Consider the following 72,089-nt stretch of genomic DNA (forward strand, 5'->3'; position numbering starts at 1 on the left):
AATGTTTCTTAGAGCGATTTAGCACAGCACTGCCAGATCCAAGCAGTTCAGAGAGAAAATATCTAGAAACAGGTTTAGGAGTGAAGTTTGCTCTGTTGCATAATGTCACAAACAGGTTTAGGAGTGAAGTTTGCTCTATTGCATAATCTCAGTAACCCTAACCCATAATCTCGGACAGTGAGGGACTACATTTCAGTAACGCAGCTGTAGGAGATGTCCAGGTACTTGTAGGTCCCAGGACATCTGTCTGGGAAGATATCGCTTGATGCCATCACCATGCACCTGTCCTGTCCATCACACCTTTACAGGGAACAAAACAAGACAAAAATATCATGACATGAAAATATATGAACCCATTACAAAAAGTAACATTGGCTAAACTGCAAAACACGCATATATTGCTTTCATTTAAGATATTTCATCTTACTAAGATTTCAGATTTTGCAGTGTACATCACTTTCCCCTTAAACTCCCTCTGAACCCCAGCTTCTAATAGAATGCATCTTATCGTCTAGTTAACGCTACATATTTCTGAATCCGTTACTTGTGGCCTTTCTGGCTGATTCACCTCACAAGCAGAGATGAACCCCAATTACTTATGGTGAAAGGGTTAGGGTTAGGGTTCGGGTTAGCAGAGATGAACCCCAGTTACTTATGGTGAAAGTCGCACTCACTAATCAACCTTAAATATGCTTGAATCCTAGTTGGTTATGGCATAAGTCGTACTTGCTAATTGACCTTACATAACCCCAGTTATCTATGGCATGGTTTCTACTGGCTGGTTTACCTGTCCTTGACTCTGCCTAGGGCAGGGGTGGCATACCAGTCCAGCTCAAAGAGCCACAACAAAACCAACACCATTTCGAAGAGTCACACGAATCTAGGTTCCCACTTTTTTTGGGGAAAAGCCCCTACATAAAACATATTCTTTTCCCTGTGACCCAGCAAAACTAGGGGGGTCTGGGGGCATGCTCCCCCATAAGAATTTTTTGAAAATAACCTTTTAAATAGTGTCCTTTAGTGGGTTTTAGGAAGAGAAATTAACACATTTTGATTTAAAATATGGCACAAAAATAAACATATTGAAGACATCTGCTGAGATAGGTGGTAATTATACTGTAGCATGGTAGGGATTTGCAGCTCAAGTGAGTAGGTTAACATTGTAGGCTAAAGTTCACTAGCTAGTTATAGCTGGCGGAGCTACTGAGTAGGGTAGCATACCTACAGGATCAATGAACCTGCATGATAAAAGAGATCCACGACATCTACAATTAACTTGAGATGATTTAACCATTTAGTTTCTTTTACTATTTTAAACTTCATATATATTTTTCGGTGGGGCTAAGGAAACTTTTGGGGGGGGGGCTACTCCAGGGATCACTTCTCCAGATCTGTACATAACTGTGTCTCAATTATGTTGTGAATGTCAGATATCCTCTGTTCAATTTTCGTGCCTGACACCTGCAGGTCTGACACAGACCGCTATGATCCGTCATTTTCAGGGTTGAGGATAGCAACGACATCACGTACACAAGACTTCACAAACTCTCCCTCACTATATTACTTTTTTGCTCGAGCAATATTCCATGCCACCTGATACGATGCCAACGTGATTGTTTCAGAGTACTTCGTGAATTTCCGAAAAATCTGAGTCTGTTTCTCTGACTGTTTCAAAGTATTTACCTTGTGCTTGCACAGCTCTGTGCCTTTAGGAACTCCTGGGCTATGTTAGCATGGTGTGTGGAGAGACGGCGCTCCAAGTTTGAGGCTTTAAAATGCGACAGTGACGTCTGGCATATTAAGCAGAGGGGTTTTGCATTTCGCTCCGCAAATAATTCCTCCCATTCAGGCAAAAAACGTCCGGTGTTCATCTTCATATTTTTGTTTAGCTTTAAGCTTTCCTGGATCCATGGCATTCTGTCAGTAGCTACTGCTAGTCTGGCTAGTAACTCTCTGAGACTGGGTGCACACATTAGAATGTTTCATGTTTGGAACATTAACGTTACTTAAAGACATCTCTCAAGATCGCGTGATGACAAAATATACATGAATAAATACCACATTCAAATCGGACAGCTTTTTGTCTGTATTGCCAAATATATGTGTCGTGTGGGTCCTGTGTTTTTATGAGATGTCTTATATGTTTATGGTTTATGCAGAACTTGTGCTTGAATGTTGGGAGTGGCTTTGTGGACTAATAAAATGTTTACTCTGTATTATGAACTGTACAGTACCCAGCACGGGGTCCGTGCTTTCTTTTGCCCTGTCTTTTACCCTCTCATGGCCAGACTGATCCACTGATTACCTAATAAGACACAGCTGTAGGCATTCAGTGGGGTTGGACGGCCACGGCACAGATTGGCTGAACAATGATTGAGGTGGGGATAAAGAGACTTACAGCGGTGAGATGCGGGAGACGGGATGTAGGATTCCACGACAGAGCCAAGGCGACGGGCTGCGGGATCTGCGGCTGTTATCTGCACCACTTCCATTGCCACCGCAGACTGGTACAACGCTGACTACAACGCCTGAGGCCCGAGGGAGCGCAAGTTGGGAGACATCTAAACAGATATATTGTTCGGCGCTCTCAAACGTATCCACAGGAACGTTGGTTTAAACAATCAATTGCAGTGTGAGTAGGCTGTCGTGGTTGTTGGACATTGAGAGCTCACGGTGTATTTGTTGTTCACAGATTCGAAAGCAGCACGAAACCAAACTACTGACGTTTCCGGGAATCCTGAGGGTGACGTCATCCAGGTTGGGGAAGCCGCATCGTCCCCATGCCAACAGACGCAACCAGGCGTCAAAGTAAGAGTCCCGGCCACCCGTGAGGAACTTAAAGACACTGGTCGTGCGCCAAACTAAAAGTCCGTACTGTGGCAAGAGGACTTTCCACCGGCCTTACACCCAGGTGGACTGGTGTTACAGCCTGACTGACCTAAGCCTTATTTTGGCTGTTTTTTCTTATTTTTATTCTTATTTTTCCCTCCCGACCGAACAGACATTCTTTTTATGTTGTCTGTGTGCCTGCCTGCCTAGACAGGTGTTAGCGTTGGGGGCGGGTCAGATAGGAGTGACTGGTAGAGGCTCAGTGGTCCTTATGTGCACGGGGTAAGACTGAAGTGCTGTGTGCTACTAGTGTGTAGCCTATTTGTGTTATGGAGTGCCTATACTTTTCCTAAACTAGTGTGCGGGTTAGACGTTGATGCCCAGTGTGCCTTTTGCTGTGTGCCCTTTTTGCTGTGTGCCCTTTCACCCTACTTACAAAGACCCTAGCCTTATTGGCTGACCACTATTGGCCTGTAGCCCTCCGCTAAACCTGATTGGTAATGGTATTTTATGAATTGTATTAAAAGTGATTATTTTTCTATACCAAAAACCCCTGTCTCTGTTGTAGTGTGTCCTGGGATTCCTGGCTTAAAGTGGGTTTGCTCGTCAAGTTCGGCGACATATGCATATGCATTTTAGATGTTTATTTTACAATATGAAAATTCTGTACACCAAGAGCAAAGTCAGTGAGCACTCGAGCTGGAGCCGAGCCGCACGTCAACCGGCAAAGAGCCGCATGCGGCTCGCGAGCCGCAGGTTCGCCACCCCTGCTATAGAGTAGTGTGGAGGGGAGTAGAATACTATAGTGTAGTGTGGTGTGGTGTGTGTGTAGGTTAATGTATTCTGCTGCTGGTACCTTCCATTCTCTGCTGGGCCTCAGTGAGAGAGCGATCAGCGGCCAGGATGTTCTCACCAACCGCTCTCTTATCCTTCAGATACTCCGTCAGAACCTCCTCTCTCTGAGAACACACACACACACTGTTACAGTCCTCTTTAACCTCCGGGTGGCGTAGTTCTGTTTACTTTGTGCCTGCTCTTTTCTTTTGATTAATAGGTTTCAGGTGCAACCTGGGTTCGGGGGCGGAGTCGTCCCTTTATAAAGCGTGTCCTGCCGTGGATGAGCAGCTGGCCTAATACCGAGTGATCTCACGTCCTGCTCCTAACGCCAAGACGGAGGTCTACTGTTGTGAACCTGTGGCACTAGTCTTTTGTTAAATAAATAAACCCCCTAGACACGAGCCCTTTGACTCTTTTGTCTTCAATGTTGCAGTCAGCGAGGCTGGCCGTAACATATTGGGATCTTCGTCCGGTTTTTTTAATTGAATTCGGTTAGGTGTCCAACATTGCGACGGTTTGTGAGTATTGTGGCTGGGTGTATTAGCGTGCATTTGCGATTAGGTAGCCGCCGGGTAGACACTGTCTGCCACTTTGTTATTTTAGTTTGTTGTTTTCTGGTGGTAATCCCTACGTGTGTGCGTTATCAGGAGGTTTGTAGTAGGCTGCACTACTGGCTTGCTGCATCCTCCTGAGCTAAACGGATAAAGTATACCAGGTAGGGAACCCACTGAAGACTAGCAAGGGTAAGATAGAGTTTTTTTTATTTTCATAGGTAGGTAGGGGTTGCGGTGTAGTAGCGAAATCACCCAGTTAAGTCTCACGTTTTGCGGCCTTGTAGATTTTTGAGCATCCTGTTCGTGTGTGGGCGTGACTTCTATTCCACTCGGGAGTGTTTTAGTGGTTATTTTGGGGCACTTTTTGTGATCACTGCGTGAATATTGTAGTAACAGCCATTTTGAGTGTGTTTGTGGGTAGTCGTAGGGTGATCATGACTTCTGCAGCACAGGAGTTTGCAGAAGATCCCTCGGAGGGGGCGTTTCACCTCCTCACGAAGGATCAACTCATAGAGGTAGCGGCGATCTTTAAGATCGAGTTGACTAGCGCTGAGAAGCGATTAAAACACACTGTTAAGTCCGTCATACTGCCCTTTTTGGTGGAGGAGCGGGTCCTGCCATCGGTAGATATGAGGGAGACTATTCAACTGAAGGAAACAGGCTGCGAATATGGTCACCGTGATTAAGGCTACTCCCCATCCAACGCTGCCAATGACTGAATCCACCAGTGACTCAGAATCTGGCTATGAGCCTTTTCTCAGTGACAGTTTTGTGTCGCTGCCTGGTGGGCAACACCGTACACCGGTGCGCATTCTCCGTGATACGGGAGCCTCCCTCTCGTTCATCTTGCAAGGGGTTCTACCTCTCTCTGGTGAGTCAAAGATTGGCACCAGCGTTCTAGTGCGCGGTTTCGAGATGGGCTCGACCATTGTGCCACTCCACCAGATAGAGCTGAAATCTAACGTGCTTACCGGCAGTGTAGCTGTCGGTGTTCGGAGATCTCTGCCAGTTCCGGGAGTCACGTTCATTTTAGGTAACGATATCGGTGGTGGTAACGTTTGGAGTAGGGGCAATTCGGAGGTGTTTCCACAGGTTGCTGAACCTATGGAACCTATGATCCACGAATGTGCGCAGAAATATCCCGATGTGTTCCCCGCCTGCACGGTGACTCGGGCTATGGCGAGGGGAAACTCCTCGAAGCGTAGGGGTGCTGACTCTGATTCGGTTGGTGAGTTGTCTGATTCTTTCTTTGTCACTCTTGACGAGTCGGTAGTTCCGAAGTCATTCCCTAGTGTTCCTCCTACTAGGTCTGACAGGGAAGCAAGTAAAGCTGGCAAAGAATCTGGCCGATTCACTCGGGAAAACCTAGTTGCTGCTCAGAAGGCTGACATGTCACTCACCTGTCTCTTCCAAGCTGCCTCTTGCGATGTCGATCTTAATCAGGAGCCGCAGTGCTTCTTCGTGAGAGATGGCATTTTAATGAGAAAATGGAGACCTAATAGTGTTCCTGACCAGGGGAATTCGGTCCATCAGATTGTGGTACCATCTGTGTATAGGGAAGAGATTCTAAGAGTAGCTCACGATGGCCTGGCTGGTCATTTGGGTATTGCGAAGACACTTAACCGTATTAATCAGCATTTCTTTTGGCCGGGGGCTAAGCGGGACGTTGTCTGCTTCTGTAAGAGCTGTTGTGTTTGTCAGCTCGCTGGCAAGCCTAATCAGACAATTCCACCTGCTCCCCTGTACCCTATCCCAGTGATGGGCCAGCCATTTGACCATGTAATTATTGATATCGTGGGCCCACTTGTGCGCTCCACGAGTGGATATCGGTATTTGTTAACTATAATGTGTGCTGCTACTCGTTTCCCAGAGGCTATCCCGCTGCGGAAGATCACCACCAAGGTGGTGTTGAGAGAACTCCTCGGATTCTTTTCTATGTTCGGCCTGCCAAAGATTGTCCAGACTGACCGTGGCTCGAACTTTATGTCCCGCGTGTTCGCTCGCGGCGCTGAAACAGCTGCGCATACAGCATAATGTTTCCAGTGCCTATCATCCTGAGAGCCAGGGGGCACTGGAACGTTATCACCAAACGCTAAAGGGCATGTTGCGCACGTATTGCTTGGAGTCTGGTCGAGACTGGGCCGACGCCGTTCCCTGGTTACTGTTCGCAAGCAGGGAGGTAACCCAGGAATCCCTTGGTTTCAGTCCTGCTGATCTTGTGTTTGGGCACACCCCCCGTGGGCCTTTGGCCGTGTTGAAAGATCAGTTTTTGAGTGAGTCTCCTGTCAAGGACGTCTGCAGCCATGTTACGAATTTTAGGTCTCATTTGCACCGAGCCCTTGAGTTGGCTCGAGAGAATCTTGGGCGAGCTCAAGGTAAGATGAAAAACTGGTATGACCGTAAAGCGGTCAGTCGCCACTTTGAAGTGGGTGAGAAAGTCCTTATGCTTCTTCCGATTCCGGGTTCTGCGTTGCAAGCCCGGTTCAGTGGTCCGTATGTGGTCGAGGACAAGGTCTCTGACCGTGATTACGTAATTGCTACTCCCGATCGGCGCCAGCAGAGGCGTCTATGTCATGTGAACATGCTGAAGCCTTATTTCGAGCGTGTTCCAATCCCTGCTTGTAGTCCAGTGTCCGATACGTTGCCATCCACGGATAGTACGGTGATGCTTTCTGTTCTGGTGGAGGAGAGTGAAAACGCTGAGAGTTGCCCGTCCCGTGCTGTGGTTGAGGGGCGTCTTAACAATACTGAAACACTCTCTGTTTTGCCTGAACGTCTCCCGCACCTCTCAGACTCCCAGAGGGCTGACGTTTTAGACATTATTCACCAGTTTCCTGAGCTGTTTAGTGATGTACCGAAGCAAACTCACGTCATAGAACATGACATTGATGTAGGTACTGCCGCTCCAATTAAGCAGCACCCGTACCGGGTGAATCCGGTAAAACGAGCGGTCTTGAGAAAGGAAGTCGAGTACATGCTCTTGAATGATATCGCTGAGCCCAGCATGAGCCCTTGGAGCTCACCCTGTCTCCTTGTTGCGAAGGCAGATGGTACTTTTCGTTTCTGTACCGACTACCGGCGTGTTAATGCTGTCACTAAACCCGACTGTTATCCGCTGCCCAGGATGGATGACTGTATTGATCGTGTGGGGTCTGCCGTGTTTGTGAGTAAATTTGACTTGCTAAAAGGCTATTGGCAGATACCACTGACGAGTCGTGCGAAGGAGATCTCGGCGTTTGTTACGCCCGATGATTTCCTCTGTTACCGCGTTATGGCGTTCGGAATGCGGAACGCACCCGCAACTTTTCAGCGGTTAATTAACACCGTGTTGACAGGTATGCCAGGCTGTGAAGCCTATTTGGATGACGTAGTCCTTTTTAGTGCTACTTGGTCTGAACATATTGACCAAGTTCGTGAGTTGTTCTGTCGACTCTCTGCTGCCAGGCTTACCATCAATCTGGCAAAGTGCGATTTTGGGAAGGCCACCGTCACATACCTGGGTCGAGTTGTGGGAGGGGGTCAGGTGCGTCCACTGGATGCGAAAGTTTCTGCCATCTGCAATTTTCCTGCCCCGGCTGATCGCCGAGAGCTCCGCAGATTTCTCGGTATGGTGGGATATTACCGCAGTTTTTGCAAAAACTTCTCCGCGGTAGTGGCCCCATTGTCGGACCTGCTTAGTCCTAAAGTGCTGTACCAGTGGTCTGAACAGTGTCGGAAAGCCTTTGAGAACGTCAAGGCACTGTTAGTTTCTGCCCCTGTGTTGGCTGCGCCTGATTTTTCGAAGCTTTTCTTTCTCGCAGTTGACGCAAGTGATCAGGGTGCTGGCGCTGTCCTTCTACAGTCAGGTGCTGAAGAGGTTCAGCACCCTGTCTGCTACTTCTCCAGGAAGTTTAACGACCAGCAACGGCGGTACTCCACCATCGAAAAGGAGACGTTAGCCCTTGTACTTGCGGTCAAGCACTTTGAGGTCTATTTGGGAGCTTTAGAGAAGGTCGTTGTGTACAGCGACCACGACCCTCTTAGGTTTCTTTTCCGCATGAGAAACGCTAACCAGCGGCTCATGCGGTGGAGTTTGATCTTGCAGCCCTTTAACATTGAGATCAAACATGTGCGGGGAACCGACAACGTCTTAGCAGACGCTCTGTCACGGGTACCGTAGTCTCTATTCTTCGTGTCTACGGTTTGAAAGAACCGTATGTCATGGTTTTGTTTTGTGTATGTTTGTGCGAATGATTGGATGTTTGATTTTGGTGTGCTTGGTCATTGCCTGTTGTCATTGTTACAGCATAGCTGTACAGATATATGTTTTGAAATAGTGCTGCACGCATCCGTGGTTGTGGATGTCGTGCCTGGCGATGGATAATAATATCCGAGTTATGGAGACTATAGTCACCATTTTGGGGTGGAGGTGTTACAGTCCTCTTTAACCTCCGGGTGGCGTAGTTCTGTTTACTTTGTGCCTGCTCTTTTCTTTTGATTTATAGGTTTCAGGTGCAACCTGGGTTCGGGGGCGGAGTCGTTCCTTTATAAAGCGTGTCCTGCCGTGGATGAGCAGCTGGCCTAATACCGAGTGATCTCACGTCCTGCTCCTAACGCCAAGACGGAGGTCTACTGTTGTGAACCTGTGGCACTAGTCTTTTGTTAAATAAATAAACCCCCTAGACACGAGCCCTTTGACTCTTTTGTCTTCAATGTTGCAGTCAGCGAGGCTGGCCGTAACACACACACACACACACATTAGATCACACACACACACACACACACACACACACACACACACACACAGACATAATCACACACACATAACTACACACACACACACACATACACACACACACACACACACAGACATAATCACACACACATAACCACACATAACCACACACACACACACATAATCACACACACACACACACACACACACACACACACACACACACACACACACACAGACATAATCACACACACACATAACCACACCAGGGTATATACAGCAATCCTTAAGTTAAATGTAATACCTTTTTAATACCTTTTTTACTACCTTCTGAATTTTTTTAAAACCATCACGACACTGAGTTGCAAGTGTTAATCGGCGACCTTTCTAACGTTTACGGAGATTTTGACATATATAACACTATACACAACATAATACATTTAGAGACTCACTGATGTTGACCACATATTGCACACATTTATTTCATTTTGTGAATAAAAATAAAACAAACTACATTAAATGTGCAATGGAGAGATAGTTCCAGCACACTGGCTGGCATTCACTACATGAACTGTTGATGCATTATGAACTGGCATCTGCTATATGAATTGTTGCTGATATCACTTCACAAACTGGCATCCACTACGTGAAAAGGTGTGCTATAGGCCTAATATGAACTAATGAGCAAACATCAACACGAATGGCCCAGCCTTGTTGATGCCATCAACAAGCTGTTTTTTGAAGAACGATGCTAATCCAAATCTGATGATGTAGCCAGTTTTGTCTTTACCACACGTGAATGACTTTGCGATGTCAGGGTCGGGAAACACGCCGACCGCGCATTCCATTTTTATGTTTAGTGGATTGCATATGCGACCGAAGTGCATTAGCTCCCATCCAGTTGACATTGATGTTTTTTTTACAAACCGAACAATAAGCCTGCCGGTTATTCCCTACTACACCCAGCTGTCAGAAAACTTGCATTTGCCCATGACGACAACGATGGTTGTCTGGACGTTGAAGATATGCCTAAACAAGTCAAAAACGTAAGCCAGCCAGTTGGCTACCCAGTTGAAGCGCGCAGTGTTTGAGATGTCGAACGACCACTGAATATGACGTCAGCATCAAACATACAAAGTTGAGACTTCAGGATTGATACGGAAGATCTTTGATGTGCTCAGTTTTGCTAAAGCCCGCATTTAAACGAATTAACGCGAACTTTAGAAGATAGAATTTCAATCAGAATAGGACACTTGAAAAAATAATACCTATTTAAAAAAACATTTAACACTTTTAATGGCCTTAAATTTGGCAATTTTGATTTATCACCTTTTAATACTTTTTTAAAACCCCGCTGACACCCTGCACACACACACACACACACACACACACACACACACATAACCACACACGCACACATAACCACACACACACATACACACACGTAATCACACATGCACAGTTCCTACCAGGAGTCCTTTGCCCTTCTCTTCTCTGTAGAGGTGAATGGCGTTGTCCAGGGCAGTTTGGAAGGCCTTATACCCCCCCGGCTGCATGAAGGCCCCCCCCGTCACAGCCTCCTCCAGGGGGGCGAACACACGGGACAGGACGGCTCGGCACACACGCCGCGACTCCTCCACGTTACGCCCACACCACTCCTCATACTCCTTCAACACACTCCCCTGTGGACACACACAGAAGACCTGAGACTCAACACACTCCTTCAACACACTCCCCTATGGAGACACAGAGAAGACCTGAGACTCAACACACTCCTTCAACACACTCCCCTATGGACACACACAGAAGACCTGAGACTCAACACACTCCCCTTTGGAGACAGAGAAGACCTGAGACTCAACACACTCCTTCAACACACTCCCCTATGGAGACACAGAAGACCTGACACTAAAGGCTGTGTGTATGAGTGTGTATGTGTGTCTGTGTGTTTGTGTGTGTGTGTTTGTGTGTGTGTGTGTGTGTGTGTGTGAGAGAGATAGAGAGACAGAAAAGACCTGAGACTAAAGGCTATGTGTATGAGTGTGTATGTGTGTGTGTGTGAGAGAGTGTGTGTGTGTGTGTGTATGTGGGTGTGTGAGTGTGTATATGTCCTGTGGGTCCTGTGTTTTTATGAGATGTCTTATATGTTTATGGTTTATGCAGAACTTGTGCTTGAATGTTGGGAGTGGCTTTGTGGACTAATAAAATGTTTACTCTGTATTATGAACTGTACAGTACCCAGCACGGGGTCCGTGTTTTCTTTTGCCCTGTCTTTTACCCTCTCATGGCCAGACTGATCCACTGATTACCTAATAAGACACAGCTGTAGGCATTCAGGGGGGTTGGACGGCCACAGCACAGATTGGCTGAACAATAATGGAGGTGGGGATAAAGAGACTTACAGCGGCAAGATGCGGGAGACGGGATATAGATTAGATTAGATTAGATTCAACTTTATTGTCATTGCACAGAGTACAGGTACTGAGGCAACGAATTGCAGTTAGCATCTAACCAGAAGTGCAAAGTAGAAGAGTGCAGAGTATTTGCAAATGGTAATATAAATATAGATAAATATGGTATATACAGTATGACATAAGATATAAGTGGTATGAGCAGTAAGAACATGAGCAGCAATAAAGGTGATTAGTGCAGATGTGATATAGATATATAGATATATGTAAAGTGCAGGTGAAGTACAGGTGAAGGTGGCAGTAGAGGTTATAAAGTTATAAATGAGGTAGGAGACATGATAAGATATAAGTACGATGAATATGGATGACAACAATTTAACATAAATAGATACATACAATGAACAATTTAGTGCAAATGTTCAGTGGCTGGAGGTAGGTGTGTGGCAGTCAAGCCAGGGTAGAGAGGGGAATACAGGAAGGAGTGTGAGGGGGTAGCCAGGGGGAACTATCACCGTGGTGCAGAGTTCAACAGGGTGACAGCCGCAGGGAAGAAGCTGTTCCTGAGCCTGCTGGGGAGGAGGGCAAACAGTCTGTGGTTGGGATGGGAGCTGTCCTTCTCGTTGCTGCGCGCCTTCCGCAGACATCTCTTGCGCTGGACAGCATCGATGGTGGGGAGTGGGGAGCCAGTGATGCGTTGGGCAGTTTTCACTACCCTCTGGAGTGTTTTGCGGTCCGCAACAGAGCAGCTGCCATACCAGACTGAGATGCAGTTGGTGAGGATGCTCTCAATGGTGCAACGGGAGAGGAGACAGATGGGCCTTCTTCAATCTCCTCAGGAAGAAGAGACGCTGGTGAGCCTTCTTGACTATGGTTGAGGTGTTGAGGGTCCAAGAGAGGTCCTCGGAGATGTGGACACCCAGGAATTTAAAGCTGGCGACACGCTCCACCTCCGTCCCGTTGATACAGATCGGGGTGTGTGCGCCACCTTTGGTCCTCCTGAAGTCCACAATGAGCTCCTTGGTCTTCTTGGTGTTGAGAGCCAGGTTGTTATTGGCACACCACTCTGCCAGGTGCTGAACCTCCTCCCTGTAGGCTCATCGTTGTTGCTGATGAGGCCAATCACCGTTGTGTCGTCTGCAAACTTTACAATGGTATTAGAACCATGTACAGCTGTGCAGTCGTGGGTGAAGAGGGAGTAGAGGAGAGGGCTCAGCACGCAGCCCTGTGGGACACCAGTGTTCAGGATGAGGGTTGAGGAGGTGTTGTTGTCTAACCTGACAGACTGGGGTCTGTTGGTTAGGAAGTCCAGAATCCAGTTGCTGAGGGAGGTGTTGATGCCTAGATCACTGAGTTTAGTGATCAGTTTGGAGGGGATTATGGTGTTAAATGCAGAGCTGAAGTCTATGAACAACAGTCTCACGTAGGTGTTACTGTTGTCCAGGTGGGAAAGGGCGGAGTGTAGTGCCGTGGAGATGGCATCCTCCGTGCTCCTGTTCTGGCGGTAGGCGAATTGGAGGGGGTCCAGTGTGGGTGGTAGGCATGTTTTAAGATGAGCCGCTAGAGTGCTTTGGCACCGGCACGATGGAGGTGGTCTTGAAGCATGTGGGGACAGCTGCTTGGGCCAGTGACAGATTGAATAAGTCAGTCAAGACCTCAGTCAACTGCCCAGCACAGGCCCTGAGCACCCGTCCAGGGATGCCATCAGGGCCAGCAGCCTTTCGTGCAGCCTTTCGTGCATTAGTCCTGCTCAGTGCAGCACACACGTCGGTGGAGGAGAGTGTGAGGGGCTGGTTGTCTGTAGTGAGTACAGCCTTGATGGCCGCCTCCTGGTTGTCCCTATCGAATCGTGCATAAAAGCTGTTAAGCTCATCAGGGAGTGATGCTTCGCTGGTTTGGGGGGAGGTGTTGGTGGGTTTATAGTCCGTTATGGCCTGGATGCCTTGCCACATGCGTCGGGGGTCAGAGTTGTTATTGAAGTGCTCTTCAATCTTGAGCTTGTAGCTGTGCTTGGCCTTTTTGATGCCCCTCTTCAGGTCGGCCCTGGATGAACTGTAGGCCTGGGTGTCACCTGATCTGAAAGCAATATCGCGTGCCTTCAGCAAAAGGCGGACCTCCCTGTTCATCCATGGCTTCTGATTAGGGAAAGTGGTGATTTGTTTGAGGGTGGTGACACTGTTGATGTTGGTGTTGATAAAGTCCAGTACAGATGAGGCATAGGCCAGGAGACATGCTGGTGAAATTTGGGGAGTACATGACAGAGCCAAGGCTACGGGCTGCGGGATCTGCGGCTGTTATCTGCACCACTTCCATTGCCGCCGCAGACTGGTACAACGCTGACTACAACGCCTGGGTCCCGAGGGAGCGTGAGTTGGGAGACATCTAAACAGATATATTGTTCGGCGCTCTCAAACGTATCCACAGGAACGTTGGTTTAAACGATCAATTGCAGTGTGAGTAGGCTGTCGTGGTTGTTGGCCATTGAGAGCTCACGGTTTATTTGTTGTTCACAGATTCGAAAGCCGCACGAAACCAAACTACTGACGTTTCCGGGAATCCTGAGGGTGACGTCATCCAGGTTGGGGAAACCGCATCGTCCCCATGCCAACAGACGCTACCAGGCGTAAAAGTAAAGCCCAATTTATACTTATGTCGCAGACACTTTTGAAATGGTAGCCGACAGAAATTACGTCATGGTCGACACCTTTAACCGTCGCTTGGAATTGTCGGCTACATGGAGAAATTTCTACTGGCGCTGATGTCGTCACAGTGGCGTAACCTAGTTACAACAGGCCCCGGTGCAGGCTATTATGACGGGCCCTTGTCAGTGGCGTAAGGTAGATATGATGGGTCCTATAGTGCGAGCTAGTTACTAGTCATGAGGCATGAGGCGCGCACACACACCATTGGCGAATATATACTGTATACTGTTACTTCGGCTATTGTATTGGGAAAGTAGACAGGTCAACGAGAAAGCGATCAGAAACATGGATAGTGCTTTCACTGGCGGTAACGTAAACAGAGTGTCAAAGTGCTAAAACATTCTTAAAACACTGATGAAAGGCATTATTTGGTACAGCAGCACACACAGCAGCTTTACCCACATCTGAAAAACACATACACAATAAAACAGGCGCTCGGCGGCTACCTGACTCCAAAAGTTTAACAACCTGTTCAATAATGCCTTGGCAGTTTGAAGGATAGGAGTTGTGCAGGAAACGTTATTGCTATGTCCCTGTTGTAGTGGTCATTAGCTCGCAGGCAATGATGAGCTATGACCAGGCAAAACGTCAGTCTGACTGGGGGACTGCCCAGTGTTCCGAAAGCTCAATATTCCGAAAAATAGTCCGAAATATCTTTACAAAATTAAACCCTCTGTTCCGAAATGCCTTTGTTCCAACCAGTGGTGCCGGATTCATGTTTGTGGTGGGGTGGCAAAAAGTGCGTGTGCAAGGTGAAGAATGCAAGAGGCCAGCTCACTGGTGTGTTTGCTGCAGTCCGTGGGAGGAATTTTAATGTTTTACACATAGTCCTCAACAGGGATGCTGGAAAGCTAGAGAGCTTTAAGGACTGTGTTTGTGTATTTGTACTGCTGTGCTAGTTAGATTGTACTTAGATTACTCTGTATTTGCACTATCTTGGCAATTACCCTGTTTGGCAATCTAGTTTCACTCACTTGCTGGTTTGTCAAGCCACACCTACAGCAATCAGCTGCCTTTGTGTAATCAGAATCTCGGGGTGCCTTCAGCCGGAGGCAATCAGTGAGCCTGCTATTTTAATAGGACTGGTGCTGAAGCGTCAGCGGAAGTGTCAGCCCTTTTCGTGTGAAGACCTTTTTGGGTAAAGACATGCAAGTCTACCTGTACAAGACCTTTTTGGGTAAAGACAAGCAAGTCAACCTGTACAAGTCCACCGAAACAAGGATCACAAACAAGGTAAACTTTTAGATTCTGCCATAGCCATGTGTCACAATAGCATCTCTGTTGTCACTGGTTGTCAAAAAAAGATCTCAGCGCAGCAGACGGCAGCGCAACCTGGGTAACCTCCGCTCACTTCAACAAACCGCATCTACTGTAACCTCTTTCTCTGTTGGCCTGTGGAACTGTCGGTCTGCAGTCAAAAAAGCTGATTTCATCTCAGGTTATGCCAACCACCTCTCTCTAGGGCTTTTAGCTCTCACCGAAACATGGATCAAACCTGAAAACAATGCTATCCCGGCAGCACTCTCCACCAACTATGCATTCTCCCATACTCCCCGGCCATCTGGTCGTGGAGGTGGGACGGGTGTTAAAAAGGGCCGTCTCACCAGTTGCATCCAGCTGTGCAAGCCACCACGGGACCTGGGGTCCAGGCAGAGGTCAGCCTATCAGTTGATCCCAGAATCCTGTGGGGCTCGTGCACAGTGGAATTTCACTGACCAGATGGTTAACCCCATGCTGGGTTTCTCAGAGCTAGCCTGGACTTGTTCTCACTCCCCCTCTCCACTATATAAGGCCGACCCTCCTCTGGCCAAGGTGTGGGTCAAGTAAGCAGTTGGAGAGGAGCATCAGCCATCGGGAGTTCATCAGTTCAATTCAGAGACATTCGCGATTATTCTTGCCGTGCGTCATTGAGAATGTGAGTGTTTGTGATATGTGTCATCTGTATAATTTGTATTTCACTTGTTACTGTCACTTCAATCAGTAACTGTTATTACGGGATAAATGGAATGTTCACTGTTACGCGGCACGGTGTGAAAGGAACATATCCGTAGTTAATCATAGCCGTAATATTCATAGTGTATATACTGTTTCATTCTTGTCGTATTTGATTGTTAATATTTGTATATATTTGTTATATATTATTTCCATAGAAACCACGGATTCATGTGTGTTAGAAGTCCTTTACACGGATAATTCTTCCATTCATTCCACCGTTCAAATCACAGATTCTATCAGTCAGTTCACTGTCATTCACGGTTCATGGTCTTCAATCATTCAAGGATTCATGTTGGATATAAGTCCTTTACACGGATAGTTATATTCACGGATCATTCGATCATTGTCAGCCAATGAATATAAGTCGGTTACGAAGATAATTATATTCACGGGCATCATTCTTTCATCAACCACTTCATGTCTTCACTTCATGTGTGTGTGCAATAAATCAGTAATCATTGGAACATTGGCATCCATTCTTGTTCTAACCGGACAGACCTGTGGCGATTGTCACCTATTTCATTTACCAGTAATACAGTCCTTTTTTGGGTTTCATTCAATTCAATATCACCCTATTTTATAACGGGGCTGCTGATTTCAGACAACTGGAAATTCACTCCACTGCTGCCTTCAAACAGGTATGCCTCCTTTGAATATCATGCAATTATGGTAACTGCTCCTGTTAAAACTTATGTGATTGTCATCTACCGTCCACCAGGACAACTGGGTGATTTCGTCCATGAGCTGGACACCCTGCTGTCATCCATCCCTGACCACGAGTGTCCAACACTCATCCTTGGCGACATGAACATCCACCTAGACAATCCCAACGCTGACTTTCGGACCCTGGTTCACTTGTTCGACCTACAACAGGTCCCCACTCCCCCAACTCACAAAGCAGGAAAAGAGCTTGACCTCATCCTTGCTCGGAACTGCACCACGGACAACCTAACGGTAACCCCTCTGCATCTCTCCGACCACTTTTTCATTCGCTTCAATGTTCGGCTCATTGAGCAACCCTCTGTCCCCCCTCCGATGGTCTCGTTCCGGCGCAACCTCCGCAACCTCTCTCCCACCCACTTTTCCTCTCTGGTTTCTTCTGTTCATCCACCTTTATCCACTTTCTCCTCACTAGGTGTCGATGATGCCACAGAATCTCTCTGCTCCACTCTGAGCTCATGCTTGGACAGTTTGTGTCCACTTTCCACCAGACCTGCTCGATCTACCCAGTCTCATTCGTGGCTGAGTGATACCCTCCGAACGCAGCGCTCCAATCTCAGAGCGGCTGAGAGAAAGTGGCACAAATCTGCAGCACTGGACGATCTTGCAAGCTACCAGACACTGCTGGCCTCCTTCTCATCCAGCATCACTGCTGCTAAGAAGATTTTTTCAATGACAAGATCAACGGTGCAACTGACGCTCGGAAACTATTCTCCACCTTCAAAACTCTGCTCTACCCTCCTCCTCCTCCCCCAGCTACTAACCTCACTGCTGATAACTTTGCTTCCTTTTTCACAGAAAAAGTGGCAGCCAACGGGAAACAGTTTGACCAACTGTCTCCCCCCCCTAAGGGCGCAACTGTCAATGGCTCATCATTTCCTTCTTTCATCCCTCTCAGCGAGAGTGAGGTCTCCAAAATCCTAACAGGCAGCCGTCCAAAGACATGCCCGCTGGACCCCATCCCATCCAACATCCTTCAAGCCATATCGCCTGCCGTCTTACCGGCAATAATACAGGTGATTAATGCTTCATTTAATTCTGGAACATTTCCTTCTCTTTTCAAAGTGGCTCGGGTAACGCCGCTGCTCAAGAAGCCGTCTCTCGATCCCACTCAGGTAGAAAACTATCGACCGGTCTCACTTCTCACGCTCCTTTCTAAAACCATTGAGAGGGCAGCTTCCAAACAGGTTACCGAGTGCCTGTCAAAGAACAATCTCCTCGATCCAAACCAGTCTGGATTCAAAAGCGGTCACTCCACCGAAACAGCCCTGTTGTCTGTAATGGAGGCCTTAAAACCAGCTAGAGCAGCAGCTCAATCCTCGGCTCTCGTCCTGCTTGACTTATCAGCTGCGTTTGATACAGTCAACCACCGCATCCTTCTGTCCACACTGTCAAGTATGGGCATTTCTGGCAATGCGCACTCCTGGTTTGAATCCTACCTCACTGGGCGCTCGTTCAACGTGTCTTGGCAAGGTCAGCTGTCTGTACCTCACCTCCTCACCACTGGGGTGCCCCAAGGCTCGGTGATGGGACCACTTCTCTTTGCCATTTACACCACCTCGTTGGGCCCTATCATCCGCTCGAATGGGTTTTCCTATCACTGTTATGCCGATGATACTCAACTGTTTCTGTCTTTCCCTCCTGAGGACACCACGGTCTCGGCGCGAATCTCGGACTGTCTGGCTGATATATCCACATGGATGAAAAATCACCACCTTCAGCTGAACCTGGCCAAAACGGAACTGATGGTCTTCCCAGCCAAACAGGTCATCCACCATAACATCAATATCAATATTGACTCTCTATCTCTTGTTCCATCCAAAACAGCAAGAAACCTCGGGGTCATTATTGATGACCAACTGACTTTCACGGACCACATTCAACATCCGCAAAATCAGGCCGTACCTAACCCAGTATGCCACCCAGCTGCTGGTGCAAACCTTGGTGAGTTCCCGCCTGGACTACTGCAACGCCCTCCTAACGGGCCTGCCGGCTTGCGTGGTGAAACCACTACAGATGATCCAGAACGCGGCGGCGCGTCTGGTGTTCAACCAACCGAAAAGGGCACACGTCACCCCGCTACTCATTGAGCTCCACTGGCTGCCAGTAGCTGCTCGCATTAAGTTCAAGTCACTTATGCTTGCCTACAGAGTGCTTGCTGGTTCTGCTCCCACCTACCTAAATGCTCTTGTAAGGGCAAATGTTACACCCAGGACGCTGCGCTCGTCTAGTGAGCGTCGTTTGGCACTGCCGTCTGTGCAAGCACGGCAATCCAGACTATTCTCATTTGTAGTTCCACGTTGGTGGAACGAACTGCCTAGTACTACCAGAGCAGGGGCGTCCCTCTCTACCTTCAAGAAGCTTTTGAAGACCCAACTCTTCAGAGAGCACCTCCCTTCTTAACTGGCACCTGACTAGCGCTTAACTTGCACTTCAGCAGTTACATTCCTGCACTTATTTTTCTTTCTGTGTCGTTTTTCTATTTTCTTATGTAAAGTAGTATTTATTGTTACACCATGCTTTTTATTGCTCTTGGCTTGACTGTTCTCTCCCTTGTACGTCGCTTTGGACAAAAGCGTCTGCTAAATGACTAAATGTAAGTGCAGGCTCCGGCATAATTTAGAAATATTTTAAGTAACACAAAACACACAGAGAATTTAGTTTGCGCAGCGGAGTGGAGACGCTCACCAGGCCTTTACGCATATAACTTTTCCTAGGCAATATTTGTTAACTGGTTTTGAATATAGGGTACCACTCGTGTGAAGGAAATCACCGGCAGATTGTCGCAGGACATTACGCAGATCTTGTTAAGCATTGACAAAGCATGCATGCGCAATGCACATCATAGGCCTGATTTATTCAATGCAATGCCATTTTGAAAAGTGTTGTGTGTGTCCTGCTGGTAACAAGAGGTAGGCTAATCAGCAAATGTTGCATTTGTTTCACCAATTTTATTAGGAGACGGGCAAACACCTCTGTGTTTCTCTGCGTCTCTGCGCTTAAGCTGCGTCCTCCACATGAAAGTTTAGGCGCCTGGAGAGGAGAATTGCGCGTCTCAAACGGGATTACAATCAAGGGTTTCGCACGCTGCCGGAATACTGGGCAGCAGTTCAGTTCTTGGTCCACAACTTTATTTGACTTGTTTGACGTAGGTCTATTATTATTATTATTATTATTATTAACCTAGGCTATTTAGAAAGATGCAAGTTTTTTGCTCTGAAAGTTGGCTATCATAAAACTTTTTTTTATCATCGCGATGCAAATGTCATGTGTGTATAATAATATTTTGAATTAAAGTTCATGGTTGTGAAATTGGTTGTGCATTTATAGGTTTATAACTGTGTAATCAATTAATTGGGATGTGCATGTGGGCTATAGTGATTCACATTGCTGTGCTCACAATTTCGGAACAGCGGGCTGTGTATGTTAGATAAGCATATACTTTTATTATAGATTGCTTCCTCCACAAATAATACCTACCATGATGGAGATAAGTTTGCCTGTTAAAGCGCATATATACTATTAGACACTCTTTAATCACGCTAGTGTGATTAGCTAGATAGACGGCACGCGCCGTTGATTTTCAAAAAGTCAACAATGTAATGGCAGAAAAATGCCGTTGGCGCCACTCCATTTATGACGTAGGCGGCGACTGTTCGCCGGAAGTATAAACACAACAGCCTGAGCGACACTTTATTTTTTCTGTCGGCGACCATTTCAAAAGTGTCAGCGAGTATAAACCAAGCGAGTATAGACCACCCTTGAGGAACTTAAAGACACTGGTCGTGCGCCAAACTAAAAGTCCGTATTGTGGCAAGAGGACTTCCCACCGGCCTTATACCCAGGTGGACTGGTGTTACAGCCTGACTGACCTAAGCCTTGTTTTGGCTGTTTTTTCTTATTTTTATTGGTTCGATCGGGAGGGACCCCGACCGAACGGACATTCTTTTTATGTTGTCTGTGTGCCTGCCTGCCTAGACAGGTGTTAGCGTTGGGGGCGGGTCAGATAGGAGTGACTGGTAGAGGCTCAGTGGTCTTTATGTGCACGGGGGAAGACTGAAGTGCTGTGTGCTATTAGTGTGTAGCCTATTTTGTGTTATGGAGTGCTATACTTTTCCTAATCTAGTGTGTGGGTTAGATGTTGATACCCAGTGTGCCTTTTGCTGTGTGCCCTTTTTGCTGTGTGCCCTTCCACCCTACTTACAAAGACCTTATTGGCTGACCACTATTGGCCTGTAGCCCTGTGTCCTGGAATTCCTGGCTTAAAGTGGGTTTGTTCATCAAGTTTGTTGACATATGTCAGAGTGTAAGTTTGTGTGTGACCGAGTGTGTGTGTATGTGTTGTGACGGTCATGAAATTGCGCAGTTCATGAAGAGTCTGAATTTCCCCAACGCGCCCAAATTCTCTGAGTGCAAGTGACGGGCACCAGCCAGTGTTCCACCCCTAATTAGTGAAGTTATAAAGCCATTCCCGTGTTGTGAAAAGGGAGAGAGTCGATTGAACAAGGAGAGACGTAGGACAAATAATTGCAGGCAGTTTAAAACCTGGACAATTGTATATTGCTTTACCAAGATCTCCGACTCTTCACCTGAGGAAATATTAACCTTCAACTAACAGCCATCGCGGTTATCATGCTCCACGGGCATAGGACAGCATCTCCAAACCCTCACACAGCAGGACACAGTCTGACTGACGGAGACGTAGACCCTGATTATTTTTGATTTGTTCGTTGGGTGTCTGCCGAGAGCCCATGTTTTATTTTCTTCTGTTTAACTAACGTAAATTTGCCAACAATACGGACTGAACTGTTGGGATTCATGCTTTCAGCTAAGCGGGCTGAGAAAGACACGAACTGAATAGTGCACTGAATCCAAACAAGACGTAGGCCCTGATTATTTTTGATTTGTTCGTTGGGTGTCTGCTGAGAGCCCATGTTTATTTTCGTCTCCCGAAATTTTAACATGGAAAGGGGGAAATCCAAAGTGTTATTAAAACGGGACTGTGCTACCCTTTTCCTCTATATGTTTTCTAGCTTATATGTTCATGGAAATGTTGGGTTCAGGTTGGAATGGTATGATTTAGTAAATTTGCCAACAACACGGACTGAACTGTTGGGATTTGTGCACTCAGCTGAGTGGGCTGAGAAAGACCAACTGAAAAGCGCACGGACTAGTGGACAAAAATAAAAGAATTGTGTAAACGTGCTTTGATGTTGTTTTGTTTATTTAAGTGATTGATTATCTTAATTCATTGTCAAATATTCACCTGTGTCATTGAAGGGTTCAGTAAAAAACTAAAAATTGTGATGAATGCTGAATTCTTTTGTAAGAGGACTGACTGGTGGTAGCCACGAATCTACTAAACCTCTCTACATTAGATAGTCAGACCGTTACAGTGTGTGTGTGTGTATGAGTGTGTGTGTGCGTGTGTGTGTGTATATGAGTGTTTGTTTGTGTGTGTGTGTGTGTGTATGAGTGTTTGTGTGTGTGTGTGTGTGTGTGTGTGTGTGTGTGTGTGTGTGTGTGTACCAGGAGCTCCAGCTGGTACTTGTGTTCGTGGTCGTTAAAGGATCCTCTGACGAAGATGTCGACGGCGTGTTTCTCTGCGGCAGCGTGGATCTCAGACAGCGCCTCCTGTGTCTCGGAGGGCAAGCGCACCCAGCGCTCCATCTCACTCCGGTAGAACTGCAGAGCGTCTGTGATGGCGCGGCCGTTCTGGATCATCACCAGGGACTCCACTGCGCTCTCCAGACACGGCACCTGCCCGCTGCGGATCGCCTCCACATACGTCTCTGCCAGGCTGCCCAGCACTGCAGGACAACAGAGATGCCATTACAGACCAGCTATCTCTTACTAACACACACACATTACAGACCAGCTAACCCTAATACACACACACACATTACAGACCAGCTATCTATTACTAACACACACACATTACAGACCAGCTAACCCGAATACACACACACACACACACATTACAGACCAGCTATCTATTACTAACACACACACATTACAGACCAGCTATCTATTACTAACACACACACATTACAGACCAGCTAACCCTAATACACACACACACATTACAGACCAGCTATCTATTACTAACACACACACATTACAGACCAGCTAACCCGAATACACACACACACATTACAGACCAGCTATCTATTACTAACACACACACATTACAGACCAGCTATCTATTACACACACACACACATTACAGACCAGCTATCTATTACTAACACACACACCCATTACAGACCAGCTAACCCTCACTAACCTTAACTAACCACTTGCCACAAAAAGGTTACTACACACACCTTGATATTGCTTTTGACTCAAAGCTGTGTCACCTACATACGTGCTGAGTGACAGTGAACAGTTAAACAGCAAGTCAGGCTTGTGAACGTTATTTTAACATTGCAAACCGTAGCTTGCTAATATGAAAAGTTGAGGCCTTCAAGCTGACAAAACAATTACCAGTTATCAATTAATTATTACCGGTCAAGTCATTGACAAAGGAAATTCTTTGGCTAACTCCTCGGGCAAAGGCTCACATTACCAACCCATTAACGCTAATCTTCTAAATATGTGGCTTTTGGGTTGGCTGACTAACTGGTTGACTGGCTAACTGGTTGACTGGCTAACTGGCTAACTTACATTTATGTTGAACACTAGTTAGATAGATAGACAGATAGATACAAACTTTGTTAATCCCATGGGGAAATTCTGGAAAACACTTGTAAGTGCCTAATGTTGGACCTATCACTTTTCTTCTAATTGGGTGTTTTTTTGCCCTTGTGCCTTTTTGTGGTTGCCTAACTCAGTATTTGACCAATTTCTTTTTTTTTTTTGTCCCTAGCAAAAATGTGACCCCAAAAGAGGGGAAAATAGGGCCCAGGTTCAAATATACCAGTTTTCCCTTTAAGTTGTGCAAAATTGGGTCGACCAACACATTACAGGGTTCTTGCACCATTTCAAAAGTAAAATGTAATGCTTTTTAAGACCTTTTTAAGACCTCAACAAATATAATTTAAGACCCAAAAATGTCACAATTTCTTTGGAATACTCAATTTATTGCCTCCTACAATGGAAATCAAAACTTAAAGTTTTCAATTTTTTATCAACTATGTGAAATGTGTAAACTCTGCAAAAATACTTTTTCATGAGACCTTTTTTTGAAATTAGACAGTATAAAAACTGACAATAACCCTTCCAACACTGTTTGGCCAATATAGATGTAAACAATCAAAGCTCACAGTTGGCATCATTTGTTTTGTTCCTTTGTGATGCAGAACAGAGCCAACATAACATACATAAGTTTGGATTACACTAAACAACACAATGCATTGCATGAAGGAATCATATCGAATAATGAAAATAATAACTGTTTGAAAACATTAATGTTATCACATGACTCTTCATGAGAGAAACCAATGAAAAGAGAGGTCCATTGTTTTGTAACATCCCAAATTCATCATCAGTAGTCCAGAATCGCAAATGAAGGTCCATTTGTTTGCTCTTTGTCGTTTTATTCATACTTTCGTCAAACATGACAACATATGGTTTCTCACTAACGCTGCACGATAGCTCCTTCTTGATGAATGAAGCGATGCCATATTTGGCGACATATGCCGTTTTTTTTTCAAAACAGGTGAATGACTTTGCAAGCTGCGAATCGGGGAACATGGCAGCAAAGACGCCACGTATGTCATTGTTAGATTTAAATGAATTGTGCCTCGTCACAGTATGGAGAACCCACAGTACCTCTGCCTTTTGGGTGTCTGGCGGTGAAATGAAACTTGTTACAGCCGACTGAGAGGTGGCGTCTGAACTTGTATCGTCGTTAGTAGGGATGGGTATCGTTTGGGTTTTTTCCGATACCGGTGCTAAACCGATACTTTTAAAACGATACCGGTGCATAAACGGTGCCTGAACCGATACTTTTTTTAAAGCACAAAGCGACGATTGACGACATTAAAGAAAGGCTTTTTTTATTGCCAAGGCAATTTTTTTTCTTCAAATTGAACAATATATTAACTGTTTAAAGTATATTATAAATATAAATACATACAAAACACTTGGCTTCCAACTACAGCTTCAAACTTTTTAACTTCAAACTATGAACATTATATTAACTGTAAACAACAGTTTATAGTATACTTAAATAAATATAAATAAATACAAAAAACAGCTTCAAACTTCTTTTGCAAAAATAGTATTATTGGAGTCAAAAATGTATTATTTTGTTTGCATTTATTTCATGAAATTTCACCATTTTATGATTTGTTTATACCTATCTTTTCTATCTTGTTTATAGTTAATCTTGTTACTTGAACACACTGAGTACGAGAAAATGTGTACTGCCCCTTTAAGAGACTACCTTTAGCTGTCATCTCCGTTTATTTTTCAGTCTTCGGTTGCTGATCTGCCGTTGACTCTTGCCTTCTCTCCCCTCTTTTCACGCAATTGTTTTGTTGCATTTGCTGCACGTCGCGATGTTTTAATCTTTTTGTGCGAAATACAGCCACACTTTTGACCGTTTACCTTTCGGTATTTTCTCTGTTAAAAGGTTGATTGGCTAGTTCTGTTTGTGCTTGCTCTGTGAAATGCTGCCTGCTCTTCACTGTCATAAGACTGTTGCTATGAAAACACCAATGAGCGTGAGCGACACAGGAAAAAGTTTACATTGGGAGCTGGGGCAGTTTTACATGTGCCCCACGGAATCTGCCTAGCGACCGTGTTCAATTGGCTCAGGCACCGAAATGAAGCACCGAAATCTGCGTTGCACTACCCCATCTTCTTTGCATTTTGAACCTCACATCGACAACCGCGTAATGGCGACACGCAGCTGTAGCCGACCTACCGTAAACAGCTATTAAATTGCGGAGACTCAATTCACACAATACTAAATTAATCAACTATTAGATGTTTTACGATGCGCCACTGTGCTTTCTCATCGTCATTAAGCGCACCGGCGAAAAAATTAATACCTACAGCAACTTTACGTGAAATTTAAGACAATTTAAGACCTTAATTACCCGAATTTTAATTTAAGACATTTTAAGACTTTTTAAGGACCCGCGGGAACCCTGCATTAGATGTGATGTTGATGAGGACATGGCCAAATACTTTCTTACTGCAGCTCTGTATTTGGAACCAAAAGTCATATATGTTGGCTATTCTGTTCATCACTGGCAGCAATTTAATGTTATTAGTAAAGCTTTGACTGCAACAATTCTCTCATGTACAATTTTTTATCTGCTGTACATTCTATAAATTAAAGACGACGGATTCACTTTTAGATAGCATATTGAAAAAAGTCTCATCCAAAATACGTAGAATCGTTTACAGAAAAAGGAAACTGAATAATAAAAAGCAATGGATACCATGGAAACAATGGATATTTTCTATTGTGTGCTATTAGTGATGGGGTATTAACACTAGGGCAGTAGTGATGGGGTATTAACACTAGGGCATTAGCCATGGGGTATTAGTGATAGTAATACCCACTCCTGCCAGTGACCCCCAGGCCTCCCCTCATGGCTTTGGGCTTGGAGTTGCTGAAGACGTAGCTGCAGAACTTCTGGGCCTCCTCCACAAAGGAGGGGTCCAGGTCTGCGTCCGTGAGTTCCTCCATGCGCCTCATGTTCTTGGCGTTGGCCGGGCGGTCGAACACGAAGCAGCGCCTCGGAGCGAAGAAGTCCCTCAGGCCCTGGCGCAGCTGGTTCTGTCTCATGACCTCAGCAGAGGAGCCTGTTCAAAACAAACAACAACACAACAACACTTCATAAACCATTCATCCGTGTGTGTGTGTGTGTGTGTGTGTGTGTGTGTGTTATGTGAGTATGTTTGTGCGTGTGTAACTGTGTGTGTGGTTAACTGTGTGTTTGTGTGTGTGTGTGTGTTTGTGTTTGTGTTAGTATGTCTGTGTGCTTGTGTGTGTGCGTGTGTGCCCGCCTGTGTCTCACCTGATTTCAGCTTCAGGGCGTTCTCCAGGTACTCATCGGCAGTGATGGGTTTGCCCTTCAGCTCCAGCTCCAGAGTGAAGTCTCTGACCGTCCACACGAAGGAGGGGAAGACCCGCATCAGCCCAGTGGTCTGGTCATGCTCGCTCGACTTCACCTTGATGTGCTCCGTCAGTTCCATCACGTACCTGTTGGGGGCGCTGTTCAGGAAAATGTGACCGGTTTCACATGTAATGCAGGAGTACAAGATCCTGTATGGGTATATGTATGGGTATGTGTGTGTGTGTGTGTGTGTGTGTGTCTGTGTGTCTGTGTGTGTGTGTGTGTGTGTGTGTGTGTGTCTGTGTGTCTGTGTGTGTGTGTGTGAAAGGATACTGCAGTTTCTCCAGGGCGTTGTTGTCGATGATGCCCAAGCTGTTGTAGACCAGAGTGCTGCTGAGTAGAACGGCCAGACAGAAGATCCAGGTGTCGTGTTTCTCATCGCCCTGGCAACCACATTATCATCACATATCAGAGAGCATGCTGGGAATAATGTTCAAACTTCCCTTAACGTAAACACACACACAGACACACACAAAGTGACATACACACAAAGAGACACACACACAAATAGACACAGAGACAGAGACACACACACACACAGAGACACACACACAAAGAGACAGACACACAAAGAGACACATACACACTGTGACGGTACGCATGGCGACCGTCACAGCAGTAATACATATATAGACATGTAAGCAGGTGCAAATGTTTGCCTTTATGTGTTGCATGTCTGTTATCAGTGTCCATATACCGTTGTTATGTTTGTTAACCCGATCATTCATCATTCAACTTCCGTGATTCCCGTTGCTGGTGATGACGTTTTTCCCATCAACGGTGAATGTTGCAAGCACTTTCGTCAACCATTACACCTCTACAGTTTAAATAACCACACCATAAATTGTCTTTTGTTAAATGTTCTGTTTATTTAGTTTAAAATCTCACATCAATGTCATATTGTTTGTCTAACCGTGTCGTGTCTTCTGTTGGTTTGTGTAAAATTTTTTTTTACTTATGTTACTGTGCAATTTTCCAGCTATGTGGAATTTAGTTTAGTAGCTGTTAAAGCTTCATGGTTTCACGTGCCTGAGACACCCCTATAATTGTATTTTGGTTTGTGCTGTTACGACCCTGGCGGGTCTAGGCCCCGCCCCAGGATATTTGCATATCTGTTCTGTCTCTGTTTCATTAGCAGGTAATGGGAAGCAGGTGTACCCCAGGTGTAACCCATGATTGGTTGGGCTACAGAAGCCCTGATCAGATGGCAGTCGGGAGAGCGTTGGATTGGTCGTTGGATTTTGATTATCGTTGGATTTGGATAGTGAATTGGTTTTGGGATTGTCGTTGTCGTTGTCGTTGGTTTTGGATTATCGTCGTCGTTTGTTTATATTACCAGTTAATTGACTTTACAGTACATCTTTTGTTTCTCTCCACAACACTGATCTTCACCACACGTTTGCTATAATTATTAAATAACTATATAAACTTGTAAAATCATTAATAAATATATTATTATTATTATTATTTATCACTAACCTAAATTCTGCGTGGCCTCCCCTTCTTGTTTCGTGCCTTGAGCTGGCTCGTAACAGTGCCAATTGTAGGGGCGTGCTTAGGCCCGATTTAAATGTGGTTCTTCATTCTGTCGGGAGAGTTGCCATTTTACAAGACGTAAGTCTTAAGAGCTCTCTCATACCTCATTTCCACCAAGGCCGTGCCAGTGCTGGAGCTGGTGCTGGTGCCTTTCAGCACCGGCCTGCATTTCTACCGGTTCCAGTACCAAAACTGAACATTATCGAATGTTGTGACATGTTACTATGGTTACAATTGTGAGTTATTCACGAGTGGTCTTCTTCCAGCGAGAAGGCAAATTAATTTTGATTAAACTTAAATTATGTTTACATTTTTAATACCATGTATACAACCTAAAGTTAATGTTGTGTTTACTTGGCCATGGGTTTCTATATTTCCTCACGTAGATCAAACGAGTGGTAATGCAGTTCATGACGGGAGTAGACTAGCTACTACACTGATATATACTTACCAGTTGCCATAACAACTGTAGCAGTACCCGGTGTTGGGGAGTAACGGAATACATGTACCGGCGTTACGTATTTAGAATACAAATTATGAGTAACTGTATTCCGTTACAGTTGCAATTTAAATAGATGGTATTCAGAATACAGTTACATTGTTGAAATCAATGGATTACATGACGGTACTTCTCTGTTTCACAAGTTTATTCACTCTCTAAATAAATTAAGGCAACTTGATGCATTTCCCAGAAGCCCAACATGAAAACGAATAAAAATGAGCTATTTGCGTGATCAGTAGCTGCTAATGGAGTCGGAACAGGAGCAGGTGCCAGAGCCGGCACAACAGAGCCAGGGCAGGAATGCTTTTCTATCCTGGAAATTCAAACAGCATTTCACGTAAAAGAAAGAGAAGGGAGAACGTAATATAACTGTGCAGTGCAACCTCTGCTTGCCAGCAACCAACCTCCTTTCAGCGTCCAAATACTCCACCTCCAACCTGAAGAAGCAGCTTAAAGTAAGCACGGTGGCTCAGGTGCTTGCACTGCCGCCTCACACCAAGAAGGTCATGGGTTCGATTCCCGCATAGGCCGCTGTTGGCTCTGGGGGCAGGTCCTCCCCAGACCTTCAGTGCTCAGGTGGGCTATCTCCCGGGCCTTTCTATGTGGAGTTTGCATGTTCTCCCCGTGTTCACAAGCGGTTTCCTCCAATAAGAACCCCAACAGAAAAAAACATGCGAAAACAGAACATTCTCCTGTCCGTCCGTGACCGAGACGGAAGGTTCACTTGCTCCCCGCTGAGAAGCTGCCCACTGCTCCTGGAGGAAGGACGGTCCGGGACAGGTGAAATGCAGAGCGTACATTTCACAGCGACCTCAGGCCTGCATGTGTGTGTCCTGTGTCGCCTCCATAAAATACACGTGTGTGTTGCAGTGTGCCGCTTGTGGCAATAAAAGAACTGACTGAAGTCAGCTTTGTTTGTCCATATCCAGGTTTATTGATGAAACTGATTAAAACTGAAAGTAATACAAAAATGTGTTTTATAATTACGATATCGCATTACAATCCGATTAGATAATAGTCTAGAATAAAAGTAGAATAAAGTCTCTTGAGGTCTTCAGTGTCGTTTCATTGAAGAAGCTTATGCTATCACATTTCATGGCAGCAGGATGATTGATGCACAGATAATCAGAGAAATTACAGAAATTACTAAAATCTATCTTACAAATTATAATGTAGCCTACTGAAAGTAATTACATCTTATTTACGTCTTATACTTGCAGACAATGCGTTCTGAGGAATTAACATAGGTACGAGGATAGATAATGTTTCGTACAATTAGAGTGGTATCTTTATATAGACCGAAACAATACAATTGTTGATACTGATATTGTTGCTAGAAGAATCAACGGAAAAGTTTTTCTTATTTTCATTGTCACAGTAACGTCAAACCTGATCTGACTCGTTGATGATGAGATGAAAAATGAGTGACCATGAGAATCCACCAGATGGTGCGACCTCACACCTGGCCAGATCACCAATGTCCAGTGAGGATGAAAATCATCTGTATGGAACCCACTCATCCCCGGAATGGTCACCTGCCACAGCATATAGCATATGTGCAAATTGACAGATACATATTCTAGGGCTGCCACTAACGACTATTTTTCTATCGATTAATCTGTCGACTATTTTACCGATTAGTCGATTAATCTAAACGATTAATTTTCCTCCAAAAAATCTAATTGACCATTTAATTTCAGTTTTATTTTGACAACGCGTGCGAGAGGGAGAAATTAGGAGTGCATGACATGAGATCTTGGTGCATTTTTTGCTCCTTAACATCATGCCTAGTCATCACTATCAACTCATAACATAGGCTAAAAATAATCTCAAATACTGTACGTTCTAACTAGCGCTAGTGTTCATATTAGTTAGCAATCATAAATCCGCTAGCGTCAACTTTTACGTTACATTGTAGAGGCTCAGCATGGTGACATGTTAATGTTAATGAGGTTAAAGACTGTAATTGTTGGTTCTAGTCTGTTAAAACACCTACGATTACCAAAGCAGTCTTCTTTATCTACCTTTAATGTGCATTCATCAATTTCCATTACATGAAGATGCGTGTGATCGTACATATGTGTGTGGTCTGCAATGAGAATAGGGACTAATCAGCACTGCACTGAATTACATTAACATGAGTTATTGCTACACGATAACAATTACACAACTAATATTACTAGATACATATCATAGTAGGCATTACACTACGCAACATGGATCTCTTTCATATCTCATCCAGTCGAAATCTTAACAGGATGAACCCATCCTTATTACATCGAATCAACATAAGAACAGAACAGAACTAAATCTCCGCTTAGCATGCTAATCGCATGTAGCCCAAATACACAATCTATGACTTCATGAAAACCCTTACTTTCATAAGGTACGCACACAATGCCTCACATACATCAGAATCAGAATCAGGTTTTATTGGCCAAGTAAGTTTGCAAAAAAACAAGGAAACAATGATGATTTAAGCACTCAACCGCGTTGCTAGGCAACGTCACTATCAACAGAGAGTCTTTCATACAGTTAACTTGCGGAAAGCACATTTGTTATAATGAATTGAAGTGTTTTAGAAATCGAAAAGGTAAAAAAAATATGCGTAGATAAAAAAATATATATATATATTTATATTTATTTTGGCGTCGATTTAAAATATCGATGACGTCGACTAATCGCGGCAGCCCTAATATATTCCAGTTAGTACTTAATTTAAAGAAGTGATTATTGAAGAGCAAATTACTGCACTTTTAGAGAACATGCAAACCTTGAGAACCAATTATTCTAAAAGAGACAACACACACTCTTTTGTTGGTGTAGTCTTTAGGTACAGAAAGTTTTAAATTGACTTTTGTGCATTTTCAGCCAAGTCCAGCCATATTTTCAGAGGAATAATAAAACCAATAAAGATACACAATGACTATACTTTAACAGTTGTTGAAATATATTAAATGGTTGTATCCAGTAACAGTGCCCCTGTTCAGACCTGATATTAAGTGGCCAGCGCTATACCCAAATGGGAACTATTCATCAACAGAGACAACTAGACATTAAACATGACTAAACCTATTGCACTCATACCAAGACTGCCCCAAGGTGCGAGAGCTGCTATGGTACCTCATGAGAACTGTCTGGAAAAAGCGATGCATTCCGTCTGAGTGGCAAAGAGCGGTAGCAGTCTTCATCCCCAAAGAAGAGAACTCCAAAAACATCGGCCAATTCAGGAGCATCGCCCTGCTCAACGTTGAAGGGAAGATCTTCTTCTCTGTGCTGGCCAAAAGGATGACCAACTACCTGATGGAGAACAACTACATTGACACCAGCTGCCAGAAAGCAGGAGTCCCAGGCTTCCCAGGCTGTGTAGAACACTCTTCGATGATCTGGGAACAGATCCAAAAGGCCAAGCGCGAGAAGACGGACCTGCATGTCATCTGGCTCGACCTCGCCAACGCCTATGGGTCAGTGCCACATCAGCTGATCAGCTATGCCATGGAGTTTTTCCACATGCCCTCCTGTATTAAGAACTTGGTGGCAAACTATTTCAAGGATCTGCAGATGTGCTTTGCCCTACAGGACTTCATCACCGGGTGGCAACAACTAGAGGTGGGAATCGCCATGGGGTGTGCCATTTCTCCAATTATGTTTGTGGCAGCCTTCGAGATCATCCTCATCGGAGCAAGACAGACTGTGGGAGGGATTAAACTACCATCCGGACAGAAGCTACCTCCACTGAGGAGCTACATGGACGATGTCACAAGCCTCCTTCAGACAGCACCCTGCACATCTAGACTGCTGAAAAGGATGGACGAGCTGATGTCCTGGGCAAGAATGAAAATCAAGCCTGCCAAGTCCCGCAGCCTGTCCCTCAGAAGGGGAGTCAGAAATGACAGCACCATCTTTGTTGCAGGGGGCGAGAAAATCCCACTTCTGTCTGAGCATCCCATCAGAAGCTTAGGTAGAGAGTACACATCAGAGCTCTCCGACAAGCAAATGGGTAGAGCTGTGTTGAAGCAACTCTCAGAAAGCCTGGCAAAGATCGACCAAAGCCAGCTCCCGGGGAAGTACAAGGTGTGGATCTACCAGTTCACACTCTACAGAAGGATAATGTGGCCACTGAAGATGAGTGAGATTCCCTCATCTACAACAACCAAGATGGATGGGAAAGCCAACTCATTCATCCGAAAGTGGCTGGGGCTACCAAGGTGCTTCTCTGACACTGGCCTCTTTGGGAAGAACACCTTGCAGCTGCCACTACAATCCATCAGTTTGGGCTACAAGCAGGAAAAGACCAGGCTGCTTCTTGAATTAAGAGAGTCCACCGATCAGTCAGTTAGAAAGAAACGCAGGCGTCAAGGTCCGTACTGGCAGGAAGTGGGATGCCCAAACTGAAGTCGACCGAGCAGTTGGCAGGCTGCAACACCAAGAAATCGTGGGCAGGGTCCAGGCAGGAAGGGCAGGACTAGACTGGGGAGAGGCACCACGTTTTTGGTCTAAGGCCAACCGGAAAGAGAGAAAGGAGATGGTGGTGTCAGAGGTGATAAGGACGGAGGAAGAGCACTATAAGATCAAGGCTGTGTCCCAGAGCCGACAAGGAAGCTGGACAACCTGGGAGGGGGTTGTCGACCGGAAGATAAGTTGGTCAGTCTTGTGGAAGATCCCTCAAGCGAGGCTCGGCTTCCTCATCAGGTCAACATATGACACGCTTCCCCGTCCTCGGAACCTCCACCAGTGGTTCGGAAACGAGGAAGTCTGCCCACTCTGTAACACTCCCAACGCAAGCCTCCGGCACATCCTGTCGGGCTGTAAGATCGCGCTTTCGCAGGGACGCTACAGATGGCGCCATGACCAGGTCCTGACAAAGCTAGCTGAGGTGCTGGAGGGGCGCAGACGGGAAAGCAGGGGATGTCTCCCACCAACGGAACACCACATCAACTTTGTCAGGGAGGGCGGAGGAAGAAGAAGCACCAGGCCAAAAGCAACACCAAAGCTCTTTTCCTCCGACCAGGAGTGGAACATGCGAGTAGATCTTGGCAGGCAGCTCCAGTTCCCCAGCAAAATCACCACCACGTCTCTCCAACCTGACATAGTGGCGCTTTCAAGGCCGCTTTCGAACGAAAGAAGACCAAGTACTCGGACCTGGCTGCGGAGTGCAGGGAAGCTGGCTGGAAGACCACCATCTACCCAGTGGAGGTTGGATGCCGAGGCTTTGTGGGGCAGTCAACCACACGCCTACTAAGGGACGCAGGCGTGACAGGAGGAAAGCTTAAGAAAGTAACAAAAGAACTGGCGGAGGAGGCGGAGAAGGGCAGCTTTTGGCTGTGGCTAAGGAGGAGGGGAAAGGGCTGGGGAAAGAACACCTAACCCAGATACCAGCTGCAGGGGGTGACAGGGAGACGTCCCCGTCACTGCTCTGCCACCAGGAGACGTTCCAGGATTAAAGGAGCGAAACGTCTGTGAATGGTGGTTCCTGGCTGACGACCCTGCAGCTGATCCACAGGCACCGGAGGAGGTGCGTCAGGCAGCAATGCCCAGCAGGAAATTCAAGCTACCTGTTCAATTACAGACCCATACCAAAGATATTCCTGTTTCATGATCAAATAATGACCTATCAAGTACTTTTCAAGAGTCAGAGAAGGTCACAAAAAGACAGAGATCATTCTGTTGGTGTGTAAGAGTGTGTAAAAGGAAGGGAATGGAGGCTGTGTGAATGTGTAAGGTTTCCCATACCAAGTTATTGCCTACTGATTCCCACATAAAAGCGAGCGAGCGACCTGCGTCCAGCTCCTGCTCCAATGAAAAACAATTGTCATCGTCTATGCATCACCCAGTAAGATAAAATTACAAGGCATCTATATAAAATGATTATTACTATGCAAACTATCATTTGACAAAGAAATATTTCAAAACAGGGGGCATACCTCTGTAGCGGACTGTATCAAAAGAGGCAGATGGGTAACATCAAAAGTTGAGGAGCCCCTTGCATCAAAACCAACTTACGCCACAACCATGCTACACCCCTGCCCCGGTGTCTCACCAGATGTGCAGAGGAGTGGGAAAATAGACTGTAGACTGCATGGGCGTCGCCACAATATAACTTGGGGAGGGGGTCACGTCCCCCTCACTTAAAAAAAAAAGTCGTTTGGACCCCCCCACATTTGCCTTCAAAATATTAGTGCATGACTGGTCTACTAGTCCAGCGTTCTTTCCATTGCTTCACAATCAAATCCGTACCACTTTATCAGTATCGCTAGGGGTAATACCCATAGCAATAGAAATCCACTCCAAACTTGACTAATGCTGTTTCTGTGCTATGATTCGAACGAAAACCAAATTGGAAGGTGTCAAAGGCACAGTTAGCATCTAGGAAATTATTTAACTGTTTAAAGACAATTTAAGTTTTGCTTAAAAGGGAAGTTTGGAGATGGGTCTAAAATTGTTAGGGACTGAAGAGTCTAAATTGCATTTCTTCAGGAGGGCAGTTTTAAGTTCTGATGGGAAAATACCTGTAAGCAGGGAACAGTTGTGCTTGCACTAAGGGGGTTTCAGGCTCTGGGCTCTGTAAAGCGCCTAGAGACAATTGTATTGTTATGGCGCTATATAAATAAAATTGAATTGAATTGAATTGAACAGTTTACAATGGATAGAATGTCCTTAGACACAGAGTTAAAGATGGTTTTAGAAAACATGGTTGGAATGGGATCAAGAGTAGGGCCAATGATTTTCCGCGATAACGGAAAACGGACGGAATTCGCGGAATGTACCCTTTGAAACGGAATTGCAACTTTCAGACGGAAACATCATTTTGTGCATACAAATCGCCCAAATTCCCCTGTATTTTGGGCTGCAAGGCTATATTTCTTTCAAATAAACACAACAACGATTGCAACGATGAACAAACATTAATTAAAGAACAAAACCACTGAGAAAATGTCACGTCTGCGCTGAACTCTGCTCCGGCCACGCCCCCCTTTTTAACGGTTGACCCACACACCTCCGCTAAAGCCACATTCAGTCACATTCACTCGCTCGTCTTCCCAATCACATTTAAAACACAACATTTTTAGTCTTCTGTTCTGTTGATGGCTGGAAAACAACAATCTAAGAAGGGCACATATTATTCACTCATTTTAAGCCATCAATCTACCTCAGGGTGAACAAAATGAGCTGAAAGGGGGGAAAAAACGGAATTCACCAAATATGAACGGAAAATGCATTTTTTTTAAACGGAAAATCATTGGCCCTACAAGAGGGCATGTAGACGACTTCAGTTGTGACACTACTTTGCTCAGCATTTCTGTATCAGCCAGTGCAAAAAAGCTCATACTGTTACAGCATAGTGGAAGGGGATAAAAAAACAAGACATCTTGCATTTCCTGAGCAATATTCATCTTAATGTTCGTTATCTTATATCTAAAGCATGCTGCAAATTCCTGACATTTGGAGGTGGTTAAAGAGAGTGGTTTAGAGACTATCATCTACTTTTGGGTGCAGCATTCATAAGGCTGTCGATTGTTGAAAAGAGCACCCTATAATTGATAGAATTTATAGATATAATTTTCGAGAAATTATCCTTCCTAACATTTCTTATTGCTTTATTAAAGACAAAGATATTCCTTAAAAATATCAAGACGGACATGTAGCTTGGTCTTTCTGTATGTACGCTCAGACCTTCTGCAAGATCTCTTAAGTTGATTTATTTCATCATTTTTCCATGGTGCTTTATAGATAGATGATAGATAGATAAATAGAAATTTTAGAACATCCAGTAGCTTAAACAGCTTAAGCAACTCACAGACACACATACACATAGGGAGAACATCTTCAAAAGGATGGGGTGGTAAAAAATACAAGAGAGACACTATGGTACAATATGCATGATTGTGAGTGAAAGTGTAGAAGCCCAGGATGGTTCTTGTTCTGCTTATGTGAATAGTGCAAAAATAAGTGTTCTTGTGCTTGTGTGGATAGTGCAAAGAGATAAAAAGTAAACTAAGAGAGTATAAAAGATCAAAGTCAGTGCAAGGGGCTAGTATAGCCAGTAAAGCAGGGGTCTCAAACTCCGGCCCCTGCCCTGCCCGCCAATCGATTTCATCCGACCCGCCGTCTCCTTAGGATGTTGCAAAAAGTTCCATTGCTTTGAATGGGCCACCTCAATGTTTACCGGCTCTCAGGGTTATTCTGCCGGGGGGGGGGCTCACGTGTTTCCGTTACGGTACTGGTTACTACCCCACTCTTTTTGAACGTGTTCTCCCTATGTGTATGTGCTTTGTGTATGTTGTGTCTGGATGCTACTGGATGTCCTAAAATTTCCCTCGGGATTAATAAAGTATCCATCCATCATCCAAGATGAAGTTACTGCTTACTACTCATTGATCTTACTAATGAGTTACTAACGTTTATAACTGGCAAAGGGAGTTTTGTAAAGTGTGAAACACATCACCATATATTAATCAGTTACTAACATTTATAACTGGCAAAAGGGAGCCTTATTGTAAAGTGTGAAACACATCATCATTTATTAATCAGTTACTTACATTTGTAACTGGCAAAAGGGAGCCTTATTGTAAAGTGTGAAACACATCACCATATATTAATCAATTACTAACATTTATGTCCGTGGAAACGAGGTAACATTGACCAGTTAATGTGGTCTTTTTATACATTTAGTCGACTACTAATTTGCGTATTTGTATTGTGGCTATGATGCCCATTTATTTGTCCTTTTGCAACGTTTTGTTTTGGTATTTATTATTGTCAATGTTTTTACTGCCCTTGGGCCATCTTTGGGGAAATAAAAACCCCATCTTCTTAAACATCTTTAACCTCCTGAGTCCTCCATTGAGTTTCCAACTTGCTCTAACTGGCTCACAATCCCCTACCTTTAACACACACAAAGAGACACATACACACAAAGAGACACACACACACAAAGTGACACACACACACAAAGAGACACACACACACAAAGTGACACACACACACAAAGAGACACATACACACAAAGAGACACACACACACAAAGACACATACACAAAGAGACACACACACAAAGAGACACACACAAAGAGACACATACACATAAAGAGACACACACACACAGACACACAGACAAAGAGACACACAGACAAAGAGACACACAGACAAAGAGACACACAAACACAAAGAGACATACACACACAAAGAGACACACAGAGACACAAACACACACAGAGACACATACACACAAAGAGACATAAACATAAAGACACACATACACAAAGAGACACAAACACACAAAGGGACACAAACAGGTTAAAATTGTTTCTGTTTTTTAGTTCATTGTATTTTGAGTTTTCATCGCCGAGATTGTTTTCTATAGCTATGACAGCATGAGTCACATCTGGGAGAAGTATGAAGTGTTATGATGGATTAGTGCATTTTTACGAAAGCTTAACTGATGTGCTCAGGTGCATGTTTGTGAAGCACACTGTGCATTAGTTATCCTTATCCTCCTTATCCTCCTCCTTATCTCTTGTTCCATCCAAAACAGCAAGAAACCTCGGGGTCATTATTGATGACCAACTGACTTTCACGGACCACATTCAACATCCGCAAAATCAGGCCGTACCTAACCCAGTATGCTACCCAGCTGCTGGTGCAAACCTTGTTGAGTTCCCGCCTTGATTTACTGCAACACCCTCCTAATGGGCCTGCCGGCTTGCGTGGTGAAACCACTACAGATGATCCAGAACGCGGCTGTGCGTCTGGTGTTCAACCAACCGAAAAGGGCACACGTCACCCCGCTACTCACTGACCTCCACTGGCTGCCTGTGGCTGCTCGCATTAAGTTCAAGTCATTTATGCTTGCCTACAGAGTGCTTGCTGGTTCTGCTCCCACCTACCTAAATGCTCTTGTAAGGGCAAATGTTACACCCAGGATGCTGCGCTCGTTCAGTGAGCGTCGTTTGGCTCTGCCGTCTGTGCAAGTACGGCAGTCCAGACTATTCTAATTTGTAGTTCCACGTTGGTGGAATGAACTGCCTAGCACTACCAGAGCAGGGGCGTCCCTCTCTACCTTTAAGAAGCTTTTGAAGACCCAACTCTTCAGAGAGCACTTATCGTCCTAACTGGCACTTCGACTAGTTACATTACTGCACTTCTTTTTCTTTTTTATTTAATTTTGTTATATTTCTTATGTAAAGTAGTATTTATTGTTACACCAGGTTCTATTGCTCGTAGCTTGAATATTCTCTCCCTTGTACGTCGCTAAATGTAAATGTTATGAAAAAGTGGATGTGTTATCGACAGAAGTTTGAAAATAATTGTAAAAAATTGTAGCTAGCTACTACGTTAGCCTACTATTAACACACACACACACAGAGCCTACCGTTAAGGATATATTAGATTGTTGTCCTTGATTCAGACTTGTCTATGTAGTGAGCCAAAACGAATGTTGCTAAGATAGTAGGTACTGAAGGATCAATTTCCCATACTAACCCTGATAATAGCCCCTGCTAGTTTAGCTTTCCCATACTAACCCTGATAATAGCTCCTGCTAGTTTAACTTTGATGAATTACCAATAACTAATGTCTGTTTATCCTGCTATCAATGAATTACCTGACTAATCCATAATCTCAGCCAACCAAATAGCAGAGGACTCAGCTGGATGGGAGCCAATATTTGATCTTTTCTCTCTCCTTGGGGCCCTCGGCAGCCAGGAGGACAACAACAAGAACCAAAACCTCAGTCCCTACAAGCTGAACCAGAGGAGGAATGATACACAAGCGTGAACAGCTGATTCGCAGGGGCTGAGGGGTCTGTGTTATGGTTAACTTTTCTTGGGCTACGGACACAGCAGTACTAGCATCTCACTGCTTTCCAGTCCTTGAGCTGTTAACTGTAAAAATCAGACCCTTCTATCTACCGCGGGAGTATACTGCAGTCGTTATGAGTGTAGTCTACATCCCCCCCAAGTAGATAAGGCTACTGCTCTGGATGAACTGTATGAAATTATCAACGGTCTGCAGAATGTGCACCCAGAGGCAGCCTTTATTGTTGTTGGTGATTTCAACAGAGCCAACATGAAGAAAGTCCTGCCTAAATACCATCAGCACATTGACTTCTTCACACGTGGAGATCAGACCCTTGACCGTTGTTATACGACATTGGGAAAGCTGATCGCACCTCCATTCTACTACTCCCTGCATATAGACAAAAGCTAAAACAGGTCAAACCGGTTGAGAGGACAGTCCATCAATGGAGTGACTAGAGAGTGTGGCGACTCTCCAGGACTGTTTTGACACCACTGACTGGCTGATGTTTCGGGAAGCAGCAGATGGGGACATTAATGAGTATACAGACACTGTTTCCAGTTACATCCAGTATTGCATTGAGGACGTCGTCCCGAAGAAGGCTGTCCGGTCTTTCCCTAATCAGAAGCCCTGGGTTGATGCCGCGGTCCGGACCCACCTTAGAGCCCGGTCTGCTGCCTTTAACTCCGGGGATCCTGATCAGTACAGGAAGTCCAGATACAACCTTTTGAGGGCCATCAAAGCTGCAAAGAGGACATACAGAAGCAAGGTGGAGTCCAGCTACCATGGCTCTGACCCCAGGCGCATGTGGAGTGGATTAAGAGCCATTACAGACTACAAAGGGAGGGGCTGCAGTGAGACCCAGTCCTCTGTCCTTCTTCCAGACGAGCTGAATGCTTTTTACGCTAGTTTTGGGAGGGACAGTGACCCCCCTGCAGCGGAGCTACCTGAAAGCCCAACCAGTGGTGTGCCTACTATAACTGTAGCCGAGGTGAAGCGCTGCTTCAATAAGATCAACCCTCGCAAGGCACCTGGCCCGGATGGCATATTAGGTAGGGCCCTCAGGGGTTGCGCTGACCAGCTAGCAGGGGTCTTCAGCGACATCTTCAACCTCTCCCTCAGCCTGTCTGTACTCCCCACATGCTTCAAACAGACCACCATCGTCCCTGTGCCCAAGAACACCTGTGCTGAAGAACATCCTTCAGTTTAATCACTGAAACGGACCTCTCCTCAATAGTATACAGCATGAAAACCTCGACCTGTGCCCTTGACCCCCTCCCCTCTTCCTTAGTCAAGGCCTGCCTCCCCTCGCTCTCACCTCTCATCACCAACATCGTCAACTCCTCACTGTCCTCTGGTCTTGTACCCCTTCCACTCAAGATCGCTGCTGTCACCCCCGCACTGAAAAAACCTGGTCTTGACCCTGACATCCCCAACAACTACCGGCCCATCTCCAACCTCCCCTACCTGTCCAAAGTCCTTGAGAGAGCTGTTGGCTCACAACTCAAGTCCTACCTCAACCTTCATAACCTCTATGAACCCTTCCAGTCCGGCTTCTGTTCCAAACACAGCACAGAAACTGCCCTACTGAAAGTCACAAATGACATACTCCTCTCTGCTGACTCTGGCTTCCTCACCATCCTCATCCTCCTTGACCTTAGCGCCGCATTTGACACCATCAACCACTCCATCCTCCTCTCACGTCTCCAGGACTTCCTTGGCATAACTGACACTGCCCTCTCCTGGTTCACCTCCTATCTCTCAGACCGACATCAATTAATTTCCATAAACAACTGTAAATCCTCCACCTCCCCAGTCACCCACGGTGTTCCCCAAGGTTCCGTGCTTGGTCCCCTCCTCTTCATCATTTACATCCTTCCCCTTGGACAAATCATCCATCGCCACGGCCTCGACTTCCATAGCTACGCTGACGACACCCAACTCTACCTCTTCTAAGACCATCACCTCAGCCACTCACTCCACTCTCACCATCTGCCTTGCTGATATTAAATCTTGGATGCAACAACATTTTCTCAAACTCAACTGCAATAAATCTGAAATACTCATTATCGGCCCAAAACACCTCACCCACTCAGCCCACACTTTCTCCCTCAACATTGACGGCTCCACCATCACCCCCTCCACCCAGGTCCGTAACCTTGGTATCATCTTAAATCCCACCCTCTCTTTCTTACCCCACGCCAACCACGTCACCAAAACCGCCTTCTTCCACCTCAAGAACATTGCACGCCTCCGGCCCTCTCTGTCCTTTGCCACCACCCAAACTCTAATTCATGCCCTCATAACCTCCAGACTGGATTACTGTAACAGCATTCTATATGGCTCCCCAAACACTGTCCTCAATAAACTTCAATATGTCCAAAACTCTGCCGCTCGTCTGCTCACCTCCACCCGCCGCTATGAACACATCACCCCGGTCCTCCGAAACCTCCACTGGCTCCCGGTCAAACACAGGATCAACTTTAAAATACTATTCATCACCTTCAAAGCCCTAAATAACCTGGCCCCTTCCTACCTCTCTGACCTCCTCCCCCTCCACGCCCCTACCCGTTGCCTCAGGTCCGCCGGCGCAAACACTCTCAAAACCATCAGGACTAAGCGCCGGACCTGGGGTGACAGGGCCTTTTCTGCTGCTTCACCCTCCCTCTGGAACGACTTCCCTCTCCCCATCCGCCTGGCTCCCAACATAGGACTATTTAAACACTCCCTCAAAACTCACCTGTTCAACCTCGCCTTCACCTGACCATCCCCTGCTCCCTCCCCTCCACTAATAGACTTATTTGCTACTTTTCTTTTTTTATATAATGTTCTGTTTGTCTGTTTTGTCCAGCCCTTTGTCTTATATTTTACTGTTGTCTTGTCTTGCTTGTCCTACAATGTTAAAGCGACTTTGGGTATATAGAAAAGCGCTATACAAAATTGGATTATTATTATTATTATTATTTACACCAAGGTAACCTGCTTGAATGACTACCGCCCGGTAGCACTGACCTCTGTGATCATGAAGTGCTTTGAGCGGCTAGTCAAATCATTCATCTGCTCCTTGCTGCCTCCCACCCTGGACCCTATGCAGTTTGCATACCGGTCCAACAGGTCTACAGACGATGCCTTAGCCCTGACCACGCACACCGCCCTCACCCACCTGGACAAAGGGAATACATATGTGAGGATGCTGTTCATTGACTACAGTTCAGCATTCAATACCATCATCCCCTCCAGACTCGTCTCCAAGCTTGTGGACCTGAGACTAAACATCTCCCTATGCAAGTGGATCTTCAACTTCCTGACGGAGAGGCAACAGGTGGTGAGAATCGGTGACCGCACCTCATCTACAGTAATCACCAACACAGGCACCCCCCAGGGCTGTGTGCTCAGCCCCCTCCTGCTCTCCTTGTTCACACATGACTGTGCAGTTACGCACAGCTCCAACCTCATTGTCAAGTTTGCTGATGACACAACCATTGTGGGCCTCATCACTGGCAATGATGAGTCAGCCTAAAGAGAGGAGGTTGCTACCCTGACTACATGGTGTCAGGATAATAACCTCTCTCTCAACATCAGCAAGACAAAGGAGATGATTGTGGACTATAGGAGACGGCAGGTGGAGGAGCACGCACCCCTGCATATCAACGGTTCTGCAGTGGAAATGGTCAGCTGCTTCAGGTTCCTCGGGGTCAACATCAGTAACGACCTCACCTCTTCTGCTTACACAGACAAGGTGGTCAGACCGTAGTATCCGGTTTCGCACACGCCGACTGGAAAACTGTTTCTTCCCGAGAGCCATCAGGCTGCTAAATGGACATTGACACACTATCGACACTTTTGCACTCGTCACTTACATACACTGTCACTTTCAAATTACTGCTTGTACTTACACCTACTCTTACACGACAAATATATATTTATCAGAATTATTGCACTACCTGCTACTCCCATTAGTCTGTAGTTTAGTTTATTATATGTTACTATATGTGTATTATATGTTATATGTATATATGTTAGTATTATATGTATAGGTTGGTATATGTTTTAGCATATTGTATTGTATATTTATCTTGTATATTTAGTAATGTTATTATATGTTATTACATGTAAATTATGTTCAGAGTACTTGTACAGAGTGTATGTCATGTTATGTTATATTATGTGTGCTATGTTATGTTATCGTAGGTTGTTGTGTGGTGCCTTGTCCTAAGAATTTCAGTGCCCAGTCTGACCCTGTGTCATTCTGTGCATCTGACAATAAAACTTGTAACTTGTAACTTGTAAAAGAAAGGATTAGTTTTCCAAGGTTATTACAGAGAATGCTGGAAATTCTAGAATATTAATCTCCACTATCGACCAGCTACTCCACACTGCCCCTACTCCTCCGCAGTCCTCTGCATCAAAATGTGAAGGATTCGCACTGTTCTTCAATAACAAGATCATTTTAATTAGAGCCAGTATTACTTCTGATGTAAACACAGATGGCCTCAGAAAACACTGTAAAAAAGATGCAACCATGGGAAATTTCACCTGCATCACATTGGTGGATCTTTGTAAGACTGTCACTGAGTGCAACTCCTCCACCTCATGTATTGACCCTGTACCTACAGCACTTTTTAAGCGGGTGCTCGACAGTGTTTCAAGTCATGTCCTAAAGATTACAAATACATCTCTTTAAACATCTTCCCAGATGCCTTCAAAACAGCTGTTGAAAAAGCTCTCCCTTACTAAAGAAACCCAACCTAGATGGTAATGCACTGACCAGCTATAGGCCGATATCAAGTCTTCCATTCATTAGTAAAATACTTGAAAAGATTGTTTCAGTGCAAATAAACTCCTTTTTAAAAGAAAACAATATCCTAAAGGACTTTCAATCAGGCTTTAAAACATGCCACAGCATTGAAACTGCTCTTACTGAAGTAATCAGCGACCTCAGACTAAACTTGGATGCAAATAAGGTCTCAATCCTTGTCCTCTTAGACCTAAGCGCAGCGTTTGATACGATTGACCATGACATCCTAATCAATTGTCTTGAAAAGTTGGTTGGACTTTCTGACCGTGTTAAACTGGTTCAGAACATACATCAAAGGGAGAAAGTTTTTTGTCAGGCTTGGAGATCATGTGTCTAAGAAACATGAAATCTGCTTTGGGGTTGCACAAGGGAGCTGCCTTGGTCCATTATTATTCTCACTGTACATGCTGCCACTTGGGGACATCATTAGAGAACACAATGTATGTTTCCATAGTTATGCAACTGTACATCTCTGCTGAACCAAATGATACTGCAGCTATACACGCTATTACAATTTGTCTTTTAGCGATAAATAAGTGGATGAGCAATCATTTCTTAAAGTTAAACGAGGACAGAACTGAGATCTTACTAGGCCCTAAAAAGAGAAATGCTGTTTAATAATCTGGGGAAATGAACTCCCTGGATTAAATCTGAGGTTATAAGTCTTGCTGTTATCCTTGATTCAGATCTAAGCTTAAAGTCCCACGTTAACAAGCTGACGAAACCATCATTTGTCAAGCCGGCTTGATTATTGTAATGCAATTCACAAAAACATAATTGTTCCACCTTAGAAACAAAGCTAAAGTACTACCATTTATAAATCAAAAGGATGCCTAAAAACTTAATCTCAAGCCGGCTCGATTACTGTAATGCAATTCTAACTGGCCTACCGAAAAAAACATCTGAAAGATGCAGCTCATTCAAAACTCGTTAGTCTGATTTTAGCTGCTCTGCACTGGCTTCCAGTAATATTTTGAATTGATTTTAAGGTTCTTCTCCTTATATACGAAGCCTTCAATGCCCTGGGACCAAGTTACATTGCAAACTCCCTTGTCAAATACTTGCCCTCAAGAACACTGCGATCATCAAATGCTGGTTTATTGGAGGCTCCCAGCAACAGCCATGAGAAAATCAGGGATGCAGCCTTTCTCAATTATGCCTCAAAGCTATGGAACACACTCTCTTTAGATATCAGGGAGGCTAGCACGCTAAACATCGTTAAAAGAAAGCTAAAAAAAACGTATCACCTTTGCCTTTAACTAGATACAAAAATGTGATATGAAGGGGATAGAAAAACTATATTTCTGCAGTTCTATTTCAGTTTCTGTCTTTATGTATTCTATCTTTGCACTCAATCCCTGTCTTTATCTTTGTCTTCATGTTTTTATATTAACTTAACCCTCCTATTATGTTTGGGGTCAATTTGACCCTTTTCAATGTTTAACGTCTCTAAATAAATGATTAGCATCGTTTTTTTTGCTTCATATTTAATGACTTTTCGTAATCTAATGGGGACAATTTGACCCCAGGCTGTTTTAATTGTATAAAATATATAAGAAATATAAACTTTTTTCATCACATTGTTACTATTCTTGATAACAGAAATAGTTTTCTATTCCATATGTTATAGATAACAACAATATGTACTTAGAAATAATATGGAGCCATAAAACACCAGAAGGATATCTCTTTCCAATTTTAAGTCAATCAGTGAGATTTGATGGTGATCTGCATATTTCTCCATAGTAGCATAACATGTATTCTGGATGTATAAGGGGGGTGGGTGGGGGTATTGTTTTATTTTTAAGGGCTATTTAGGTAGTCAACAAACAAACCTAAGGTACCTGACACATAAACTTGGGTAAAAATATATTATAATCATTTTTTGGAGGTTTAAATTGCTGGGGTCAAATTGACCCCAAGCATAATAGATGTGAGTAAAATTTGAACATAATAGGAGGGTTAATTTATTTATCTATTTATGTTTGTGCACTTTATCCCAGTTTGTATGTTGATGTTTCATGTTTTATGCATATTTTAAGTTTATTTTATGTGGATCACTGTGCATGTAATTTCTCTCCACGTAACTTTATGAAAGGTCCTATACAAATAAAGTTTATTATTATTACTATTATTATTATTATTATTATTATTATTATTATTAATAAGCTAAAATAGACTGCAACTGCACGTATATATGATTTGGTTCAGCAATGAGTGAGTGGCGGCTAATTCAGACATTTGTGTTCTCACACACACACACACACAAACTCTCTCACACACACACACACACACACACACACAAACACACACACACACACACACACGGGCACACACAGACACAGACACAGACACACAGACACACACACACCTTCTCAACGTCTCCCAGTCCTTCTGTGTCCAACAGCACCAGAGTGTGTCCTGTGTGAAAAAACACATCACTATAACATGCATGTGCATATGTGTGTATATATGGTGTTGTTGTTGTGTGTGTTTGTGTGTGAGTGAGTGAGTGAGTGAGAGTGTGTGTGTGTGTGTGTGTGTGTGTGTGTGTGAGTGCTCTTGTAAGGGCAAATGTTACACCCAGGATGCTGCGCTCTTCTAGTGAGCGTCGTTTGGCACTGCCGTCTGTGCAAGTACGACAGTCCAGACTATTCTCATTTGTAGTTCCACGTTGGTGGAATGAACTACACAGCACTACCAGAGCAGGGGCGTCCCTCTCTACCTTTAAGAAGCTTTTGAAGACCCAACTCTTCAGAGAGCACTTCCCGTCCTAACTGGCACTTTGACTAGTGCGTAACTTGCAATTACAGCAGTTACATTTCTGCACTTCTTTTTTCTTTTTATTTCATTTTGTTATATTTCTTATGTAAAGTAGCATTTATTTATTGTTACACCCGGTTCTATTGCTCGTAGCTTGACTATTCTCTCCCTTGTACGTCGCTTTGGACAAAAGCGTCTGCTAAATGACTAAATGTAAATGTAAATGTAAATGTGACAGTTTGTATGTCGTAAGCGTAGGTTGTTGTTCTTGTGTTTGAGTGTGTGTGTGTATGTGTGTGTGTGTGTGTGTGTGTGTGAGAGAGAGTTTGTATGTGTGAGTGTGTGTATGTCGTAAGCGTAGGTTGTTGTTCTTGTGTGTGAGTGTGTGTATGTGTGTGTGTGTGTGTGTGTGTGTGTGTGAGTGTGAGAGGTTGTATGTGTGAGTGTGTGTATGTCGTAAGCGTAGGTTGTTGTTCTTGTGTGTGAGTGTGTGTATGTGTGTGTGTTTGTGTGTGAACCTACACACCTTTTTTGGAGGGGTGAGGTACACACCACATCCAGATTCCTTTGGTTTTGGACTTAATGGTGCCGCCCAGGGCAAACCCTGAGAGGTCAAGAGGTCAAGAATGAGCATCATTTAGAGACGATGAGCTGTGCTGCAAACCTGTGCTTCATGACACACCCCTCAACATGTCTCCACCAATCACACACACTGGTTTACCCACCCATCATATCTCCACCAATCACACACACTGGTTTACCCACCCATCATGTCTCCACCAATCACACACACTGGTTTACCTGCTGATCATATCTCCACCAATCACACACACTGGTTTACCTGCTGATCATATCTCCACCAATCACCCACCCATCATGTCTCCACCAATCACACACACTGGTTTGTCTGCTGCCTTTCCCCCCTGTGATCTGACCTGTTGGTTTCCCGGCCAGCCGGTTCAGGAGGTAGGACTTCCCCGTGCGGTAGAGCCCCACCACAGCCACCACCACCACCGGCTCCTGGATCTGCTCCAGGATCTGTAGTGCCCCCTGCTGGACACTCATGCGCCCGTCTGTCCCATTATCAATCAGACACACCGGGGCCTGCATGTACCCTGGTGCCATCTCTGACACACACACACACACACACACGTCACTAATGGTTACAGTGCTGTGCAGTGGTCACTTAGAGGTCATTTTCCCACTGGTGGGTAAAACATTTTTTTTTGTTCTTGTTGTCAATATGCCTTTAAAGTTTGCAAAAAAAGAACAGAAACCCTTTATCTTCTACATGTATGCCACTCAATGTTTTTAGTTAGAGGAAATATACAAAAACATCAAGGCATGACTTGTGGGTTTTAGCCTGCGGTTGTGAGTCAGAGTCCGGTGCTGGACTATGCTTGTGCTTGTCTACACAATGCAGATTACGGATTACGGACCGGGATTGGCTGTGACTTTCCCTCCGTCTTCTCCATACACACCACACGTATTAGATGCAAGATTACCTCCATCTTTAAACTCCTTCCCTCAAGTTTTAAGTGTCTCGCCTCAAGAACAGCAGATATCCTGAAGATATATGAACTCTGATGCATGAGCACGAGAATGAGCAGCTGCATCAAGCAACTTGCAATTTTATCAGTAATTTGGCGATTTATACATTTCTAAAACATCCAATTTCAAGTAAAGCTTGAACAACAGTAAAACTAGCCTTCCAGCCAGCAGAGCAAGGTAAAATGGAATGAAATGATGAGAACCATTCAGACTCATTTTATATATGTCCCACTTTTAAACCAATCCCCAGACAGCACTCTTTTCAGGCCTATCTTTTGTAATTTTGTATTCACATGTATTAAACTTGTGACTCTGTGATGTATTCATTAAAAATCAATTACAAATTGGCTGAACAATTACAAACTGTAGCATAAAACACAAGGACAAAGTTTAGCACACAGACAAACAAAATGACAGTGGGCCTCATTCTCGAACATTTTCTGAAGTTTCTTCTGAAATGTTTCTTACAGGCTTCGGAAAAACAACCTAAGAAAAAGACATCCGACAAATTCATGAACGATTGAAAATGTGTTCCTACGCAGCAGAAGTGTTCTGAGCTGTGCTCCACCGGAAGAGTTTTCTTAAATTGAAAGCGCGTTCTCGTGCTCCTGAATTTACATAGACACACGCCCCGCCAGCTCCTTATAAGGGCACGCAACCGTAGTGACGTGTGCAGTCGGAATCGACCGAATCTACACGAAAGCAACTCGTAAACGAGTCATGTCAAAGCGGAAAGCGAGCACCGTCGAGTAAACGCAGATCTAACTTCAACGGTGCAGAGGTGGACCGTTGCAGGATGTAGATGTGTCCATTCTATTCCACTAGCTATATCAACGTGATTGAGTTTAGTGCTTATTTATTTATTCACTTACATTTGCAGTGTCTGTGTACATTCACATTTACATTTAGTCATTTAGCAGACACTTTTGTCCAAAGCGACATACAAGGGAGAGAACAGTCAAGCTACGAGCAATAGAGACCTAGTGTAACAATAAATACTACTTTACATAAGAAATAGAAAAACGAAATAGAAAATAAAAACGAAGTGCAGGAATGTAACTGCTGTAAGTGCAAGTTAAGCACTAGTCGAAGTGCCAGTTAGGAAGGGAGGTTCTCGTAATTATTATTATTATAATTATTTTAATCCGAGGATGTCTGTAGAGTTGATGTGAATGCAATCACCAACGATTTCTCACAAATTCATTAACACTTCTAACACGGAGAGTTTTCTTAAATACGATTCCTCAAAAAACCACAAGATGGCCCACGGGGTTATGACTGCTATTTCGAGTTCGGAAAGTCTTCTGAAGTTCAGAACAAATCCCAGATGAGAAAACTTTCATGAATGCCAAATGTTTTCCTAAATCCAATTCAGAAGAAATTCCTTCTTAAATTCTTCTTACCTGCGTTCGAGAATGAGGCCCAATGTTGGCAGGGTTGACTCAGACCTGTTTGAACCATAAAATCAACTGATGAGACAGGCAAGTGATGTCATGAGTGCAAATTAAATGTCAGTGGTTAGTGATATTTGACTACAAGTCCCATAATTCACTTTGTAGGGTTATTCAGGTAAACTGTTCTGTATGAATTCATTACATGTTCACTACAAATAATAGCACAAGACAAAACTGGCCTAGAATACCTAGCCCCACCAAAATAATGGACTTGCTGACGGTGCCTCAAAAAGTTTCAACAACACAGATCAATCATAATAATCAATCATAATCAATCTTTTTTTCTTACCTGGTGTAAAACTTTTGGAGGTGGGTTTGCTTTGACGGTCATTTTTCAGTGTAGATACTTGGACAGTGTATTTATTGCCATGTTGGTAGTCCGAGATAGAATGAAGGAGTAAATCTGTGTGAATGATCCTCGTCTGTTCTCCCTGTCCCTCACAGAAAAGTTCCAGCAGGTAGGACACCTGGTCAATTCCTTCTGGTTTGGTCCACTTCAAAGAGACACGTGAGGAGTTGGATTCTACAGTGAGATTCTCTGGCATTGGAAGTTCTGCAGAACAGAAAATTTAACATCAGTTACATCAGTTCCAATCACAGACAGAGTAGAGCCATTTCATGAAACAAAAGGATGGGAACTTACTCTAAAATGGGCATTCACTCAGATCTCAGTTCAGAGTCTACAGCTAGTCATAGGACTTCTATGTTCTTTAGCTCAGTAATTATAATTGAGTAATTTGTTGAAGAATAAGTAGTTAATCAACAAACATTAATTAAAGAACGAAACCACTGAGAAATGGTCCTCTAAATAACCTTAAATAGCCAAACAAAAGATTACCGGGACTACAAGAATGTAGCAAAATAGGCTTTTCTTATCCACAACGAAGTGCACCAGTTGGTATTACAAAAGGACCATCAGTAAGACTGAATAAAATGTTATAAATGTCTTAGCCTTCATATGAGGGGAGAAAACCAGCCTGTGTCACTGTGATATGTCTCGTCGTCTGACGTCCTGCCTGCGTTTCTGCCGTTCTCATTCTATGTTTTGCTGTGGCAAAGTGCTTATCAATCGACAATTTCCCCACAAAGTTGCATTCGATGCAAAATAGTTTCTCTCTGCTTTAGTGTAGAATGCCAGAACGCTTTTCTCAATGTTTTGCTGTTATTCTGGTTGGCAAATATGAGACATTGGACTCACACATGTCTGCTGCAGCTCTCGAACATAATACGGAAGTAAGGTTTAAGGGAGGTTTCCCTCTCCTGTGCTTGGTGATGGTTCTGTTGGACCAGTTTGTCCCGCACTGGCCATTTACACAGAGTCTGCCAGCTCAGCAGAGATTTCTTGGGCCAGGTTCCCAAACTCTAAGATCTTGGCTAACAATGTCCTCCTAGAAGCCCCTGATTATTCAGATAATTGAGAAACACCCAGATCTCTTCTCTGATGTAGCAACTCATACCAATGTGTGTTAAGTTTGGGTTTTCCTGTTCTCATTGTGTTGCTTCCCCCTAAGCCAGGGTTGTAACACTTGTATGAAGTTTGTGGTCAGTGTATTGTCAGTCTATTGTCATTATTTCATTTAAGAATCAGTGCACAGCTGAAAACACTTTGGCGGTTTAAGAACACATTTCTATGCGTTCATGAATCCGGCGGAGATCGTTTCTTAGGTTGGTCTTATATATATTTAAGAAGACACTTAAGAAAATGTTCGAGAATGAGGTCCATTGTTTTCATGATATGCAAGTTAGAGAGTTTTCCCCAATTTCTAAGACAAAAAGTTATGGACTGACCACAGGTCAGGTGTTAATCCTCACCTGTGTGTACAGATCCCCCCACACTTGGGCTCTGGCGGCCATCTTCACTGAGGGTGGCCACAGTAAAGTGGTACTTCTCTCCTGGAAGAAGCCCCGTCACCTGCACCTGAAGACCCGTCACTGGGATGCTGCGCTGCTCTTGGCCTCGTCTCCAGGTCACCCTGTACCTGTGGGGGCCAGGAGCGCCCTCTGGTGGTGACCATCTTAAAGTCACAGAGTCTGGCTGCACTGAAGGGAACTGGATCTGCCCAGGTGGAGGAACACCTGAGAATGATGGAGGTGGAGATGGAAGCTGAAATATGAGGTTTTAGTGCTAAACACAAATGATTGTACTTATTTTATGAAAGTGCTAAAACATTAAATACCTCCAACTTTGCATTGTGTCTCAAGTGCATCCTGTGCAAACAAGAATAAAACATTAGAGAACAGAGAAACTGGGTTCATAATGAGAATGTCCTGCCTGTCCAGAGACTGACAGGGGAGAGACTGAGTGCCATGTAGGGTCAAGAAGGGATAACGAACGACACGGCACCATTTATGCCAAAGTTGCCACACTTGGGTTATGTTCATTTGGGAATATAATTTTACGGACTGCATTCATATAGCGCTTTTCTACTGAGACATCAACCCATTCATACACCAATGGCAGAGGCTTCTATCTAAGGAGACATCAACCCATTCATACACCAATGGCAGAGGCTTCTATCTAAGTTGCCAACCTGCGCATCTGGAGCAGTTGGGGGTTCTGTGTCTTGCTCAAGGACACTTCAACACTTGAGGAGCAACCTTCCTATTACTAAATGACTCCTCTACCTCTTGAACCACTGTCACCACACATCGATCCCTAAAACAGACTTGGTTATAGAACTAGCGTAGCTGCGTCAGTTATCGGACAGTTTGTTAAAAAATTGATATGCTAAGTCTATTTATAGATTAACGTATAACGTATGTATAAGCTTACCCAAACTAACGGTTTTCGAGAGAGATATTTGTCCTTTTTAACTTGTACGACTCGTTTAACACCGCAAGAAAGCGTATTTCTAAATATTTCTATTAATGTTTACGGTGACACGTTACATGAGTACGTTTTCGCCTGCGTCAATTATCGGACACTCCCACTTCGTTCCACTTACCACGTTGGTTTTCGAGATAATAATATCCTTTCCTCCTGCTTTTACATATACCGGTCTAATTTCTGTACAAATGACTGTCACAATATGTTTTGACAAGCAAACGTTAATCTAACTAGTGTTATTTTTGTTTGATTTGGGTATTTTGTGGGCTTTCTTTGACCTGATTCAGTTGTAGGTGCAGTCTATTCACTTAAAACACGCACACAACAAACATGGCATTTTTATGTAGTGTTTTTCTCATTGTTTATATTACGTTTATTATAACGGTGTTGTATTTCCTTCGTGGAAATACAACATTTGTATCTCATTCAACTTTGTTTTAGTTAAACTGTAAACGCAACTACGGAACGCGACCTTCCTAGTCAAAATCGCGCTGTTCTCCCGCCCAATTTCTCAACAAGTGCCTTTCATATTGACATAGGTCTAAACGACCAGAGTAATCGGATTTGGTCTCTGTGAGCATCCGTACTTACATTACATCATGCTAACTGTGTTAGCATTTGAAATGACAGTTTGAAATTACAGTTAAACTTCATCTTGGAGAGAAGAAATCTGACAGTACAACTTTAAGACCAAATTAAATATTCGTCGCGCCGCTAAGTGTTCCACACTATAAGGTAAATGCAAAAGTACAACACTATTTCACAAGTTTAAATTAGGTCTACAGAGTTAATTTTTTTCACAAGTAAAGCTTAAATGCCCTATTTTTGTGGGAGCTTACGTATCTTTCCATAGTCCATAGCCGAAGTTGATCATGAGAGTGAATGTAAACATGACAACTCCGAATGTGTCCGATAATTGACGCGTGCCGGTAATTGATGCAGTTAAGATAATACTTTCTGCCACACATTGAGTCTTTTTAAAGTTACACCCCAAAGTTGTGTTACTAGTTCTAAATGGACGGTTGCTATGGCCAAAGCCCAGTTGTTAATTCTAAATGGATGGTTGCTATGGCCAAAGCCCAGTTGTTAGTTCCATATCTCATTGCCAAGCTAGCATATCCCAGAATTCTGTGCAACCTTAGCTTTGTAAATCACTGTGGTCTTCAGCCCAGATCTACTGAAAGCTACTTCTGAGCTAATGAACATGTTGCTACTCTTGTGATGTTCACATAAATAAGTGTCTTGACACATCAAAGGTGCTGAGTTGCCACACTTGTGTTAGGTAAATTTGTGGATATAATTTAACATATTGCTACTGTCTGTACTTCCATCATCCACTTATCTGTAACTCTGTGTTACGACCCCCTCTGCCCTGCGCACCCTGCCTGCAGTCCCTATACTGGCCATATGGAGGGAGCAGGCTGTGGACCTACAACCAGCATGATGAGCAGTGATTATCCACACCTGGTGCCAGGATATAAAAGCACTGCTACGTCTGATGGAGGCCCCTTCTCAGCTTCCGCTACTCTCACACACCCTTTTGGCAACGCTCCTACTCACCTACATACCCACGACACGCATCCACGCATCTTTGAGAACCCCTAGACTTTTACCTTGGATCAATCTCAGTAGTTAATAAATCGTCTTGCTGTTACAAACTACACCGTTGTCTGTCTCTACCGTATTTATGTTGCGACCCACGAGCCGGTCGTAACATAAATTGGGGGCTCGTTCGAAATAGATCTTTTTTTTTTTCCCAATTCTGCGTGGAGTGCGTGGCTCACTTATTCAGTTTTTGGTACCGGTATCTTCTACATCCGTATACTCCAGGTTGGAAGCAGTGGCTCAGCTTGATCGCTAGATCCTTCCATCGAACACTGTTTTTCTGTGTTGCGTGTTTGATTTTACTTCTCGTCGTGGAAACAATCCTGGGCGGGTATTGTTAAAACTCTCGTCAGGGGTACGTGAGTACGGCTGCACTCATTTGTGAACAGTGCACCCCTAGCTCAGCAGGTTTCTGAAGCGACAGGTGTAGGAAAGGATAGTAAATACAGGGCTGGAGTGTACGGATGAACGTTGATACCGTGGTGAGTATGGTAATTTCCCCCCTCAATTGTGTGTGTTTTTTGTGAGACGGTTAGTTGAGAAGCTGGGCATTTAATATATGAGCGGTGGCTTGTTATTAGTTGACTTCAGGTGGTCTGAAGAATTTGCAGTACATCGGTACATTTGTTTAAAGGAGTTTGGCAGTTAGGTATGGCTGTGGGAGCCTGCGTAGCGTTAAAACAAATCTCCGTTTAAAAAAGCGACAGGTTAAAGTGGATCAACTGTCTGCTTAGCATTGCTGACGTGTGCTGTATCACGGTGTTGGGTTATTCTGGGAAAATCTGTTAAACTAGGGTTGTACACTTGGTTTAGTTCCCTCGATTAGGTTCTCCGTTTAAAGAAAATTATAAAGAGAACCGTTGATACTACGGAGGTTCGTGCTGCTGGTAGCGTTGTGTAAAAGACTGGGCCATTGTAGTAAGCCGTTCGGGTTTGAATCTGCCGCTAGACAATTGTGGCAAGCCAGTTTTCTTAAATTGGGTTGTGGCGAGACTGGGGACGCCTTGTTTGCTCACTAGCCTTTGCTTCACTGCTGGTAGGTAGGACAAGTCTCCTGTTATTATCTGAAGGGGGGGGTTCCCTTTTCTCTTCATTACTAAAGTTTTTGTGTGGGAAATAACTGGAAATAGTGTAATCACCTTTGCATCTTTGAGGTATTTTGATAGAGGCCTGTAGTGGTGTGTAAGGTCTATTTTGTGGGATTGCCTGAGTACAGTGGGTTTTCTGTAGTGCCCTGTTTGCTGCTGTTTAGTTAGCAAAATGTTTGTCAACATGGAGGAGTTTGTTGCTCAGCCCTCTGAGGAAATGTTGAAGACTTGTACAAAAGAACAGCTACTGCAAATAGCAGAGCATTACGAAATAGAACTAACTAGTCAAATTAAAAAAGCAAAGGCTACGGTGTATGAAGCCGTTAAGGACTTTTTGATTGATAGAGAGGTAATGGCGGCAAAAAGAGAGGACCCAGTTACAGCCCAGGTCTCTACAACACCTAGATCTGATAGTGAACTTAGGCTAAAGGAAATGGCCATTGACAAAGAATTCGCCTTAAGAAAGCTGGAATATGAAAATATTGAGCGGCAGAGGCAGTTCGAAAATGATGAGCGGCAAAGGCAGTTCGACCTCCGCCGGTTAGAATTAGAACTTGCAGCCAAAGGAATTGAAATTCCAACCTCTCCTGGTGAACAGTCACCGTCTCATACAACATTAAGGGACATTAGTAGATACATGAGGATGGTACCACCCTTCTCCGAGAGGAATGTGGATAAATACTTCCCTCATTTTGAGAGGGTGGCTACCTCCCTAAAATGGCCCAAAGAGATCTGGACCTCACTACTCCAGTGTGTGTTGGTAGGCAAGGCTCAAGAAATCTATGCCTCTGTGCCCCTTGAACAGTCCGCGGATTATGAGGTGGTAAAGGCTGCGATTCTGAAGGCGTACGAGTTGGTTCCTGAGGCATATCGGCAGAGGTTTCGACAGTGCAGAAAGTGGGACCAGCACACCTTCATTGAGTTTGCTCGTGAAAAAGAGCGCTTATTTAATCGGTGGTGTACCTCTAAACAAGTAGACTCTCTGGAGTTACTTAGGGAGCTCATGCTCCTTGAGGAGTTTAAGAACTGCGTCCCTGAGGTGATTACAACATACCTCAATGAGCAGAAAGTTAACACACTGGCTGAAGCAGCTGTGCTGGCGGATGAGTTCGCTTTGACACACCGTAACATGCAGCCCACCAGATCGGGTGATGGCTTTAGGAACAGGGCTCCCTACCAGGGTAAACCAAGGCCTGTTGTGGCAGGGCCTTACCCTGCGTCTCCCCCAAGGAGTCCTAGTGGGGCGTCTGGTGGAAACTTTGACATTGTGTGTTTTTATTCCAGAAAGCCTGGACACAAAATATCGGACTGTCATGCATACCAGAACGACCAATGTAAGACTGTGGCTTTGGTTGCAGCTTCGCAATGCAGGACTAACTGTGGCTGTGTTGGAAGTGCCTGTTCGCATGAGGGTGGTTCTAGCGAGAAGGCGGACTACTCTCCTTTCATAAGCATAGGGTCAGTGTCTCTGCCAGGCCAAAGTAGTGTGCCTGTGCGCATCTTGAGGGATACAGGGGCTGCACAGTCGGTCCTGTTGGGGGGAGTGCTGCCTCTCTCAGCCAGGACTGCCACAGGAAGTCATGCACTCGTTAGAGGCATTGAAATGGGTTTTAGAAAGTTATCTTTACATTATGTCCATCTTTCCTCTGGCTTAGTCACTGGCCATGTAGTGGTTGGGGTGTGTGCATCTCTGCCTGTGCCTGGGGTAGAGTTCATCCTGGGAAATGACTTAGCTGGGGGGAGGGTTTGGGAACTTACTAAGGTGGCACCGCCACCTGTTATGGTAAGCGTTCCACCGGCATCTGACACGCTTGATGGGTGCGCAACAAATTTCCCTCCTGTTTTTCCCATTTCTGCTGTTCCTACAGCTAAACAGATACAGGAAGCTGAGGAACAGGAGTGGTTAAGTTGTCGTTCTGAGGTGATCAGTAAAACGGTTGAAGGTAAGAGGGTTGCTTCTCCAGTCAACAGCCAGACTGGCACAAGAGGGAAATATAACCGTGTCAATGGCCGTTCAGTTGTGGGGACTGAATCTGGCCCAGTGGAGTTGATCCACACCGGACCTGGGAATGGTCATAGTGTCTCTGACTATAGGGAGTCAGACACTGATTGTAGCACTAAGCAGCCTCCTGCTAATGTGCAGGGCTATATCGGTGGCTCTAGGCACCTCTATCAAACCCGCGCTGCTGCGAAAAAGGCGCTAGCGAAATCAACGTGTAAGATGCAGCGCTCTTTTGGTCGCAACGCACGGTGTTTTGAGAAAGGGGATCAGGTCCTAGCCATGTTGCCCTTCAGTCCTTTTCAACCTAATTTAGCTGATCCCTACACTATGGGGAAGTGCTGTTTGGATCACGACTGTAGTAATTAGCATGCCACACTGTAAAAAAAGAGGGGTGCGGCTTGAAAAAAAAGGTTCTGTAACCTGTTCTTCTCATGTCTCCTTCAGTTTTTTAAGGACCCAGGATGGTGGGGCCCGGAGATGGGACGGGGTCACGGGGCTCTTTTCTTTTTTTTCAGGTTTCCTGGGAGGAACCTTCTTGGGGAGGGAGGTGTTACGACCCCCTCTGCCCTGCGCACCCTGCCTGCAGTCCCTATACTGGCCATATGGAGGGAGCAGGCTGTGGACCTACAACCAGCATGATGAGCAGTGATTATCCACACCTGGTGCCAGGATATAAAAGCACTGCTACGTCTGATGGAGGCCCCTTCTCAGCTTCCGCTACTCTCACACACCCTTTTGGCAACGCTCCTACTCACCTACATACCCACGACACGCATCCACGCATCTTTGAGAACCCCTAGACTTTTACCTTGGATCAATCTCAGTAGTTAATAAATCGTCTTGCTGTTACAAACTACACCGTTGTCTGTCTCTACCGTATTTATGTTGCGACCCACGAGCCGGTCGTAAACACTCGGTCACATAGTAACAGCTTGTTTAAACTTCAGAACTAATTTTGGCAAGTAAAAAAAATAAAAAATGCAACTGGCACGTGTCACAATAGAAAATCCAACCAAGCTGTGGTATAATAACAAAGAAACTACTCCTGATCTGTACGTGTGCCCACCTGCTCCACGACGTCATGTCTCATGTGATCTTTAAGTAAACAGAGTGAGCAGATTGCTGATTGGTCGGTCCTGCAGTAGAACTCCAGCTGTTTGTGGTGCTGTTCACAGAGGCTCTGATCCTGAAGGTCCTGTAGCTGGTGACTCTCCAGATCTGGGTCAGAGTAGTGAGGCCTGATGCAGGTCATGCAGTAGGAATCCCTACAGGTCAGACAGGTCTTCACAGCTGGATTTGAGCAGACATCACACAGCACCCATCCAGCTGATACTCTACAAGGACACATGAATGGATTTGTTTAATTAATGAAGAAATGTTTGTATGAATTTGTTTTGGTAGGAGCAGTCCTGCAGCCATAATCAAAAGGTCAAAGATCAAATATTATAAAGGCCATGACATTACAAGCTGTACTGGGTGTGAGCCGTTTTCCTCACTGTCCCTTTGTAGGCTCTGAAATACAGTTGTGGTTATAATTAATATAATTCCCAAAACCTGCTGTTCCATTGTGGTTTGGTGGCAGGAAAAGGACTCAAATGTACCTCAGGTTGCAAAGAAGGGTTAATTATGGCATTGCTTTTGCATCAACCCAAACCGAGCTGTTCAAGTGTTATGTTAGGACAACACAGATCAGACGAGATGCTAACGCTAGGTCTGGGATTAGGCTAGCCTTTTAACTGGTATACTACAATAAATAAGAAAATGTTATTCGTGTCTTGAACAGGTGTGTTATGGATACAGCTAAGAGAATGGATAACTCTTCCCTGTACAAGTATTGTGGTTTGTCACATACTGCACTCACTGACTTAACTTCTGGCTGGCATTATTGGCGTTATTGCAATATTTGCCTATAGATTAGGCCTGTAGCATATATCTTTAGCCCGCTAAACTAACGAATGTAACAATACACTGAGGGCCTAATTTACTATCATTGCGACCGCAGCGCAATCAGCGCCTTTGACAAACCGCATTTAGCGCACGGTATTTTGCATCGTATTTATCAAACAAGAACCTCGTCTGGATGTGTCGACGCCTTACCAGCGGAATCAGCGCCTAACCCCGCTCATCAGTGTTAATAGCGCGCCGCTAATATAGGGAAGAAAGAACCTGCGTGTTCCTGCCACCATGGATGATGAGTTAAAATTAGAATTAGAGCTTTTGGTTCACGAGGTTACAGCAAACTAACCCGGGTAAATATAGAAACTCATAAATATTTCTCCATTTAGCTTTTCCGTCCACACTAAAAAAGTTGTGATCACTTTGAATTCAAGACTGTCTTTTATTGGTGAGCTGATTTTGGGAAATTAAACTTTTCAGCGAAACATTGAGTTCCTGGGTTGCTATGGTTACCCCTCAGGGTGCCAGTGCAGCTTCATATTAACGAGTTTATGTTCACAAGTTCATATTCACAGATATTAACATGAGTTAATTACACACATGCAACTGCAAACTGTTAAGATGGTCCCCTTAGCTAGAGATAGCTAGGATAGTTAATAGCCAGGTTAACTGCTCCATAGCATCTGTGACGAACCCCTTTGGACTCGTCAGCTCTGCCTGTTTTGTCTGCAGGAATGCGTGTAAATTGAGTGCATGCGTGTGTCAATTGAGTGCATGCGTGTGGCTGTGTTCAATCTCTGTCTTCCAGGTGCCGGTGATTAATCACCTAGGGGGGCGTGTCCCTGTACTATAAAGAACCGGCACTTCCTGAATTCGAGAGAGCAAGAGAGGAAGGGAGCAAGACTGTTGATTGCATGTGCTATGTACTTTGGAACTTGAAACATTGGAAATTTAAACATTTGCGTTTTGGATAATTTTGTTGTATTTCGGTTTCTTGTAACGAGCCTAAGAGCCAGGTTGTTACAGCATCCTGTTAAATAGTCTTAAAAAGTCTTACTTTACTTTACCTTACTTTAAAACGCTGTATTCCAACACTGAAAACCATGCTTTTCAAAAAACTGCCTGATGGAACTGGAAATAATGCTATTTTGTTGTTGTAAGACATTAACTAAGTGTTAGCCCTTTGTACCCTGTTATCACCCCACTCCCCCCATAGGTGAACCCCTCACCCCACTGTCTCCCCCTTCCTCTCATTTATAGGGTGTGGTCACCCTCTCCCCTATTGTATTCTACCTGACTGAATGGTATAAATACCAGCATAGTCTACAGTAAGGTAGGCCTTTCTCTGAGCACCAGCTGAGAGGGGATTTCCACGCCGAAATAAACTCCAGAAACCTGACTACGTCCTCCGGTCCCTTCTTCAACTTTTGAATGCTCATTTAGATTATATCATGCCCTAGGCGGATACATTTGAAAACTGGAGTTGTAGCGTGGACAGGGGAAACTGAAGTTTTCAAGCATTTGGTTGCCATGGCACTGGGGGTAGCTTGCGCTCGAGAGACTATAACGTCAAACATGGAAGGTGAAATAAGTATGCTGCTCTGTCTCTACAATTTACTTAGTTTAGTTAGTGTATTTCGAGTACAAGTACTTTTCCTGAATAGATACGTGTTACTCCTACGCAGAAGGCGAGCACTGTACTCAGTGTGCTTGTACGATGGGTGGAAATACGGTTTAAACCCTACATGGAGCAGTGATTCTGGGTAAGATCTGGCAGAACAGCTAGCTGGTGGGAATTTTTTTATATGCCTATATTAAATTATATATCAAATATAAACATTTAAACAAATAACATTTCTGATGTTCGCATTTTTCAAATTTCTCGCACGCACATAGCTTTCATTTAGCAGCTCATATGTCATGCTAAAACACTTCTTGTTTCGTTACTAATACATAGCCTAATTAGGCGCACTCTACGCATCTCCTCCCATCTCTTTGCGACGAACAAGTGCGCCGCCTTTGGAAATAGGGTTTTATGTCTTTACCCGCAGTATTACGCCTGAAATGGGTGCAATCCTGTTAGTAAATGAGGCCCTGAGTCATCAAGATCCAGCAGTGCACAAAGACTCTCTTTCTGTCATCCTGGCTCAAGCTGAACTAAACATGATTTTGGGCTTTGAGGGAGGAGCTAAAGCGCACTGCTGTAACAGAGCAAAAGGAGAGCATCATTGCACAGGTAGGTAATTCAATGTTCCGAAAGAAGATCGGTTGCTAATGGTTCAAAGACTATAACAGATCTGTCACCTTTAAGGTGGCTAAACAGGACTGAGCCCATGTTATCAAAACTGTCTCCTTTAAGGTGGTAAACAGGACTGGGTCCATGTTATCAGATCTGTCTCCTTTAAGGTGGTAAACAGGACTGGGCCCATGTTATCAGAAAGCTAGAGGGCTTTAAGGACTGTGTGTGTATATTTTTGTACTGCTTTTCTAGTTAAATTGTACTTAGATTACTTGGATTACTCTGAATTTGCACTATCTTGGCAATTACCCTGTTTGCCAAGTTAGTTTCACTCACTTGCTGGTTTGTCAAGCCACACCTCCAGCAATCAGCCACTTTTGTGTAATCAAGATCTGGGAGTGCCTATTTCACTGGACAGAAGGTACATAAATGCTTCCTACAGTCTTAATTACTTCAGAGAAAGCTAGAGGGCTAAGGACTGTGTGCGTGTATTTTTGTACTGCTTTGCTAGTTAAATTGTACTTAGATTACTTGGATTACTCTGAATTTGCACTATCTTGGCAATTACCCTGTTTGCCAAGTTAGTTTCACTCACTTGCTGGTTTGTCAAGCCACACCTCCAGCAATCAGCCACTTTTGTGTAATCAAGATCTGGGAGTGCCTTCAGCCGGGTGCAATCAGTGAGCATGCTACTTCCATAGGGCTGTTGCTGAAGCATCAGCGGAAGTGTCAGCCCTCGTGCTCAGCCCTTTTCGGGTAAAGACGTGCAAGTCTACCTGTACAAGTCCTTTTTGGGTAAAGACGTGCAAGTCTACCTGTACAAGTCCTTTTTGGGTAAAGACGTGCAAGTCTACCTGTACAAGTCCAAAGAAACAAGGCTCACAAACAAGGTAAACTTTTCATTTTGATTCTGCCATAGCCATGTGTCACAGTAGCATCTCTGTTGTCACTGGTTGTCAAAAAAGATCACAGCGCAGCAGACGGCAGCGCAACCTGGGTAATCTCCGCTCACTTCAACAAACCTCTTCGGCTGTAACCTCTTTCTCTGTTGGCCTGTGGAACTGTCAGTTTGCAGTCAGGAAAGCTGATTTCATCTCAGGTTATGCCAACCACCTCTCCCTAGGGCTCTTAGCTCTCACGGAGACATGGATCACACCTGAAAACAATGCTACCCCGGCAGCACTCTCCACCAACTATGCCTTCTCCCATACTCCCCGGCCATCTGGTCGTGGAGGTGGGACGGGGCTGCTGATTTCAGACAACTGGAAATTCACTCCACTGCTGCCTTCAAACAGGTATGCCTCCTTTGAATATCATGCAATTATGGTAACTGCTCCTGTTAAAACTTATGTGATTGTTATCTACCGTCCACCAGGACAACAGGGTGATTTCGTCCATGAGCTGGACACCCTGCTGTCATCCATCCCTGAGCAGGAGTGTCCAACACTCATCCTTGGCGACATGAACATCCACCTAGACAATCCCAACTCAGCTGACTTTCGAACCCTGGTTCACTCGTTCGACCTACAACAGGTCCCCACTCCTCCAACTCACAAAGCAGGAAAAGAGCTTGACCTCATCCTTGCTCGGAACTGCACCACGGACAACCTAACGGTAACCCCTCTGCATCGCTCGGACCACTTCTTCATTCGCTTCGATGTTCGGCTCATTGAGCAACCCTCTGTCCCCCCTCCGATGGTCTCGTTCCGGCGCAACCTCCGCAACCTCTCTCCCACCCACTTTTCCTCTCTGGTTTCTTCTGCTCTTCCACCTTTATCCACTTTCTCCTCACTAGGTGTCAATGATGCCACAGAAGCTCTCTGCTCCACTCTGAGCTCATGCTTGGACAGCTTGTGTCCACTTTCCACCAGACCTGCTCAATCTACCCAGTCTCATTCGTGGAGTGATACCCTCCGAACGCAGCGCTCCAATCTCAGAGCGGCTGAGAGAAAGTGGCACAAATCTGCCGTACTGGACGATCTTGCAAGCTACCAGACACTGCTGGCCTCCTTCTCATCCAGCATCACTGCTGCTAAGAAGACTTTTTTCAATGACAAAATCAACGGTGCAACTGACGCTCGGAAACTATTCTCCACCTTCAAAACCCTGCTCTACCCTCCTCCTCCTCCCCCAGCTACTAACCTCACTGCTGATAACTTTGCTTCCTTTTTCACAGAGAAAGTGGCGGCCATCGGGAAACAGTTCGACCAACTGTCTCCCCCCCTAAGGGCACAACCGTCAATGGCTCATCATTTCCTTCTTTCATCCCTCTCAGCGAGAGTGAGGTCTCCAAAATCCTAACAGGTAGCCGTCCAACTACATGCCCGCTGGACCCCATCCCATTCAACATCCTTCAAGCCATATTGCCTGCCGTCTTACCGGTAATAACACAGGTGATTAATGCTTCATTTAATTCTGGAACATTTCCTTCTCTTTTCAAAGTGGCTCGGGTAACTCCGCTGCTCAAGAAGCCGTCTCTCGATCCCACTCAGGTGGAAAACTATCTACCGGTCTCACTTCTCACGCTCCTATCTAAAACCATTGAGAGGGCAGCTTCCAAACAGGTCACCGAGTTCCTGTCAAAGAACAATCTCCTCGATCCGAACCAGTCTGGATTCAAAAGCGGTCACTCCACCGAAACAGCCCTGTTGTCTGTAACGGAGGCCTTAAAAACAGCTAGAGCAGCAGCTCAATCCTCGGCTCTCGTCCTGCTTGACTTATCAGCTGCGTTTGATACAGTCAACCACCGCATCCTTCTGTCCATACTGTCAAGTATGGGCATTTCTGGCAATGCGCACTCCTGGTTTGAATCCTACCTCACTGGGCGCTCGTTCAACGTGTCATGGCAAGGTCAGCTGTCTGTACCTCACCGCCTCACCACTGGGGTGCCCCAAGGCTCGGTGATGGGACCACTTCTCTTTGCCATTTACACCACCTCGTTGGGCCCTATCATCCGCTCGCATGGTTTTTCCTACCACTGTTATGCCGATGATACTCAACTGTTTCTGTCTTTCCCTCCTGAGGACACCACGGTCTCGGCGCGGATCTCGGACTGCCTCGCTGATATATCCACATGGATGAAAAATCACCACCTTCAGCTGAACCTGGCCAAAACGGAACTGATGGTCTTCCCAGCCAAACAGGTCATCCACCACAACATCAATATCAATACTGACTCTTTATCTCTTGCTCCATCCAAAACAGCAAGAAACCTCTGGGTCATTATTGATGACCAACTGACCTTCACGGCCCACATCGCCTCTGTCTCCAGGTCGTGCCGCTTTGCGCTTTAAAACATCCGCAAAATCAGGCCGTACCTAACCCAGTATGCCACCCAGCTGCTGGTGCAAACCTTGGTGAGCTCCCGCCTTGACTACTGCAACGCCCTCCTAACGGGCCTGCCGGCTTGCGTGGTGAAACCACTACAGATGATCCAGAACGCGGCGGCGCGTCTGGTGTTCAACCAACCGAAAAGGGCACACGTCACCCCGCTACTCATTGAGCTCCACTGGCTGCCAGTAGCTGCTCGCATTAAGTTCAAGTCACTTATGCTTGCCTACAGAGTGCTTGCTGGTTCTGCTCCCACCTACCTAAATGCTCTTGTAAGGGCAAATGTTACACCCAGGACGCTGCGCTCGTCTAGTGAGCGTCGTTTGGCACTGCCGTCTGTGCAAGCACGGCAATCCAGACTATTCTCATTTGTAGTTCCACGTTGGTGGAACGAACTGCCTAGTACTACCAGAGCAGGGGCGTCCCTCTCTACCTTCAAGAAGCTTTTGAAGACCCAACTCTTCAGAGAGCACCTCCCCTCCTAACTGGCACCTGACTAGCGCTTAACTTGCACTTCAGCAGTTACATTCCTGCACTTCTTTTTCCTTTTTTCTAGGTCGTTGTTTTTCTAATTCTCATGTAAAGTAGTATTTATTGTTACACCATGCTTTTTATTGCTCTTAGCTTGACTGTTCTCTCCCTTGTACGTCGCTTTGGACAAAAGCGTCTGCTAAATGACTAAATGTAAAATGTAATGTAAATCTGTCTCCTTTAAGGTGGTAAACAGGACTGGGCTCATGTTATCAGATCTGTCTCCTTTAAGGTGGTAAACAGGACTGAGCCCATGTTATCAGATCTGTTGCCTTTAAGACCTCATGCAGACGAAGCCTAGTTTGCCCTAACCCGGGTTCATTTTTCACACATATCAACTTTTTAAATCGCGTGCACATGAACCCAGCGAATCCGATTGACTCAGCTGTAGTACATTCCCCACGCCTGTTGGTGGCGCTTTAAGGTGCTACAGACAACTGAAGAAACGGAGAAGAAGACAGGAGCAAGCTAATAAAGTAACATAAGACAGTAGTTGAGCTCCAACTAGCAACGTTTAGCTTAGCCGCATAGCCTACATTTAATCTGCACAGTAACACATTATGGTGGTTTATAAAATCTGTAGTAAGAGCAGACTGTAGGTTAAGCGAAAAATAATTATATTTGTTATTGATAATAAAGAGTTTAGAACAGTGCAACAAAGCAATGTGCAACATGACATGTCTGAGTTGTTTAAATGCCTGTGCTTTATGGAGATGCTGAGCTTGAGCACGAGAGACCACAATGCAAGTGCTGTGGATCCTGGATGTTTCATGGTTTACAATTGCTTCCAATTTCATGGTTTTATTACTAACAACAAATGTAGGCTATTGTTGAGGGCTTTGTCCTTCACGTACTGTAGGCTACCTCTGAAGTAACGTTAACGCTAGCTAGTAGCTATCGCTATCGTTGTCTGACAGGACTAAAGCTAACGTAACATTCATCTTTATTACAGACCGTTTTAAAACTTCCATCTATAATAAAAAATCTTTTCACGTCAGATTTGCTCATATAGGCTATTGCTGACACTTTTAAAAACAGTTTTTTGAAAAATGGTCTGATGCAAATAGATTAAACAGTGATAGATTAAAGTGTGGCTTGTTAATGTCGTCCCTTTCCTAACAACAGATAGATAGATGCATTTGTATTAATCTCGTTAGGGAAATTCACGTGGAAAAGCAGCAAGGTAATAGGAAGATTTTTTTTTTAAACTGGAGAGCTGTTATAACTGGCTGCCACACTCACTGCGCCATGGTAACCCATTCAGTTATTAAATGATGCCGGTTGTGTCCGTTGTTCTGGCTGGTCTAATGATGCGATCACGTGGGGCAATCCGATTAGGTATGCGGATATCGTGCAAAAGAACACCAACCGCAACCGGATTTTGAGTTTACTCACTTTGGACCCCCGATTCGAGGGAGTGCGGATACAGTGCGTTCGTCTGCACGATAGGGCTATCCGGAGACGGGGTTCTCCGGGTTCAGGCAAACTAGACTCCGTCTGCATGACCCCTAAGGTGGTAAACAGGACTGGGCCCATGTTAGTTGATCTATAGTCCTTTAAGGTGGTAAACAGGACTGAGTCCATGTTGGCAGATCTGTCACCTTTAAGGTGGTAAACAGGACTGGGCCCATGTTGGCAGATCTGTCACCTTTAAGGTGGTAAACAGGACTGGGCCCATGTTGGCAGATCTGTTGCTAAGGGGTTAAGGTGGTAAACAGGACTGGGCCCATGTTATCAGATCTGTCTCCTTTAAGGTGGTAAACAGGACTGGGCCCATGTAATCAGATCTGTCTCCTTTAAGGTGCTAAACAGGACTGGGCCCATGTTATCAGATCTGTCTCCTTTAAGGTGGTAAACAGTACTGAGCCCATGTTATCAGATCTGTCACCAAATTTAAAAATTTTGGCTGCACCAAATTAAAAAAATTACTCCTTATTTTAAAGTTAATTAACTATAGAGTGAGAATATGCAATACAAATTGTCATTTGTTGTGACACGTGTGTTGTGTTTCAGTACTAGAGAAACAAATATGTGAAGTAAAAATGGCACTTTTTAGTTAATTTATGATTTGTTGTCGGCTTAAGAAGAAACCACACACGCACGCACGCACATCCCTAGTCTGAACAATATGACACCAGATAAACAGGCTAGGTAGATTGAAATACATTCATTTATCTACATTGGAAATTAGTAAAATTACTAAAACAATATTGACAGAAATAAAATAATAAAACTAGTCTAGTGAATCTGCTCCTCTGTGCAGTGAGGTGAGGTTGACTTACTCTGTGACCTTCTACTGTTCTTTAAAATTCCATGGCGTGTCCATTGACCTGTCACTCCTCATGGACATCACACTGAACACAGGAGAAGGGGATCTTTCTTTTTGCATCCTGCGACCATAAGACACGAGAGGATTTTTGAGACTGGATTTGGATGATTTGTTGTGGGGATGGGTAGGGTGTTCTAACTTTAGAAACCAGACCACTAAAAATGCTCTCACCCTTAATTAATCTGAAAGTTTGCCAAAATGAGGTACCTTTGGAACTTAAAACAGCAGTAAGGGGTTTTGGTCAAAAACTAGGGAGATAACTACCTAAAGGACAAAAGCTAAAACCTTGCAAACACCAACAACAGCCCAGTTGGCATTAATTGGTTGCCAACATGCTAACTGGCGTGTTTTGGTGATGTTGCTGTGAAGGCTTGACCATACACCATCACATGAATTTGAAGATGACATACCTCAGAAAGTGGCGAATTGTTGCATAGTGTTGCTCTACATGTATAAGGCATGTTAGTAAAAGGTGTCACTATTGGGCCCAAAATAGGTGGTGTTATAACTCATATAGGGTGTATCACAGAACAGTTTGGGTTTGGACATTAGGACCCCATACTCATTCTAAAAAAAATCTAAATCCTGGAGGGGGAGGTCAACAATCCAACCTCTCTACTGTCTGACTCCTATGTATGCTGTATAAACCTGTAACACCTCAGACCTGTATCTACATGTATCAAAAGGCAGATGTGAGTGTGTGGGATCACCTCAGACCTGTATCTACATGCATCAAAAGGCAGATGTGAGTGTGTGGGATCACCTCAGACCTGTATCTACATGCATCAAAAGGCAGATGTGAGTGTATGGGATCACCTCAGACCTGTATCTACATGCATCAAAAGGCAGATGTGAGTGTATGGGATCACCTCAGACCTGTATCTACATGCATCAAAAGGCAGATGTGAGTGTGTGGGATCACCTCAGACCTGTATCTACATGCATCAAAAGGCAGATGTGAGTGTGTGGGATCACCTCAGACCTGTATCTACATGCATCAGTTGGCACCGGATCGTTGGCAAAGCATTGAGATGTGTATTGCCTCAGAGATGGAGATGCACGCACACACACACACACACACACACACACCTCAGAGATGGAGATGCAAGACACACACACACACATGCACTCGCACACGCACATGCACACAATTGAAGATGCACATCCCTAGTCTAAACAATATGACACCAGGTAAACAGGGTAGGCAGATTGAAATACATTAATTTATCTACCTGGGAAATTTGAATTTAAGTAACTACAGTATATTCTACAGTGGTACGTAACTGTAATGTAATTACAAATATTAGAAATCTAATGTGCTACCCTAATTCATTACTGTAAATGTAAAGGGTTTACTGTAATCAAATGACTTGGTAGTGCATTAGTCCCATCACTGGTTATTAATATGTGTACCTGGATCCTTCCCCTGTGAAGTTAGGTCTCCTGCCTATGGATGCATCACTCCTCACAGACATACTAGAGAAACCGGAGTCTGGTCTCTTCATGACATTCCTGTGAGAACTAGTCATAACATTCATAACATTACAAAGAGGTTACAATTAGCAAAGAATCTGTTTAATACAATTATAAAAGAGCAAATACAAAATCTAAAACAATATTGACAGAAATAAAAGAATATTTGGGAGAGGGTTGACTTACTCAGTGACCTTCTCCTGTTCTTTAAAATTCCATGGCTCGCCCTTTGACATGTTAGTCCTCATGGACATCACACTGAACACAGGAGAAGGGGATCTTTCTTTTTGCGTCCTACGACCACAAGACACAAGAGGATTTTTGAGACTCTGGATTTGGATGATTTGTTGTGGGCATGGGTAGGGTGTTCTAACTTTAGAAACCAGACCACTAAAAATGCTCTCACCCTTAATTCATCTGAAAGTTTGCCAAAATGAGGTACCTTTGGAACTTAAAACAGCAGTAAGGGGTTTTGGTCAAAAACTGGGGAGATAACTACCTAAAGGCCAAACGCTAATGTTAAACTGACAGAAAACACTGTGTTCCCTTTATACTTTTTAATGGTCAAACTCCATGTTCACCGGTACAACTCACACAGTAACTTCCCAGTAACAACATCCGGTCCCAACCAAAGTAAGAGTCCCTGAACAGGAAATACATAGTTAACAGCTAAAACCTTGCAAACAACCAACAGCCCAGTTGGCACTAATTGGTTGCCAACATGCTAACTGGCATGTTTTGGTGATGTTGCTGTTCCTGTATCTACATGCATCAAAAGGCAGATGTGAGTGTGTGGGATCACCTCAGACCTGTATCTACATGCATCCAAAGGCAGATGTGAGTGTGTGGGATCACCTCAGACCTGTATCTACATGCATCAAAAGGCAGATGTGAGTGTATGGGATCACCTCAGACCTGTATCTACATGCATCAAAAGGCAGATGTGAATGTATGGGATCACCTCAGACCTGTATATACATGCATCAAAAGGCAGATGTGAGAGTGTGGGATCACCTCAGACCTGTATCTACATGCATCAAAAGGCAGATGTGAGTGTATGGGATCATCTCAGACCTGTATCTACATGCATCAAAAGGCACATGTGAGTGTGTGGGGTCACCTCTCAGTCTTCTCCTCCACTGGATGGATCAGCTCCTCTGAGTCAGGTGCTCCTTTAATCAGGGCCTCCTTTAATAATATTAGTGTTTTATTTAATATGTAAATATTTGCACTTAATAATATGAATGCTTTATCTAATATGTAAATATGTGCACTTAATAATATTAATGCTTTATCTAATATGTAAATATGTGCACTTAATAATATTAGTGCTTTATCTAATATGTAAATATTTGCACTTGCATTGCATAGCATACCAATAAATGCATAGAAATCAAAATGCATGGCGTTTATCTGAATTTAAACAAAAGCACAAAATCTGCAAAACAAAAACACAGACTGAGTTGAAATAGCGCACCAGGTGATCCTATAGATTTTAGCATGAACAATTCTTAACTCTTTCAAAATGTACAACTATTAGTTCTTTAACATTTACATTATGCATTGACCACGTTTCTGCATTCACAAATAAAAATACACTGCATGAATTTTTCAGCAATTGCAACTGCATTCCAGGTCTAAAGTATCGTAAAAACAAAAGCAGGACAATCAAAATTATTATCTCGGTTAAAACCCTTGCAAATTGCTGTATAGCATTACATTTTGAGAGCGTCAGTACACACAACTTATATGTACAGTACATTTATTCAATCATGTTTTAAAATATCGAATTATTCATGGCGCACATCCAACGCGTGCTTAACTCCAACAGAGAGAAAGTAGCTCTGACTACGGGTAGCGCGAAAGCCCCAAATAATGTGTCAAAGTAAAAGTAAATACACACTTGCAGCCGCGGAGCCTCGTGCTTACACTGTAGCGAATGTGGAAACGTTTTGAACTTGTTAAAACCATAATACATTGGGGACCGTGACAATAGCATACAAGTAATTTGGGGAGAATTCACATAATTCAAATAAGGGTATATTTCAACTCTGTAACAAATCTCCCTTATCCATGTTGCCTACTCGTTCACATATTTTACAACTGTCTGCCTCAAGGGTGCAGAGACGATTATATCCACACACTAGGTCTTTGCCCTAACTGTAACAACCATAAAATGGTATTCATTCACAGATGTATCACAGTTTATAACTTATATCTTTGACCTACAGGTCGAAATTGGAACATAAATTAACAAAAAATCAAGTTACAATAGTGAAAGAAGTATACTGACTAAGTGTGTTTTAGACTAAGCCGCTTGCCAAACAGATGCAGTGTAATAACAGAATGTTGGGCGGACTTCATGACTCTGAGAAATCCTTGTTGAACGACGGCTTATATTATAAACACACAGACGATGGACAGGTTTGTTCCTGCAGAATAGGACTGTTGTAATATAAAATGTTCTAAAATGTTAGTTATTTAATTTTAATTAATTTTAATTAATAGGCTTGGTGGGCCTTCTCTCCGTATC

At 44.4% G+C, this 72,089-nt stretch overlaps 1 protein-coding gene across 1 annotated transcript; it reads right to left on the minus strand.

Moving 5' to 3' along the window:
• Positions 1 to 2,398: 2,398 nt before the first annotated feature.
• LOC122129491 (guanylate-binding protein 1-like) lies at positions 2,399 to 48,356 on the minus strand (the record flags this gene model as incomplete). Its single annotated transcript, XM_042704414.1, has 11 exons — positions 48,167 to 48,356; positions 47,758 to 47,835; positions 46,840 to 46,889; positions 27,109 to 27,218; positions 26,737 to 26,921; positions 26,279 to 26,521; positions 22,289 to 22,569; positions 10,404 to 10,616; positions 3,686 to 3,788; positions 2,725 to 2,861; positions 2,399 to 2,519 (listed from the first exon to the last, which is right to left on the minus strand). Coding segments are annotated over exons 1-11 (1,711 nt in total), but the record flags the coding sequence as incomplete, so codon positions are not given.
• Positions 48,357 to 72,089: the final 23,733 nt, after the last annotated feature.

Source organism: Clupea harengus, unplaced genomic scaffold, assembly GCF_900700415.2.
Source record: "Clupea harengus unplaced genomic scaffold, Ch_v2.0.2, whole genome shotgun sequence".
NCBI classification, from domain to species: Eukaryota; Metazoa; Chordata; class Actinopteri; order Clupeiformes; family Clupeidae; genus Clupea; species Clupea harengus.